Raw genomic sequence first — 72,089 nt, forward strand, 5'->3', positions numbered from 1 at the left:
TAAAAACCGAAGAAGAACAGATACAGCTATATGAACATACATACTCCCAAATCACCCTTGGGCAGTAAAGACTAAAATAAAAGGGTGAACTGCATAAAAGAACCAGGACCTACAAACCAAACAAAACTACAGTATAGGCAAGAATATATGAATGATGTAACATGGAATGTGAACCCCATCAAAGAAACTCATTAGTTTTGTTTAAACAAATCAATAACTTACCTTAATGCGAAAAGAAGCCAGTACTCCTGTCTCTCCTTTATTCTTCTTCTCCATTTATTTCCCTCTGCTTTATCTTCTAATATAGCCTATATAAGAAAAAGAGATGTAAACATTTCTAAAATTGTTAATAAAAAAAAAATTCTCATTTAATAGAAAACAGCCCATACATAAATTTACCTCCTTTGACTTATTAGCTTGGCCTATAAAAAATAATATCAATCCATACAATTGATTAAAAACATTTTTAAAAAATACATATTCATTTTTCTTTATCACACACATTCTGGTTTATGAGAAGATTTAGAAAACATTTAAAAAGAAAAGTATAGTGTTATTAGCTATTCAAAGAGCTTGATTTGTAGCTGTAATACAGAAATCTGATTCTAGTCAGATAGAATGGTGGGTCTTTGCTACTGGGGGACTGAAGTTTTGTGAAAAAAGTGTTTTTTTATCTTCTCCAGATATAAGAATGATAATTGATCCCATGTGCAAATGAGTGGTTTTTGGGAACCTGAAAGAACACAGCAAGGGCTATGAGACATGAAAGATCATTGCACCTCAGGGCCCCATGTTTTTGGACCGAAACCACCTTTTAAAATCCTCATGGGTTAAAGGATGAGAAATGCTGTATCCGGTCATACTATATCCAATCTAACTAACAAACAAATGCATAAACATTTACAAGATCATAGGACTGAGTGTTCTTTTACTGTCCATTTTACTGTATTATAATTGTGACATTCCTTTTTTTATTGCTATAATGTTTTTCATAGCTTTCTTACATATTTGTAACCTCTGTTTAATAGATTGGCAATACAAAATCAGGCCTCTCATGACAGCCATCGACAAAGCTACTGTCAGGCCTGCTGCTGCTACTCTACTATCTTTCTTTTATGTCTTGCTGTCCACAGCTGGTGACTTACCCTTCAGACCCTTCAGAAAATGACACTGCAAATAGATGTTTTAATGAAAAATTCCTCTCTGCTCAGCACCTGTGACCCTCTAAAAAGAAGAAGAAAATGATTCTTATGTCTAAAACCTTATTTTGTTTCTTGTTTATGAGACATCAAACTTCCCTAAGTGTAAGCTTCTACATTATTTGCTGAATTCTCTGGTCCTAAAATATCATATACAGGTATGAGACCTGTTATCCAGAATGCTTGAGACCTGGAGTTTTCTGGATAACTAATCATTCTGTAATTTGGATCTTCATACCTTAAGTCTACTAGAAAATCGTGGAAACCTTTAAATATTTTTTAAAGTAAATTATTTTTTAAAAATTTGAAGCTTTCTGGACAATGGGTTTCAAGAGAACGGCTACCATCCTGTATTGTATTTATTCAATCCTGTTTGCATTTATTAGGCTCCAGGCTCCAACAGGTCAATAAAACTCCCACGCATATTATACAGTTGTTTCTTAGTAATTACTCAACAAAAAATGTTGCACAATTGTTGACTGTTTGCTTTAAATTGGTAGCACTACTTATTGCAGAGTAGCCAGTATTTGTTAACAAAAGTTGCCAGAGTAAGCATTTGGAATCCAAGAAGAAGATGGTGAATCAAATCATATGAAGTAGTAAAACTGGCAGATGAATAGCATAGGATAAACATTCTGATACCTATTTTAATGCTTGGCATCTTGCTCTAAAATTATTCAGATATTTTTAATAAAAGTGATTTGTTTCCCACACATCCCTTCCAGTTTAGCCTTTGCTCCCTTGTGTTTGGCATTAAGGGTCTTGTTCTTGTGTTATTTGGGAACAGCCCCTGTTACGTTCAGATCGAGACCAATGAAGAAGACAGAGCATGGGAAAAAACAAACAGCCAGTGAGATCCTGCCACAGACCTATAACCTAGGGTTTAGATGTTTAAAAAAACATGCACAGTGAATAAGAGGGCACCAAGCGGAACAGACAGGTCAGGCAGGATTTTCATTCCTTAAAGTTTTCACACAGAAAACAGAGTGAACTTTAGAGCTTGCCAAGCACAGTAATGTTTTCAGTGCTGAAATTCCTACGCAAAATAAAAAAAAAAAGAAATAGTATTATTAGATTTTAGGGCACAGTGCATCTGCACAAAAGCATCTCTCACCCCTTCAAACTTTGTTGCCCCTGTTGTACAACATATGTGACCAAACAACATACATTTGCCCACTGTCTGCCCCCTGGCTTGCACAGAGGTACAAAGTAGAGAGCAGCAGGAGGAACTTTATCAGGATAAAATGTCAAAGGTAAAACTCTTTTTGAATATTAAGAGCAAGTCTGTGTTGCCAATGTCCTCCTTAATGATTTTGAGAAACCTCAAAAAAAATCAAAGCGATTAAGCTGGCAATAATGGTTTAAATCCTACTAATCATTTTCTTGTAAAATAAAGTGTGTCTGCACAAAGCCTCTCTCACTCCTTCACTTTGTTGCCCCTCTTGTATAACATACGTGGCAAAACCTTTCGATTGTGTTAAACACAATAGTGTGTACCATCCAGCCCAATATAACTAACAAATTCAGTCTTACTCACATTCCGTATGTGATTCTGTCTCATCAATCCACATAGTAACATAATAAATTAGGTTGAAAAAGGACACACATCCATCAATCTCAAGCTTAAATCTGTATATAACCTGCCTAACTCCAGAGGAAGGCAAAAAAAAAATCATTTGAAGCCACTCCAATTTGAGGGGGGAAAATTCCTTCCAACCCCTTCTTAAAGCTATGGACCCTCTCTAATTCAGTAATGTCCTGTTTGAGCACTGGAGACCAAAACTGTATGGCATACCCCGTATCCTGCAAATCTATGCCCCTTTTAATACAGCTCAGGACCTTGTTTGCCCTTGATGCCGGTGACTGATATTGCTTGTTACAACCAAGTTTATTATCTACAAGGACTCTAAGGTCATTTTCCATTATGGATTGGCCTAGTGCAGTCCTATTTAGGGTATAAGTGGCTTGCATATTTTTACATCCCAGGTGCATGACTTTACATTTATTAACATTGAATTTAATGTGCTACTTAGCTGCCAGATTGCCAGTTTGTCAAGATCCTGCTGCAAGGATGTCATATCCTTCATAAAGCTGCTCATAATGCCATTGACTAGGACAAAATTGAATGTGATCCCTTAACAAGGGACGGATGTCAAACTTCTTTTCTTTTTCTGGCTGTTCAGTGCAGAGAAAGAGGGACTTTCCAGTACAAATGAGGGACTGCAGGTTAAGCTGTCAAAAGAGGGACTGTCCCTCCGAAAAAGGGACAGTTGGGAGGTATGAATTATTCATAATGCCCCAATCTAATCTCTGCAGGGCTGCCCTTAAGGGTAATTTCAGGGTTTTTGTTGTCCCTGTGTAAGAGGTATAAAGTAAAGCACTTCCTAATAAAATTTGTGCAATAAAAACAAGTTCAGCATATTTTTTCAGCCTCTAAACAGGTTATAGCGTCTTCCTGGAAATCCCCGGCCCTGGACTTCAATTCAATTAGTCAACACCAAATTAGATAACATGCTAATTTTAGAACGGCTGACATTCAGCCTCCAAAAAACTATTTTTCAAAATCTGGACACCATGGATGACATACAGAAATGTACTACCCCACTGATAGCCTAACCCTTTTTTCCACCACTGCCAGAAGGGATGACATGTGGGCAATGGAACCGTAAATTGTATCTATGCTTTACTCACCTCTTACCCACCTTGGTGTTTCTGTTGCCTTGACCCCTGCCCTCTTCTTGACCAATATATCACTATGACAGTACTCATGAAGGCATACCTCCCAACATTTTGGAAGTAAAAATAGGGACAAAAAAATTTTTCCCACACGTAGCGCAGCAATTTTTTTGACCACACCCCTTTCTGTGGCCACACCCCCTAATTACCATGTTTGTTTTACAAAATTTGGCAGGTTGTGAAAGTTTGAAAATATTTGTCCTCATCTAAACTGTGTTTTTGTGTTTCAAAATTGTTACAAAGTATCTTATTTGCACCTGTTAGCTGTTCTGGGCTCTCTGCTAAAAGCCAATTAAGTGAGAAACTTTGTTTCTTTTTCTGGCTGTTCAGTGCAGAGAAAAGAGGGACTTTCCAGTACAAATGAGGGACTGCGGGTTGAGCTGTCAAAAGAGGGACTGTCCCTCCAAAAAAGGGACAGTTGGGAGGTATGATGAAGGTTTAATTACAAACTGTTTATTGTTATATGTTGTACGGTTCAAATGCAACTGTGTATATTCTATGTGCCTTAACATTCCTGCAGGCTGGGATGTGCCCGGTGACTGCAGACATTGAACCATGTTTGTAGACGTTACTTTTCTTTGTCTGTTTTTACCTGCAAATAAATATAAATAAAAAAAATTAAAAAAAAACAAGTTCAGCACTTACTTATATTTGTTTCCTGTAAGACTGCATTTTCCAGGAACACTTCCTGCTCTGCTACTGCAGAGGGAACTAATGTGCACAGCCAAGGTAGGAACTTTTACTTGATGCACCAGTTCCCATGTGCAGGACTAAGAGAATGTTCCTATTATCTTTCAGGTAGTAATCCTTAGTTTAATGTTTTACAAACTTGTTAAAAACTGTTTATATGCCACTGCAAAGTAGTTTAATACTATCTACAGCACACACAGCCTGCAGTGAGCTACAGCAGACAGACAGTTACACCTGCAGAATCAGTGCACATGTTGCACAGTAGTTTATGCTGATTATAGATCCTTTATGTTGTCTCATATAAAGAATATTGTTTTATGAAAGCCACACTATGATATTTATAGAATTGCTATGTTATTTGTATTTCCAGAACAGTATTGTTAAAACAGCATAATGTTATATGACCTGTATACTGATTTGTTTGTATAGTATATATATGTTTATTTAGTTTAGAAACTTTTACTTGATGCACCAGTTCCCATGTGCAGGACTAAGAGAATGTTCCTATTGTCTTTCAGCTCCCTGCAATAAATGCAATTACTTCTCTCTTACCCTACCCTCGCACTCTGAATTCATTTTCATATGTGCAACACCCGTGTATATTTGTTTTTTGCATCAGACATTAAATGAGATTGCATTATGGTCACTATTGCCCAGGTTCAATTATTTGCACATTTGCCATATGTTCTGGGTCATTATAAAGCATTAGATCCAGTATAGCATTTTGTCTGGTTGACTCAACAACCTGTGCCATAAAATTTTCATGCAACAAGTTTACAAACTTGCTCCCATTAACAGCCCTGGTAGTAAAGTTGATCCAGTCAATATCTGGGTTATTAAAATCTATTAATGCTTTCCCCAAACTACCAGACTTTTATATTTGCATCAGGAGATTAGCCTCCTCCTCACTTACATGAGGGGGTCTACACCATACTCCTATAGTTAATTTGCTGGACCCTCTACAATCAGGGAAACGCTCAACCCATAAGGCTTGTCCCTTCATTTTCTAACATCACCTCTACCTTTATGCAGTATTAGCTTTTAATCCCTGCCTAACATACAGACATACCCCTCCTCCTTTTCTATTGCCTCTGTCTGTCTGCTACTGTTATTCCCCATGTGTCTCGCCGTCTACTGCCTTACTACAGTCTCGGAAGGGACAAACTTCCCCCAAATGCACTCCCTGGTCTCCTCTCCTGTGTGGTCGTTTACTGAAGAGAAGCATAAGCGAAAGAAAGCATAGGGAAAGAAGACATAGACTGTGGTTCCCTAAAAAAGTTTTATTAATTCACTTTTTAAAATCCCTTGTTAAATAAATGAATACAAAATTTGCAATAAAACTCAATGTGTTCCAAGGGCATGCTAATTGATAACACTTGGCAAACACTTATAGTTCATCAGAAAATACAATGGTCACTTCAAAACATAATTCAAAGCAATCTCAATGTTTAACCCTGCAGGTGTTAGATTCTTTAATGTATTAATTCAGTAAGTCTCTGATACTTTTTGATACTTTTTGCATGCCATCTCCTCCTCTACAGTTAGAGTGCTTTACACTGATACCCATGAATGTTAGTCCTTTTGAGTCACTACCATGTTTATTCTTGAAATGAGCTGATAAACTGTGGCTACTGAGACCCTTTTTAATATTATATATATGTTCCCTAATTCTCACGTATAACGGTCTGCAAGTTATTTCCACATACTGCAGACCACATGGACATTGGAGAAGCAGTAACATCAGAAATAAAGGTATCACGTTTTTAGTCCTCTACATATATTATAGGCTAAACATTTCTTGCATCTGAAAAGCCTGACATTCCATTCTTCAATCAGTTTTGTTGTCCTGAGTCCCTATTGTTAGGCAGCTTGGGACAAGAATGTTTTAATGGACTCCATTCTCATGTACACAATAAATGGTCCATATACCAGCATAAATGGGAAGTCTTTAAAATGCTGGTTAATAAATATACTTGTCAGTATATTCCACTTGTAAGCAAGGAACGTCGTTGCAAAGCAAAACCTTTTTGGTTTAATAGAAGCGTTGGTGTTGAGGGTAAGAAAAGACGTGCTTTTAATGCTTTCAAGTTAGCTGGTACAGCCGAAAAATTTATAAGGTACAAGGAGGCCAATAAATCATGCAAAGAAGCTATAAGGCAAGCTAAAATTGCTATAGAAAAGGATATTGCAGCAAGCAGTAAAAAAAATCCAAAATTATTTTTTAAATATGTTAATAGTAAAAAAATGAAGCAGGAAGGGGTGGGACCCTTACTATCAGAGGGGGGTCAGCTGGTTGATGAAAACAAAATAAAAGCGCAGATTCTGAACTCATATTTTTCATCTGTCTACACAAATGAGGAACCAATAAGTGAAGGTTTCCTTCTTAACAGTCCCAATTCTAGTAATACAACTAATGATGCATGGTTCACATATGAATAAATTCAAAAGAGACTAGAACATGTTAAGATTAACAATGGAAATGCAAAAAGAATGGAGTAATCAGCACCTTCCACCTATCAGCAAACACAATTGGTGTGCAGGGTCAAGTGATATATAGTGAACAATTAATAGAGAGTAAAGAATGACCCCTAAATTGCACCTTCCCAATTATTATTCCATGAATCCCATGAACACAAGGTAAAACTTAACCTTTATTGGTATATTGTTAAAATAGCACCAAGGGTGAAGAATCAAAAAAGATTAAAATTACAACCAGGAGGAGCACATTGTAGCTGAATTATGCAGTGTGTCCCAGATGCTTGAAAAACGATCGTATTCAATACTGAAAGGATCCCATGAGAAGCATCACATTAAGGATTCACTGCATTCAGTCTTGTGAATCCAAAAAAAGCCCATGGTGATTACCCAAGGGGTTAATTGACTGAGGGGCGCAAAGATCTGCAGTTTACAACAGTTAAATAGAATTGGAATGCAGATACCAATTAAATCGGCCCAAATCCTTGCAAGGAATATGCCTAATAGAACGGGCAATATAAGGTTAAAGAGCCTGTCTGAGCGAATGAGATGGTCGGCGTTACATTCTTCCACTGTTAGCAGAGATACTATGTTTCCAACGGAAGGATCCGTTACAGAACAATTAGCAGCAACTAACTGAATTAGCAGCACGAGTAACTCCCTGCCTGGTTGAGCTAAAAAAGTAACAGGCGCCTGACGCGCGTTTCGCTCGCTCGGCGAGCTTTATTTATGATTGCCTTTGATAAAGCTCGCCGAGCGAGCGAAACGCGCGCCAGGCGCCTGTTACTTTTTTAGCTCAACCAGGCAGGGAGTTACTCGTGCTGCTAATTCAGTTAGTTGCTGCTAATTGTTCTGTAACGGATCCTTCCGTTGGAAACATAGTATCTCTGGGGGTGCAGTTAAGGTGTCTGACTCAATAGCACCATATCTGCTAACAGTGGAAGAATGTAACGCCGACCATCTCATTCGCTCAGACAGGCTCTTTAACCTTATATTGCCCGTTCTATTAGGCATATTCCTTGCAAGGATTTGGGCCGATTTAATTGGTATCTGCATTCCAATTCTATTTAACTGTTGTAAACTGCAGATCTTTGCGCCCCTCAGTCAATTAACCCCTTGGGTAATCACCATGGGCTTTTTTTGGATTCACAAGACTGAATGCAGTGAATCCTTAATGTGATGCTTCTCATGGGATCCTTTCAGTATTGAATACGATCGTTTTTCAAGCATCTGGGACACACTGCATAATTCAGCTACAATGTGCTCCTCCTGGTTGTAATTTTAATCTTTTTTGATTCTTCACCCTTGGTGCTATTTTAACAATATACCAATAAAGGTTAAGTTTTACCTTGTGTTCATGGGATTCATGGAATAATAATTGGGAAGGTGCAATTTAGGGGTCATTCTTTACTCTCTATTAATTGTTCATGATTAACAATGGTCCAGGGCCAGATGGTATTCATCCCAGGGTAATTAGCGAGCTTAGCTCTGTGATTGCCAAACCTCTTTACTTAATTTTTCAGGATTCATTGAGATCTGGCATAGTGCCGAGAGACTGGCGAATTGCTAATGTGGTGCCTCTATTCAAAAAAGGATCCCGTTCTCAGCCTCAAAACTATAGGCCAGTTAGTCTGACGTCAGTGGTAGGAAAGCTTTTTGAAGGGTTAATAAAGGATAAGATACTGGACTTCATAGCAAATCATAATACTATGAGTTTGTGCCAGCATGGTTTTATGCGTAATAGATCTTGCCAGACTAACTTAATTTCTTTTTATGAGAATGTAAGTAGAGACCTCGATTCTGGGAGGCAGTGGATGTGATTTACTTAGACTTTGCTAAAGCATTTGATACAGTGCCACACAAACGGTTACTGGTTAAATTAAGGAATGTTGGCCTGGAACATAGTATTTGTACCTGGATAGAGAACTGGCTAAAAGATAGACTACAAAGAGTGGTGGTAAATGGAACATTTTCTAATTGGACCAGTGTTGTTAGTGGAGTACCGCAGGGCTCTGTACTAGGTCCCTTGCTTTTCAACTTGTTTATTAATGACCTAGAGGTGGGCATTGAAAGTACTGTTTCTATTTTTGCAGATGATACTAAATTGTGCAGAACTATAGGTTCCATGCAGGATGCTGCCACTTTGCAAAGTGATTTGTCTAAACTGTAAAACTGGGCAGCAAACTGGAAAATGAGGTTCAATGTTGATAAATGCAAGGTTATGCACTTTGGCAAAAATAATATAAATGCAAGTTATAAACTAAATGGCAGTGTGTTGGGAGTTTCCTTAAATGAGAAGGATCTAGGGGTCTTTGTAGATAACACGTTGTCTAATTCTGGGCAGTGTCATTCTGTGGCTACTAAAGCAAATAAAGTTCTGTCTTGCATAAAAAAGGGCATTAACTCAAGGGATGAAAACATAATTATGCCTCTTTATAGGTCCCTGGTAAGGCCTCATCTGGAGTATGCAGTTCAGTCCTTAAGAGGGATATAAATGAGCTGGAGAGAGTGCAGAGACGTGCAACTAAATTGGTTAGAGGGACGGAAGACTTAAATTATGAGGGTAGACTGTCAAGGTTGGGGTTGTTTTCTCTGGAAAAAAGGCGCTTGCGAGGGGACATGATTACACTTTACAAGTACATTTGAGGACATTATAGACAAATGGCAGGGGACCTTTTTACCCATAAAGAGGATCACCGTACCAGAGGCCACCCCTTTAGACTAGAAGAAAAGAACTTTCATTTGAAGCAACGTAGGGGGTTCTTCACAGTCAGGACAGTGAGGTTGTGGAATGCACTGCCGGGTGATGTTGTGATGGCTGATTCAGTTAATGCCTTTAAGAATGGCTTGGATGATTTTTTGGACAGACATAATATCAAAGACTATTGTGATACTAAGCTCTATAGTTAGTATAGGTATAGGTATGGGTAGATAGAATTTAATTAAAAGTAGGGAGGGGTGTATGTATGGATGCTGGGTTTTCATTTGGAGGGGTTGAACTTGATGGACTTTGTCTTTTTTCAACCCAATTTAACTATGTAACTATATTGCGTAATACAGAATATCTCTTTAGTGTTAATTGTTAATCCTCGTCCTTGATATATCATCCTCTCTCTGGCTGTATGTAGTAATAAAAGGTTTTCTTTTACTTTCTCCCAACTGTCTCTTTCTTTCTTTTTTCAGCAGAACCTATCTATCTATATTATCCACTTATTTGCCTCGGTAACAGCTCACTCACTGTATCCTAATATGGACCTTATGAACCCACCAGATTGGTATTGAGATTGGCTCCATCAGCAGTAACCTGTCATATACATATATACACTCATACACCATTGAGACTAAGTATTTAGAGCAAGTTAAATGGCAAGAATACTTTATTACTGCAAAATTCTTGTTCTAAGCTGCCTAACTATAGAGACTGGAGCAACAAAATTGGTTGAAGAAAGATATGATGGGCTTTTTTCAGATACAAGAATTTTTTTTTGCCTGCAATACATGTACAGGGCTAAAAACAAGGTTGATACATTTATTTCTAGTGTTACTGGCAATGAATACAAATTGAAACATTTATTAATTGTAAAACCAAATATGTGGTATATCTTTTCCAACGACCATGTGGTCTGCAGTATGGGAGAAGAACTTGCAGGCTGCTATACATGAGAATTAGGGAACATATATATAATATTAAAAAGAGTCTCAGTAGCCACAGTGTATTAGCTCATTTCAAGGATAAACATGGTAGTGACCCGAAAGGACTTACATTTATGGGTATCAGTGTAAAGCACTTGAACTGGAGCAGAGCCAGATTACCCACAAGGGGCCCAGTCTGGGGTGGATGGTGCTGGCAACACAGACCTGGGTCATTTACTGTCATCACCCTGACAAGCCAGAGAACAGTGGCTGCAATGAAACGGTTACTTCTCAGAGGGTAGAGTTGCAGCTCTCCTTTTCCCAGTAACAGCTTCACAGTACAGAGTAGCGCACTATTCAGGCCCCTGACTCAGTGTGTGACCATGGGTCCCATAAAACCAATAGTTCAGCCAGAAGCAGGGAGAGAGAGATGCAACAGATTTTGTGACAGACCCACCACTCCATTTTGAAATAGATTGCAGCAAAAGGAGAAGGGCAGCCAGCAGAAGAGAGAACATGAGGTAAAGGAGACAGGAGAAAAAAAAACCTGTGCATAAGTGAAGACAGTAACATTAGTACAAGGGGAAAAGAAGGTTGGGGCATACTAAAAAAAGAATGTGAATGAGGTAGGAAAAGGAGACAGAAAGTGAAATGACTAATTATCTTGGAGCTAAGTAGTGATAAAAAAATTGAGGTCACAAGTTGGTGATTTAGAAACGTTTGTGATGATGTGGAAACACCCTGCTATGAGTTATGAGGTATTTATACATGAAATTGCCACTGTGCCACCCTGCTATGAGTTGTGGGGTAAATTATACATGAAATTGCCACTGTGTCATCCTGCTGTGAGTTCTGGGGGGTATTTACACATGGACAGGGGCGTAACTACAGAGGAAGCAGACCCTGCGGCTGCAGCGGGGCCCAAGAGGCATAGGGGGCCCCATAAGGCTCTAATTAATTAGGAATTTTAATATATATTGTTAATACAGGGCAGCCACTGGATATTTTGGGAGCCCTAAAATTATTTTGCTGTGGGGCCCAGTAACATCTAGTTACGCCACTGCACATGGAATTACCTCTGTGTCATCCCGTTATGAATTCTCGGAGTATTTATACATGGAATGGCCACTGTTGAATCCTACTGTTAGTTCTGGGGGTATTTATACATGGAGTTGCCACTGTGTCATCCTGCTATGAGTTTTAGGGGTATTTTACATGAATTGCCCCTGCTTTCATTCAGTGTTTTATGGATATTCCAAATGAAATTGATAACCCTGCATGCATCAATTTTATTTTGCCTGAGCATGATGAGATTTGTGCTTTAGAGAAAGCTGAAACAAATGCTAATCTGTGTATATTTTCAGTGAGGAATGGTTTATTAAGATGAATCTCCAAAAGTGTATGCGGTCAAAAAATTAGCAGTGGCACATCATGCATGCTGCTTTTTGACCCTGGCCCCAGGTTTCACTCTTAGTCTGACAGTAACTGAGGTGATTGCTATCCTCTAGCTGTGCAGCACTTGTAAAGGTGTGGGCCCCAAAAGCATTACCCTGCCTAAGGCCCCATCTAGTCTTAATCCGACTCTGAACTGGAATAGTGGGAGATGATGTGCAAAAAGAATCACAAGAAGAGACAAGAAGATTTATACATTAAAGACTCTAACCCCCAACATTGAGATTGATTTGAATTGTTTTTTTAAGTGACCGCAGCACAGGAGCAGAGACCAGGGAGTGCATTTGTAGGAAGATTGTGCCATCTGAGACAATGTAGTAAGGAAGCAGACGGCAAGACACACGGGGAGTAATAGACGGCAATGAAAGATTGGAGGCATTTTGATGAGACTAAGAATCGCATATGGAATGTGAGTAGGACTGAATTTATTAGTGATATTGGGCTGGCTTGTACACACTATTGTGTTTTCCTCTCTTTGAGAAAGGTTTGGTTATGTATGCTGGAGTACAAGAGGGGGAACAAAGCTGGAAGTGGTGAGAAAGGCTTTGTGCAGACATGCTGTATTTTGCAAGAAAATGGTTAGTAAGATTTTAATTGGTATTGCCTGCTTTATCGCTATTTCTAATTTACTAAACTAGTATGCAAATTTCTTTTTCTTTGAGGGCTTCTCAGGATCATTAAGGAGGACTTTGGCAACATGAACTTGCTCTTAATATTCAAAAAGACTGTGCTCAATAATCTTAATACATTAATGCCTTTTTAAATGTGGTGACCTTTCCTATGATTTGCCACATTGTCTCTTAAATAATCGTTGTTTGGTTGTATACTGTTGTATATCACATTTTTAAAAAAAACCTTTGAAAACAAGTAATTAACTATATTTACATTATTACCTATGTCTTCCAAGTTCACTGACCCTTGATGGATGACTAAATACTTCCGCATATAATTCTCATAAAATAGGATAAACAATTAAGGGTAGATTTATCAAGGGTCGAATTTCGAGGGTTAAGAAACCCTCAAATTCAACCCTAGAAGTAAAATTCTTTGAATTTGAATATCGAATTCGAAGGATTATAGCAGAAAAGCTTTGATTGATCGAATAAAAACCGCTCGATCGATTTTCGAATGATTTTTATTCAATCAAAAAAAACTTAGAAAAGTGCTCTGGAAGTTCCCCATAGGCTAACATTGCACTTTGGTAGGTTTAAAGTGGCGAAGTATGAAGTCAAAGTTTTTTTTAAAGAGACAGTACTTCGAATGGTCGAAGGGTCGAATAGTTGAACGATTTTTACTTCGAATACATCATCATACAATCTAATTTGACCAATTCGATGGTCGAAATACCCAAAAAAATACTTTTTTTGCATTCAAATTATTCACTCAAGCCTAGTAAATCTGCCCCTTAGGGTCATTTATGACTATAGGGTGCAAGTACAAGAGCACTAATAGGAACACTCTTGGTGCTCATTTCAGGACCACCTGCACTGCTCTCTTCACTGAGCACTAGATTTTTCATCCAGTGCAGAGAGTAGCAGACTACTGGAGTGGATGGTGTTAGGAAAGGTAAGTAGCAGCAATATGGGAAAAGTATTAAATGCATGTTGCAATATAATAATTGGCTTGTGCCTGTTTTTTGTAGCTTGCACCCAGCCCTTCTGCTTTTATATTAGCCATATAAACTTTTCAAAAGTAGCATGTGGCAAGTTCCCGCAAAGCAATTGTTAGGAAAGAAAAAGTATCTTAAAGAAAATTACTTTTCTTTTAGCAGGAAAAACAAAAGCAGTTTTCTTCCTGAAAACAGTTTAAAACACAAAATAGCTTTCTTCAGCAGTGATAGTGTAGCAGCACCACCACAATTTAGTGTTTATTTTGAGCAAGTAGACAATGACTCCACACCAATAAGTACATTGTAAATATATTGAGTATTGATCAATGGATTGTTACAATAAATGGTTAAAAATTAACTTTATTTAAAGTATAAAACATTATTTATAATATTTACAGTTACTGCTTATTTATAAAGTCAACATTATTGTTACCACCAGAGCAATAGAATAGAGATCACATGCTGTCTTCACCCAGGCTGCTCCTGTTTTTGCAGGTGAGTTTCTATCAGAGGACACAATGATGTATGATTAATTATGGACTAGGGTTTATTTCGGAATGGCAGTGGTCAAAGGATCTCTCCTTTGACTACTGCCATTCCAGATTGCAATTTCTTTTGTTAAGCAATATAACAAACCGCAAATTGTACAGAACCTTGGAGCAGGGAAGGCTATCAAATGTATCTGGAAATATATTCCTGTGTTCCTTTAATAACAGTTCAGTGATGTGATCAGTATGATTAGTAAGAATGGTGAGGGGTTCATTGGACTGGAACAAGGATGAGGCAGAGCACACTCTTCAAGCTTTTCAGAAGATAACCCGGTGCACAGAGTAAAGGGGTACGGCAATCCCCATACAGATACTTCCAGTAAAGATACACTGGCACACTAGGCAATTGCAGTGCAGGGTGACCCCTTGCTGTTTATTTGGGGGCAACCCCCTTTCTCAAGCATACAAAAGTGACCCATGTGCAGACAATATAAAGTTAAAACAATTAAGGTAATTAACATACAGAATAGAGAACGACACCCTCCAACTCTCCCATCAAATGTGTAGTCCAATCCCACCAGAGTATGGTAATACTTAAAATTTAAAGTCCAATCCAAAAAACTGTTCAGTAAAAAGTGACATATAATAGTCAGTGAATGTGTCCTACTGTGTAAAAAGATTTAATCATTCCGGCTTGTTACATCAAAGCTGGTTTGCTAGAAAAATGTTAAAAACAGATACAAACAATATATAGTAACAAAGCAATGGCTAAAAGCTTTACAAAAGATTAAAAGATAAAAATGTAACTAATTTCTAGCCACAAACTAACCCTGCTAAAGACAAAATATTTTTATTTTTACCTGTCCCTGGAGTCTACAAGCTTTTCCTCATCTGAAAGGAAGCAGGAAAAAATCATTAATATATATAACAGATAGATTAAACACGCATTATTCTCAGCATGCTTTATAAATAACAAGACAGATTGTATTCTTCGTTTAATCCCCTTGGACTCCTGGATTGGAGTAACCAAATCCAGTAGCCCACAATTTCTGCATGGAAAAGTGCCATTAAGATTCGACCTCACGGGAAAGTTTCCCCTTTGTACTTCTTGACTGCGTGATTTAATCAAGTCTCCAATATTTTTCCCACATTTGTATGAAAACAAAGGAGGTTGTTGGAATAAATGTCCATATTTGGCGTCAGAACTCAAAATACCCCAATACTTTAAAATTATCTTACGATATACTTTAGCATTGCTGTCATACACCGAGATATATGTTAATCTCTGTGGTTTATCGGGAGATATAGGTTTTTTTAGAGAGTAACTGTCTTCTGGGCAACTTTTTAACCTCTTCCCTAAATGATTCCAGGTTAACCCTTTCGTAACCTTTTTCAACAAATTTATCTAACATTTTATTGGACTCTGTTTCATATAAATCCTCACTAGATGTGATGCGTTTAACCCTTAAAAATTGGCTTTTGGGCAATTAATGAGCCCAGGTGGATGGTAGGATGTAGATTTCAACAGATTGTTCCCATCAGTCGGTTTAGTGTAAACTGTGGTTACAAATTTTCCATCAATATGCATAACCTTTACCAAAAAATGCATTTCAGTAGCATTCATCTCCATTGTGAATTTAATGGTTAATATGCTATTCAAATATGTAAGAAACTCATCCAAGGCTTCTCTAGACCCAGTCCACAAGAAAAACGTGTCATCAACATAGCGCATGTAGGCCTGAATGTGTTGGGAAAAAGACGTATTGGAAAAGATAAAGGTCTGCACCCATGGCACAGCCTTGCAATTGTATGTAAAAATCCTTTTCAAATTGGAAGTAATTTTTTTAATAAAACGCATTCCAATAAATTACATATAAAGCTTATCATGTGATTGGAAAGAGAACCTTTAGTCAGATATGAGCGAATGCTCTCTATTCCTTCCTGATGGGGAATTGATGTGTAAAGATCTTTTACATCTAATGAACACAACCAAAATTCTCCTGCTGGTATACTGATACTTTCTAATCTATTCAAAAGTCTATAGTATCATGTAGACAGGGTTGTAAAGTATTTAAAACTTCCTGTAAAAATGTGTCGATGTATATGGCAATCGGTTGCCAAATTGACCCCACATTAGATACTATGGGTCGACCTGGTGGTTTAGTAGAATGTTTGTGTATCTTGGGAAGAAAATAAATATTGGGTACTTTGGGATTAGCAGTGACCAATAATTCATGAACCTCATCACTTATTATTCCTTCCATTACCATAGAATGCAAAAAAATATTTAATTTGTTTCTCAACTTAAACGTGGGGTCAGAGTTTAACAATTTGTAATGATTGTTATTATCCAATTGGCGTTTAGCTTCCGCTCTGTAATCACTGGTGTTTAGTAAAACCTTGCCCCACCTTTATCAGCTTTCATAATGGTAATATTTTTATTTTGTTGCAATGAACTTAATGTAGACTTCTCATTTGCAGACATATTATTTATATGTTTTGTTAGGGGGTTATGTTGCGCATGATTCATTTCTGAGGTAACCACTGATTCAAAAGCATCGATACATGGGTAGTTCCCGGGGCATAAAATTGCTTTTTACCCCCAATTTTCCTTTCAATGCCATCAACTTGGTATCCCCTTCCTTGGACATTCCTTGGGTTCATTGGCCCATCTAGTACATGCCGCCACCCACTGGGTTCACAATTGCCAGTGCTATAATTTCTCTCAGCAGGGGAGAGTTTCTGAGAGAATAAGGCACAGGGATAAAAAAGGGCCTTGAACATCAGTTCATTGAGACAGAATGGCACCTACTCCCATATAGAGGTGTCCAGCTCAACAAAGGACTAGTAATATCTGGGTAGATTAAAATGGGAGCTGAAGGCAAGTTTTGTTAACTCAAAGGCCTTTTGAACTTCAAAAGATAAGACTTATTCTTGAATTTCTTCAGCGCACTGCCAAACTTTGAAATAGACTGGTGCTTCTTTCCTCAAAAGACTTCACCGCAAGTCTTCAACATAAATGGTTCAATCGGATGAATGAGGAGAGCAATCCAAACAGCAGAATACCTGCTACAATGTGATTTATCTGCAAATACAAACACAAAACACTGAACACTGAAAGTAAAAAAATCTGGCATAACAACACCACTCCGCCAACGAATAACTTAAGCTTTAAAGAAAAAGCAGCATTACGCTCATTAAAAAAACAATAATGCAATTATTATTCGTAAAGCGGACAAAGGTGGAAGTACAGTGGTTCTAGATAGACAAAGTATAATGCTGAAGCTTATAAGCAGCTTAATTCACCTGGACACTATGCAAAGGTGGGACATGACCCTACTTTTGAAATTAAAATGTATATAGACCTAATGATAGAGGAGGCGTGGCAAAATAAAATAATTAACAATGTGGAAAAATTATTTTTAATGACAGACAATCCTAGGATTCCAGTGCTGTATCTTTTGCCCAAAGTACAAGGGTCAGCACTGGAACCCCTGTCAATTTTTACTGATTGTTTTCTCCAGAAGGAGGTTCAGAAAATCAGTGTTTGTTTACAAGATACTACAGACCTTCTGGTCAGGCTAAATGCAATAGATGCAATTCCTCCTGACCTTGTACTTTGTGGGATAGATGTATAAAGTCAATATCTTTCCATTCCCCACAATGAAGGTATGGCCTGTATTGAAGAAGTGTTACTAGAAAGTAATTTATCACATCAAAAAAAAAAATTCTTACTAGATTGCCTTAACATTGTGTTAACTAAAAACGATTTTGCTTTTGAAAATGAATTTTACTGGCAGACGCAAAGTACATCGATGGGGGCCACAGCGGCCCCTTCTTATGCAATCCTCTTTGTACACCATCTTGAGAAACAGTTTTTCCTTAAAGGAAACCTGTCACTTTTTTGTTGACAGTAGGACTGTTATTAAATAGTTAACAAAACTTACATATTTCCGTCTTTTTCTAAATAAATGTAATTAAGGCAGGGTTTTAAAATTGTGCACGAGACTCCAAAGTCCCGACTTTCTGAAAGTCGGGCGCAAAGCCTCATGGGAAAAACTGTAGCTGGCTGAAATCTCGTGAGATTTTTGCTGCTCGTTGGTACTGTGCGATGCGTGCTAACCAGCTATACAAATAAAGTTTTGCTTGTTGCGGCGGGGCGCGGGGTATGATGGGTACCCTCCACTGCAGGGATTCCGTGTGGCGTAGCTATGACGCCTGTTAGTTACCCGGAAAGGAATCCTAAAGAAAGGCATGTGTTAGGGGACAGCGCTTGTTTTATTGCCACGCACCGGACGGCAAATGTTTATGGGTAAGTAGGGAGCTTAGTCTTTCTGTCCGGCCAGTGTCACTCAAGGCTCCATGCTGCTGGAGATGTGTCCCGACTCCGGTGTATTGGCACTTCGTGTTGTGTTTCTAGAGCCGGGGCTGTGCATACCTCCCAACTGTCCCTCCCTGTTCATCACGGAGGGAAATGCCTGTTGAATGCTGTGCGTGTGTGCTGGAACTGTGCGTGCACTGTGAGTAACTGCTTGGCTTGGAGGAGGGGTGGATTTAGGGAGGCTGCAGCCGGCAAACTCTACTGTGTCAGTTACAGATCGAGTGTGTGAGTTGTGTGTGTCTGTCTGTCTGTCTGTCTGTATGTGTGTCACTGTGTGTCTTTATATGTGTGTCTATATGTGTCACTGTGTGTCTGTATGTGTGTGTCTGTCTGTCTGTATATGTGTCACTGTGTGTGTGTATGTGTGTCACTGTGTGTCTCTGTATGTGTGTATCTGTCTGTATATGTGTCACTGTGTCTGTCTGTATATGTGTCACTGTGTCTGTCTGTATATGTGTCACTGTGTCTGTATGTGTGTGTCTGTCTGTATATGTGTCACTGTGTCTGTCTGTATATGTGTCACTGTGTCTGTCTGTATATGTGTCACTGTGTCTGTCTGTATATGTGTCACTGTGTCTGTCTGTATATGTGTCACTGTGTCTGTCTGTATGTGTGTCACTGTGTCTGTCTGTATGTGCGTGTCTGTCTGTATATGTGTCACTGTGTCTGTCTGTATGTGTGTCACTGTGTCTGTCTGTATGTGCGTGTCTGTCTGTATATGTGTCACTGTGTCTGTCTGTATATGTGTCACTGTGTCTGTCTGTATGTGTGTGTCTGTCTGTATATGTGTCACTGTGTCTGTCTGTATATGTGTCACTGTGTCTGTCTGTATATGTGTCACTGTGTGTCTGTCTGTATGTGTGTCACTGTGTGTCTGTCTGTATGTGTGTCACTGTGTGTCTGTCTGTATGTGTCACTGTGTCTGTCTGTATGTGTGTCACTGTGTCTGTCTGTATGTGTGTCACTGTGTGTGTCTCAGAAACGGAACTAGAGGGGGGCGGGCCCTGGTACAGGACGCGCAGCCGGGCCCCCCTCCGTACACCCAGAACTGGCCGGGGAACATGCGGCGCGCGGACTGCCGGGGGGCCCTGAGGGGGTGCGGGCCCTGGCCCGCTCGCACCCCCTGCTCCCCCGGTAGTTCCGCCCCTGGTGTGTCTGTATGTGTGGACTTTGGCTTAATTGTTACAGTTGAATGTGCCCATAATTAACTGGCCCAGCGGTTTCCCGCTGCTTTAGACTATCACTTTATTGTCACTACGGTGCGACTTGGTGCAAGGAATCGTGTACTAGACTCCGAGTAGGACCCTTCCATAATACCCCCTGTTAATTGCTGCAAGGCTAAAGTCATCCTTGGAAGCAAATGACAATACTCTCCCTGTCCTAGTTACTCTGCATCTCCTGCTTTTTGTTTATTATTCTGCCTTGCTATAGCATACCCCCAGCAGCTTGTAAGTGTCATAAGTGCATTGCATTGATGAACATGGTAATTAGGGGGTGTGGCCACAAAATGGGCGTGGCCACAAACAATTTACCTGCGCTACGCGCGCCGCAACTTTTTGTCCCTCTTTTCATTTACAAAATGTTGGGAGGTATGTAGGACAGTGAGAGTGGATCTTAACGCAGGGGACTATGCAGTGTTTCAGTGGCCCCTGTCTGTACAATAAGCGTGCCACAGGTAGGTGCTTCAGGCCACAACTTTCATTTTGCTGCACTGTTGAACCTAAGACTTTGGCCTCTGTCAGTGTCATGCCCAAGGTCACCATGGCCTTTATTATGGCCTTTATTTGCATGCCAAGTGTTAATGGACAGGGTTTTTACAGGGAAGCCATAACAGCCTCTGAGGCATCAGTCATTCCTTCAGTGTAGCGTTTAATGACCAGATAATAAGAATGGCCAGTACCTCAGTGTTAGGCCTCTCATATTAACAAGATAGGTGATGACTCTAGGACTCAGACTTAAATTGTTTTAGCAATTATGAATAAACTGCTTACTTCCCCCCAGGCATCTAATGTAGAAATAAAAAACATGCCAACCTCAGGTTATTTCAATCAGGTACCCTCTGTCAGGGACCATAAAAAAAATTGTGTAAAATCTAAGAAAATTGAAAATCATGGAAGTGCGTTATATATTGTGGGACCACAAAAAAATGGCGTGGAAAAGGAAAACTTAAAATTAGGACATGTAAAATTGAGCTTTTTCTGTATAATGAAATTAATTTGCCCTTTAAAGACTCTGACTGATTTTAAAATAGAATTATGCTTGAGAAGCCCTATTAACTGATGAGTTTTGAAAACAAAATGTCTGTGTAGCCTTTTTACTGTGGTGTAGGCAGGATCTGGGGGTGGGGCTTGGGGGGGCGGGATGGAGTGGGCAGGACCAGGGGGCCCAGAAAATTTTGATGTACGGGGCCCCGTGATTTCTGATGGCAGCCCTGCAGCCAAGCACTAATTTTACTCTACCTTCCTGACAGGTTTCTAATATGACTGATAGCACCGCACTGTTCCTCCCGCATATCGCTTGATTTCGCTTCTGAAGTTGAATGGCTCCATTTTGATTTGCGCATAGCCTTCTCTGACCTCCTGAATAGGAGCTGCAAACTTTCCCTTTGCATCCCCCTCACTGTCTCTTCTGATGGATGGTGAAAGCTTTCCCTTGCATCCCCCTCCATGTGCCTTTCCGAAGAAGTTATGTCTAAAGTTGAGAGCTTTGGTTTTCTTTGCGCATAACCCTTTATGAACCTTGCGAACAGGAGCTGAAAGCTCTCCCTTCACATCCCCTTCACTGTCCCTTCCAAATGGAGTGTTACAGAGTAGAAGTTGAAGGCTCAGTTCCCCTCTACATATTACAGTAAGTAATGTGGAATGCGGTGGGTGAACGAGCAGGGAGAAATGAGGAAATTCTGTAAAGATATGGACTTTGAACATGGCATTGCAGAACAGAAGGATAAAAGGACATTGAGGGGTACTGGAAAGCAGTGTTTTGGGTAGTAGCATATAAATAATTTGCATTGCTGCACTTCCCCTCTGCATTTTTGACTTTTTAAACCCCCAGCAGCACAAAAATCTACCTCTGAGCAGCACATAGCTGTAACACTGCTGAGGGAACACCTATCCTGCTAAAACACGAAAAATTACAATGCAATATAATGGCTAGATTGATTAATACATACAGAAACACCAGTACGGAAAAACTTTATTCACCATCTGAATTTTTTTTTTAAAAAGTACCAACCAGGAGTTAAGCAAATACTATAACTTTCAAAGCACTGAACATCTTCAATAAATATATGTTGGAAAGTTGCTTAGAATGATGTTTTCTTTTATTAGGGACATTTTTATTTTGGGGTTGACTTTAAGCTAAAGGCAAATTTGCACTTGGGCAGTAACCCATAGCAACCAATCAGTGACTGGCTTTTTACAGGCAGCTGCAAGTTGAACAATGAAATCAAATTGGTTATTGCACAGTTGCAGATTTGCCCAGTGTTTATAAATGAGCCCCAAGGTCTACACATTCTTAGTAGGTTTTAACGTTTTGGTTTGAGATATTTAGTAGTAGCCCACACAATGTGCTAATACAGAAGATGTTTGAAACAATCCTAATAGAATATCAAGTCCTGGTGTAACATGAGTGGTGCATAGCATGTCTATCACAAATACTCTACGACTTTAGCATGCATGAGATTTGGCAGTTTGGCTCAGCCCACACACAGAAAACAAAGGGGTCCTGTTTCAAGATGGCAGCACCTATGAAACACTTTTTGCATGTAGGATATTTTCTAATCCGTTTCAAATATAGACAAAAACAGTTGACTAAAGGGTTTAACTAAGGAAGGAAAGATATATATTACTCATGTCTCAAGGTGACAGGTCCTCTTTAATAAGGAACCTTACCATAACTTTATTAATGCATATTACAGATATGTGGACGACATTCTCATTCTTTGGTCTGGGACCACTGAATTGTTAGATAGTTTGTTGAGGGAAGCAAATAAAAGGCACAACACCATTTACACATGAGTGGTCTAAATCAGTCATCAATTTTTTGGATATTAAGATCAGTCTGTCTTATGGTCAATTGCATACTGATTTATATCGGAAATCTGTGGACAAGAATAATCTGCTACATGCAAAAAGTTTTCATAGCCACAGAGTAACAAGAGTGATCCCAAAAGGCCAATTTATACGGGCTAAAATAATCACTTCAAGGCCCTACAAATACGATGAAGCAAAGGGTGCTTTAACAAAAAGATTTGAATAAAGGGGTTATAGGCCTGAAAAGATTGATAAAGCTGTAGAAGAAGTGGAATTACTCCCACGGGAGAGTTTTATGTCCAAGAAAGTGAAAACAGGAAAGGATCAAAAGCTAAAGTTTGTGTCTACATTCAACCACAATAGTGGTAAGATGGAACAAACTATTAAGAAATATTGGCCACTGTTACAAGCAGATAAACAATTTGGGCACCTCTTTACTCAATTACCCCTGTTCTGTTACAAAAAAGGCCAGTCAATTAAGAACATACTTTGCCCCTCAGATACGAGGTTATCCTTGGTAAACCCAAAACTGGAACTTTACCATGTCTCGGCTGTAATTGTTGCACATCGATTATAAAAGGCAACACAATTAACCATCCCACAAAAGGCTATGAGATTAAAATAAAAACATATGCCACCTGTAATACCACCCATGCAGAGTATTTGCTTAAATGCCTGTGTGGCTTGGGATATGTGGGACAAACAAAAAGGGTAATAAAAATCTGCATCCAAGAACATGTAGGGGTAATATTAGGAACTACAAGATGAATACACAGATAGATACACCAGTATCGAGGCATTTTGTGGAGTGTAAACACAACCCTATGTAATTAAAATGGTGCGTTTTAGACAAACCTTTACCAGATAGAAGAGGGGGAAATAGGCTAAAAAAACTAATATAACTTGAGGGAAAATGGATTAAAAAGATGAATACCCTCACCCCTGATGGAATAAATGATTCTTGGAGCTTAAAACCATATCTTTGATGCTAGATCATGGGTACGATGATCTGAATACTTATTAGCTGGTTTTTGTTCTCTAAGTAGAGCAATTAGATGCTGCTAACGACGCTAGAGTCGGTATAATTTAAAATAACTTAAATGAAAAATTGCTATAGAGCTTCTATTTTAAAATTTGCTACCCTACTCTCTGTTTCTTAGAATGTTTCATTAAGCCAAGGTAGGCACCTAGCTGTGCAGTGCTGAGGCGTCATATCAGTGAATCGCTTTATTTATTTTTAGGATGGGAATTGGCGATATGGCAATGGACTGGATATGCCATGATATAAGAACTGGTTAATGTTGCAGAACTTTTATATCGATTTCTGACATGGTATTTATATGTCACAACACAGAGATACTTGGGTGCATATGCAAATTAGGATTCGGTTCGGCCTGGCAGAAGGGTTTGGCCGGATCCGAATCCTGCTGAAAAAGGCAGAATCCTTGACGAATCCCGGATACGGTGCATCCCTAGTTTTTTATGCCACGATATACCATTTTAATGCTGATATTATTCGCTTGTATTGAAGCTTTTTATTCCCACTTATTATTGTATTTCTTAAAGTCACTGTTGGATGCACTTTAACTGTGGAACATGATACTTTGAACTTCCACCTTGAAAATAAGGGGTGGGATTTAAACAGGATATGCTTAAAAAGTCACTTTGTTTCTATTTTTGTTACACTTGATAAAGGGCATGCGTGGCCCGAAACATGTTGTGTATGTAGTTGCAAATAAATCACATTATAGCAGGTATTCTGCTGTTTGGATTGCTCTCCTGATTCATCCGAATGAACCATTCAAGAGATAAGACTTTGAAATCTTATCGGTTGAGGGTCTAATAGGAGCTACTGTTTGATTTGAGAGAACCCCTGATAAAATTCCAGTAGAAATTGGCAAAATCCAAGTCTGGATAGGGTAAACTGTTGCAAGGACAAACTGTCTGTAATTTGCCTGGGGCTAGGGTTTGACATGTAGTTGTCAGGAACACTGTGGGGCACATTCACTTAGTTCGAGTGAAGGAATGGAATAAAAAAAACTTCAAATTTCGAAAATTTATTTTGGCTACTTCGACCATCGAATTGGCTACTTCGACCTTCGACTACGACTTTGATTTTGAATCGAATGATTTGAACTAAAAATCGTTCGACTATTCGACCATTTGATAGTCGAAGTACTGTCTCTTTAAAAAAAACTTCGACCCCCTACTTCGCCATCTAAAGCCTACTGAACCGCAATGTTAGCCTATGGGGAAGGTCCCCATAGGCTTTGTAAGTTTTTTTTGGTCGAAGAAAAATCGTTTGATCGATGGATTAAAATCTTTCGAATCAAAAGATTCGAAGGATTTAATTGTTCGATCGAACTAATTGCGCTAAATCCTTTGACTTCGATATTCGAAGTCGAAGGATTTACCTTCAGCAGTCGAATATCGAGGGTTAATTAACCCTTGATATTCGACCATATGTAAATCTGCCCCTGTATGTACTTACAAGCTCCTGCATTTATCTTGTGAGACACTGGGGGCTTTTAGAAGTGCAGCACATCAGTATGCATCCAGCTTCTCTCCCTGCTACTCTCTTCTTTACATCTACCTCATTTACAACTTGTGCTTGTCATCAAGCAATAAGGGGCCTTTATAAGCCTGCTCCTTGCTTGATCATACTGTATAAGTTATTGAGCCTGATTTAGCCGCTAATTCTTGTAATTCTTCCTGTGGTTCATGTGTTCCCTGCCTGGTTTCTTTGTCCCCTGATTGGTTCCTTGTTCCTCTTCTCCTGTTTGCACCCAGTACCTGATTCCTGCTGCTGTGGGTTACCCTGGTTTGACCTCCGATTTTTCGACCTTGTATGGAATCAACCTGTCTGCTGCCAGCCCCGACCTTTTTGCCAATTACTGGACTTTCCCTTGTCTATCGTTAGCCTCACCACAGGCCTGTATTGGAACTTGTTGTCATTCATTAAACATCTGTTTCTGCTCACTATCCAGCCAGTAATGGGTTAATCTTGGGTTACTCAACACAACGACTTCTACCTGCCAGTCACTCACCAGTCGGCAAACCTGACAGTGGTGCAACAAATAGACAGAGGGACGGAGGAAGACCCAGCAGTCTTAGTCTTAAATGCTAGGAAAAAAGCTAAGAACAAGAAGGGAATAATCTCAGCAATATTTCCTGTGCCATGAGCAATGTTAAGAAGGCAGAGAGTGCTTAGGGAGGTTAATGTATGGCTAAGAGATTGGTGTAGGGTGGAGGGTTTTGGGTTTCTGGAGAACTGGGCTGATTTTTCAAGAAGCTGCTATACTTAGTTTCAGAGGGGCAGGGACAATATAAAAGAAGGAGGGGCATATAAGCCAATATAAGGGAAGAAATAATGGTGGAAAATAATGGAGCTTAAGCTTTATGGGTGGAGCTTTTTGCAGATTGTAAACAGTCCAGCATATTAATTGTAGAGGTATGGTAATGTAAAGAGGAAGTGGCTTAGCTCCAATTGCAAAAAGAAGGGAGAATGAGACCCAGCTAGGGCCGAGATGATTTTAGGCAGTGCCACCCCCTCAAACAGGAATGTTTCCTAGTACCTCGCTGCCCCAGCCCGCCATGCCATAACAATGGTGGGCTACCTAGTGGTGGGAAAAAGAGGGGTGAACTAGCGGCGGAACCAGGGGGCAGGTTTCAGGTAAATGTGTACTTAAGGAGTGGAAAAGTAAAGTTCAGTCAGACTCACTTTTGTTTATTGTTTCTGCAGGACAGGCCCAAAAGATTCTGGGAGGAGTGGGAGAGTTCTGTGCAGATCACCATCCCCAGGCAGCTCAAGATTAAGGTAGGTTTCTCCACACAGGGAAGGAGCCTTACAAGAAAGTCCAGGAAGGATGCGAGCGGCATAAGAGGGATCAACAACAAGTGGGCAGATCAGCTGGGCAGGCAGAAGATTCCAGGGAATGGTCTTTGGATCAAGAAATCTTCCAGTGAATAGTCAGGAAGTGGGGTGTTCCCCATACAGACCTAATTGTCACCTGGCAAAATCACAAGGATGAGCATCTTCGAGTATCTATTTGGAGAGAACTAGGCAATGGAGGTTTTTTTGGTGAAAAAACTTGTATCAAATTCGATTCAAAATCTATTCGAGTTTTTTTAAACTCCCATGAACTCGAAATTCGACCCTTGATAAATCTGCCCTATATATTTTTTTCACAGCAGTTCATCATTATATACTATAGTATTTCCATTTATGTCATATTATTGCTAGAATCATTATTTTCTATTTGTGTGCATTGCTGCAGTTTATCTCTGTGGTATTGATATTTAGTACAGTATTGCCTGTGGCCATTTGGCATTGTTACAATAATTACTATCATACCCTTTTACTGTAATTTGCAATATTACTGGGCACATTTATTAAAGTTTGAGAGCATAAAATCGAGATTTATCAAAGTGATCTCACAGATGGTAGAGATATTCGAATAAGTCTGTGGATAAACTCCAAACTTAAATGTTTATTCTCGAATGACGATGTTGAATATTAAATCGAAAATATTTGATATTTAACAAAATTAATTTGACTTTTGGAAGCAAACTTTTACTTTGCAAGGTTTTGTTTGCCAATGTCCCTGGTAGACTATGAAAATTCTATAAAAGTTCAAAAACTTTGATTTGGATATGTATGCATATATGTATGTATATTTTTATTTGCATGGCTCTACTTGAAGTTAAAGCACTGTACAACAGAACAATAAATTAGTAGAAACAGGTAATTGCAATAATGTGTTCATATAAGTACAAAAATACAATACACAAATATAGTTACAATACATATTAAGTGCTTATTGTCAAGGAGACAGGAGCTCCTTGCCTCATAGAGCTTACAGTCTAAATAGGAGGGTAATGTCCAGACACAGTTTGGGGGGATATTAAATGCTGTAGGTTACAGCAGGTGATACTTCCATACAAATGCCAGTTTCCAGTTCAGGTGGCTCATACACAGACTGACCTAAAGCAAATCTCAGACATGGAATTTTGCTGACTTAAAAATGATTCTCTGCAAACAACTTATGCCTACTAACTATCAGGAAATCTGTGCAGAAGGGAAGGTGGTATTTTTCACCCTAAAATGCTCAGGATGTAAATGTTCTCACACATGCACTTCCATAAGGTTCTAACCAAGGTCATCCATCCATCCATGTTCACAATTATTCCCCTTTATTCCAATAATGGGGTCATCATTTTATGGAGTGTTAAATGGGAGCTTTATTATTCACATTTATTAATCTCCCAAAGTTTTAGGGAGTCATGTGACAGACCTAGGACTAGGCCGAAACGTCAGCCGCCAATATGATAATTAATTAAATTTTTTAAAAATACTTAAGACCTGACTTTGACGAGTTGTGCCGGCTTCCAGACTACTTTATATATATATATATATATATATATATATATATATATATATATATATATATATATATATATATATATATATATATATATATATATATATAGTGAATAAAGTACCCCCTCTTGTAAAATATAAGGATATTATTAGTTACCGAGGAGTTTCATGACCATATAAAAACACGAGGCCGAAGGCCGAGTGTTTTTATACAGGTCATGGAACTCCGAGGTAACTTCTAATATCCTCATATTTTACAACTGGGGGTACTTTATTTATTATAATACACAAATTTTAGTGAGTCATGTGACAGAAATGACATCACTACTCACCGTTTATAACTGATGACATCACTACTCACTGTTTATAAGGATATAATTTACATGATATTCATGGCTTTTGTGTATTTTATATATATATAGATATAGATATAGATATATATATAGATATATATATATATATATATATGTGTGTTTCCTTGACCAAAGTTCCAGAGGAACTGAAACCTTCATGCAATAAACCAATACTATTGTTGAAGCAGAAACTTGAAGTGCAGATGTCCTTGGTGTCCTGTAAAATTTCCCAAATATATATTATATAAATAATATATATATATACACACACACACACACACAACCGGAAGATGACACACGGCTTCAAAAGTATGCTTAGGTGCAAGTTAAAAATATCGTATCATATCCAAGAAGTCCAGCAACACTGGGACTTTTGTTCAAGGCCTTGAGAAAGGTCCCAAAGCGGACCAAAACTTCACGTTGGCTGTAGATATGCTCACATAAATACAAGTCTTTTTTTGCACAAAAGTCCCAGTGTTGTTGGACTTCTTGGATAAGATACGATATTTTTAACTTGCACCTAAGCATACTTTTGAAGCGGTGTGTCATCTTCTGGTTGTATATATATATATATATATATTTATATAATATATATTTGAGGAAATTTTACAGGACACCAAGGACATCTGTACATCAAGTTTCTGCTTCAACAATAGTTTCGGTTTATTGCATGAAGGTTTCAGTTCCTCTCTGGAACTTTGGTCAAGGAAACACGTATATATATATATATAAATGTCATTAGTCAGGGTAAAAGTGCTGTGTGCATGAGTCTGTATATTTTAAAAATTCATATTACACATCAATCATAATTCTTTGTTGATGAATTTATAATATGTAACCGTTTAGAGTCAATGTATCAGTCTCCACTAACTATTGTTAATCTTGTTAAATTTGTTTCTTTCAGACATAAGCACAAAAATGCCTAACTGCATAGTACACGGTTGTCATCACCGTACTGGACAAAAGGATAAATTCTCAAATGTCACACTCCATAAATTTCCAAACAACATTACTGCAATAACCAATTGGTTAAAACAAACTGCACAGTATGGAGACAATTTGGAGTCTGAGGCAGAAAAAATGTTTCAAGCAGCCAAAACTGCTAGATATAGAATGTGTTCATTGCACTTTAGTGATGATTCTTTTATCATGCACGGATCCCAAAGAGTACTCAATCCTAAAGCTGTACCTACCATTTTTGAAAATCAACCGACTACTGTTTCACTGCAATGGAAGCTGTACCTTTCCAAAGCCAGAAAAGAAGAAGAGTAGATGATGAAGTACCTTCAACCTCTCACTCATATCAGAAATATGATCACAATTGCAACCCAAACCGAATCCAAATTTTTTGTTGATGCAAATACTACTACAAGCGATACATTTTTTGGAATTGATCAATCAAGTGGTTCTGATAATCCAATGAAAACTCTTGAAATTGGTATACAAACAGGGGATGATTCTCTGCCTGCAGAACCTTGGCGAATACATTCAGACCATGCATATCCGGTTTCATTTTCAACACCTATAGAACTAGTCCAACATGTTGTTACTACTGGACCGATATCAACTGAACAGAACCTTGGAGATTCTACTGTTCATGAAGATCCCAATGTGTGTGTAGATCTTGATAGCTCAATTAGTAGTATTAAAGCTATCGACACCAGTTTCGAAGAAGAAAAGAACCTTCCTTTTATGAACCAGAGGAAAGTGTTACCTTTACAGAGGAAGAATCAACATTTACTGAAAATAAAGAAGAAATACATCAGCGACGTTTTATAGTATTTGAACAATCCCTGGACCAACTATTTTACTTAATAAAATGTCAACATAACTGTGATCCAAAGTGTCAAGCTCCCATAATTGATGTTGAAAAAAAAATATATGAAACCATGGTTGAGGCACAGTTAACCTGTCTGTCTGGACATACCTCTTTCGTGTGGAATTCACAACCTATGGCTGGTCAGATATCAATTGGGAATGTATCATTAGCATGTGCGATTTTACTCAGCGGTTCATCATTTACCAAAGTAAAAGAAATGTTTCAGTTGATCGCCATTCCATTTTATTCTCATACTACTTACTACACCTATCAAAAACGATACGTTTTCCCTGCAATCGACTTGTGTTGGATCAACGAACAGGAATCTTTGAAAGAAGACATCATGGATAAAGCTGTAGTATTGGCCGGTGATGGCCAATTTGACAGTCCGGGACATTGTGCAAAATACTGCACATATTCCATGATGGACATCATCACCAAGAAAATTGTTGATTTCAATATACAATAAGTTGGACCAGGTAAGAAAGCTGGTGAAATGGAAAAAATAGCATTTGAAGAAAGTCTTCAGAAACTGACAAATAAAGGGGTAAACATTAAAATATTGGCAACAGACCGTCATTCAAGTATTAGAAAATTCATGCAGACGAAATCAGAAACCATTAATCATCAATTTGATGTATGGCACATCTGTAAGAGTCTGGTAAAGAAACTCACTGCTGCGAGCAAAACAATAAATTTTAAAGGATTGAATCCATAACAAATCACTTGTGGTGGTGTTCACAAACATGTGATCAGAATGTTGAAAATTTGTTAGATAAGTGGAGATCATTGTTATTTCACATTGCAAATAAACACACATTCAAACAACTAAAAACCTACAAAAAATGCCAGCACAAAAGGTTAACTGCCGCTCAAAAAAAGATAAAAAGTGGATAACTCCATCTCATCCAGTTTACAGCACTTTAGTTGGTATCCTGAAAAACTAATTTTTAATCAAAGACATTTTACAAATTGAGAAATTCTCACACTGGAGACCTTGAAAACTTCCACAGTAAGGTGCTAAAGTACCGGCCAAAAAGGATTGCATTTAAAATGGACTCAATGCACGCGTGAACCATGCTGTCAGTGCTCTCTCATAACAAGAATGTGAATCGCAAACAGGCTACCATTCATTGTTCCAAAAAATCTGCTCTAAATGTTGGGGAAAAGAGGTACAAAATAGTTTTCCGAAGCAAAAGAAGGAATGGGTAGCAAAACCGATTTTTGAGGAAGTCACTGATTCACATTTGTGCGACTTAATTTCCGATGCAGGCAAAATATTAAAAGGCGAGATTGTTCACCGTTGGGAGTCTCGAAGCAAGGGATTACCCAAAAACATTGCTTCAAAAATAAGGCCTGAGAAATCTGTTGCAATAGCACAGCGTCAATCAAGATTTGGAATATAAGATTTGGCTTCAATAACAACTATATGTAAAAAGAAAATATATTTTGAACAAAAAAACTTATAATTATCTTTCATGTTTGTTTTTATAACAAATATTCTATCTTAATTCGTGAAATTTGTTACCACAACAAATAATCCTTTATTGTTTATGTATTTATGCATATAAGTTTTGCATTGCTACACTTTTCCCCATATGTAATAAAAGGCACTAAGTTTAACCAGTAGCAGTAACCCATATCACCTATAAGATGTTTGCTTTGAAACTGGTACTGTTAAGTTCAACCTACTGATTGCCTGCTATGGGATTCTGCTCCTGGGCAAACTTAGTTCTTTTATTACTTTACACCCTAAAAGTGTAAAAAAAAATTCTAGATATAATTTTAAAAGTGTAAAACATTTAAGAACATTTAAAAAATTGATGTATTCAAAACATTATTATACACAATTGAAATAAAAAAGATACACTAAAATATTAAATGTTTTTGTTTTTTATTTAATAAATATTAATGTATAACTGTAAATATTTTTACACAAATAAAGCTAAACAATAAATAACATAAATATAGCATATTATATAAATACTGTTGCTCTGTAATGACAACATAAAATTTACAACAGAGGGAATTTTTTTTAACAAATACGATATCTGGAAAAAATATTTTCTAGAACAACAAATCTAGTAATATCATTTCCTCAGCATAGTAATCCCCAGCACTGAGAAATCCAGTATATTTTCCTTTGGGATCTGGAAAGGCTGATCGGATAGCCATGACGACACATGATGGTAAAACTTTCCGGTTGCCACCTCCAAGATAACCATGGACCCAAGTAGTGAAACTGCGATAAGCCGCTTTTCTTATACCCCTGTTAAAAGAATGTTATTAATAAAATATATGTAATATATAAGTAACAGCATAAACATTCTATTTAAAATACTTACCGCATATATGTTGCTTGCTTGGGCTTATTTTTCTGCTTGAAATTTGTTATTTTGTAGGCCCAGTCAGCACGTTCCTTATTGACAATATCGTTTATGAAACGATGCCAGTGAACAATGCAAGAGCTTTGCTCCGGTATTAGGGCATGAATAGTTGGATTATCATGACAGCATGTGGATTCCCTAGCTGCGTCCATTGGCGAACAATTACCACACTGGCACCATTCGGAGTTTCCAACTCTGCTATTATTTTGATCTGCAGCATTTTCCTCTTCTTCGCTACTTTCTATATTTTCTTCATCACTTGATTCTTGCTCCTCTTCTAGATTCTATAGTGTAGGCATTGTATTTATTGAATGTGAAGTGGTAGATGGAAAACAATCACCAGCCCTTTTCACTTCTGGTCGTCTACGCATTCTCAGTATCAGGTCATCGTACTAAAAAATTGGGAAAATTTTGATTATTAATTGTGAAAGATAGTGGTCTATATATCTTTGAAATAAATAAAAAGTATTACATTAAAGAGCTATACAGGGGTTTAGAGTTGTAAGTGAAGTATGCAAGCAGAGCCATAACAAGTTAATTCGGCACCCTAGACAATGTCTTCAATCAGTCCCCCCCCCTTTCACCACCTGGTCCTGCAATTCCCACCTTACCATTCATATTGCCCACTGTACCAGTGCCAGCTAGGGTTGACCCATTTTCTAGAAAAAAATACTGTACTTCCTATATTTATATTTTTTCCATGTTAATAACATTGAAATTAAGCATAATTTTTAACGGCTAGGCCGTTACTATAACAGCCATATGGCAACCATACTGGCAGCCAGGACCGCCATCAGAAATCGCAGGGCCCCATACGACAAAATTTCCTGGGCCCCCTGGGCTGCGCCCACCGCAAGCCCCACCTACAGGTCAGCCCACCCCACAGGTCTGCCCCCCACCACACAGTAAAAAAACAAAAAAAATATTGGTGGCTAGGGTTAATAAAAAAATAAAAAGATATTGGTGGTCAGGGCCCCCCATAAAAAACATTTGTGGCCCGGGCCCCCCATTAAAAAATATTGGTGGCTAGGACTCCACATGAGAAAAAAATTGTTGGCCAAAACTGGTGGCCAGCCCCCCCCACACACATTATAAGAAAATTGGTGGCCAGGGCCCCTTAAACATCCATGCCTTCCCTAAATCAGCAGCTCTCAGAAAGATGGGGGGCCTGGCTAATCAAGTAAGTGTGTCGCGGCCGGGCCGCCCTTACCCTCAGGGCCCCCTACAACTCTCACCCCTGCCCCCCCCCGATGGCTGCCCTGCTGGCAGCAACTATAATATTGTACTAATTTTTTAATGTTCCAAAGGCATTTAATCCCTCAGATTCCCCCTAATCTGTACCTGTGCCAGTATAAAACAAAACATTCTTGATATTGTTTGCCCAAATCTGTACATATGCCACTGAAAGGCCAATAAAACCCATCATATTGACCCTAATGATCAGTTTACCTTTACCTTTGCAAGCAGCAGCCAAGACATTGCTTTAAATTGGTGAATAATTCATGGTATGTACATGTTATAAGAATATAGACTATTAAAATGTTAATAAAAAAATTAATTTAGACATTTGATCCATGCATCACTGCCCTGTCCAAAATTTCAAAACAAATTTCGCTCTGTAAAACTAGTTATTTATTATAATTGCTACTTTTCCTTACTCGTGTTTCTATGTAGTGCCTCTCCTATTCACGTACGTCTCATGTTCAACTCAAATCAGGGTTGCTAGGGTAATATAACCATAGCAACCAACTTCTGAAAATTAAAAAACTGATGGATTAAAATAAGAATAATTCCTGCATCAATGATCCATTGCTCACTGCCCCTCAAAGAAATACTACAAATGTATTGTTATTGCTATTAACCTATAGGCTAGGAAGATGTCAATTTTTAAAAAAAAAAAAAATTCAGGGGGAAATTATGAAGCAGAAATACCTGTTGTGCATCTGTTGTTGAAGTGGTAGCAACCTGTGAATCCTCACCTGACATTTTTTATCCTGTAAATAAATTTAGTATGTTTAATAAAAATAGTTTTTTTAAAGGAATATGAAGTAGAGTTATGCAATAAATACTCAATACATTAAAAAAATTGGAAACTTTGACTACATAAAATGTATAATTCATTAAGTAATCTGATTTATTTTATTCACTAATTCAATAATTAATTCATTAAATTTACAATTATTTAGATCACTAATTAATTCATAATTGATTCAATGTATTTTAAATTATTTCATTAATATTGTCTAAAAATAATTCATTTTAAATTAATTATAGTATCAAATTGGCTGACTAAACTGAAACAGATTATTTTAGTGATAAAGGTAGCTATAACAAACTACCAAAATACTTGCCCTTTGCTTAAAAAGAGTATAAAGCACTGTAAATTTATATATAATTTGTTATATAATAATTTTTTATAAACTTTTTTAACCTACATGCAGTTGCAGAGACTCGTGCACTGTGTTCATGCTCGTGCGCTGTGTTCACAGTCGTGCGCTGTTACTGTGACACAGGAACTCAGCGCATGAGCTTCATAGTGACGCTCGCGTCCGTGGTGGGCGTAATAGATTTGGCGCATGCGCAGAAGAGCAACCGGCGCCATCTTGATTACATCAGCAGAAAGAAAATGTCGGCGCGGAATAGGAACAAATACAGTTTGACTAAACGTAGCGAAACGGGACGAAGAAACGTATTTGGGCAAAATAGAGATAGCGATAGGGGTGCTCTATCATAGTATGTGGTATTTAAAAAAATACTTTCCTTGTCCTTTAAATGTGATAATCTGTCTCCACCCCTTCTTAGTTCACCCACTGAACTTAATTATTTGAAATCTGAGTTGGCTTATTTTGTGAAAATGGGCTGATATTGGTAGAGAGGTTAAATTAGTTCTGATGGTTGACTTATGTTTAGAAAAGCGGTCACGCATCTTCTGTGTGGTTTCTCCAATGTAGATTAATGCACATGGACATTTAAGTAAATATACCACATAGGATAATTCACAAGTATATACATTTTTGATTTCAAATTCTTTCTTTCATGTGGATGAACAAAATGATTACCCTTGATGACCGAGTGCAATGTAGACATGGAAATGTGCCATGTTTGGGGTTTTGTAAGAAAAGTTGTGTGGTTCTTTTTTAGCTACCTATGTCTGCTTTCACTAACTTTTCTAAGGTTTTTCCCTCTCTTATATGCTATTATGGGTACCTGTTGAAAAGATGGTAAACAAATCTGAACGACTACGAATTTACTTCGACTTCAATTCGAAGTAAAAATCGTTTGAATATTCGACCATTCGATAATCAAAGTACTGTCTCTTTAAAAAAAACTTAGACTTCAATACTTCGCCAAATTAAACCTGCCGAAGTGATATGTTAGCCTATGGCAGGGGTCAGCAACCTTTACTATCAAAAGAGCCATTTTGCCCACTCTTCCACTAAAGAAATAGTCTGGAGCCGCAAAACATAACACACAGCTTATAAACTTTTAAAGGACCTTTTTTTAATTTTAACTGTTACAACAACAGAATACAACAAACAAAAATGCAGTGTGTATGTGTAGGCCTACATTGAAATAAATTAAACACTGAATAGCCCTATTAAATGCTAGTGTTCTCGTCTGTTTAATGTGACTTCTGTTTCTGAAGCTCCATGCTGATTTTCCCTATGTCGGGGCTGTAAGATTTGACTTTGATCTTCACACAGGACTGTAGGCTCTCATTTCTTAAAGGACTAGTAACATAAATTTTTTTTTAAAAAAAATTCGTTAGTACACATCAAAAAAAAAACACCAACACAAAATATACTTTAAAATCACAAAGCCTTTATTAAGAAATAACTTACAGAAACTGCACTTCCTGTCCTGTACAGAAACGGCGAAAGGGCGACCATCGATCCTGCTGGGCTCTATTTCTCCTCCTCGCTACTCTGCTGACAGCATGTGAAGGAGCAACTATTCACTGGCAGGCATTTTGGATTGTATTTTACAACCATTGGTACAACATCAAAGTCATATGTTAAGGATACCACACACCTGTTAAATATTATTGATAATATTCGACTACCAGAACATGAGATTTTAATTGTGACCTTTAATGTAAGCAGTCATTATACTTCCATTCCCCATCATCTAGGTATGGGCGCAGTACAACAATTTCTAAACACAACTGAACACACTATGGCAAAAAAAAATTTGATGGATCTATTGGAGATCGTTCTCCATCAAAATTATTTTTTGTTTGGAGACTCCTACTACATACAGCAGCAAGGGACAGCAATGGGCAGCAATGTCGCACCTACATATGCTAATATTTATATGGCCAGTGTGGTGGAAAACAAGATTTACACTCATCCCCTTTTTTTCTTTTCAAAACTTTTTTATTGGTTATACATACAGTATTTGTTTTTAACCAAACGTAATTTTTCTCTGTCCTTTTTTTTCATATAGATGCAACTATGTTCCAAATGGCTAATGCCGTTTTTATAACTGGAGAAGATGATATAGGTCTTTCCTGTTTCAGGATCCAATGTAATACTGCAGGATTTTATTTGAGCAGCTTTTATTTGAGCCCACAGAGGAGGATTTGGGCGAAAAAAAATGTATTAATGACATGATCTGGGCTGCCTGATAATAATATAAATTAGGAACGTTCAGTCCACCTTTATTTTTTGTTGCAGATAAAGTTTTTTGCAATAATCTCGATTTTTTACCATATGAATTTTGTAAATTTCCCTTGAATTGTGGTTGAAATATATTTTGGGATTTCTATTGGTAGAACTATAATATAAAATCTTGGGTAAAAGCACCATCTTTATCACATTTTACCTACCAAACCACGATATTTGCAATTTAGGACCAGGACGAGAGCATTTTATCAATTTCTTTCCAAAACGGGATAGTTTACTTGATATGTCCCTTCCAAGTTTGGTGTTATTTTCACTCCTAGATATTGAGATTTTTCTTTCCATTGCAAGTAAAAAATTAAATTGGATCAACTTTTTATTTATCTGGGATATTTATCTGGGATATACCCTGATGATATACTCATCAAAAGTATGGCTGTCTCTATAAAACAAGATAAAAAACAATTACTATCAGATAGCAGAAAGGTGAAAGAAGATGAAGGACAGATGGTCTTTGTTAGTAAATACACCACAGCGAGCAGTAAAGTAGGGAATATTGTCCGAAAACATTGGCATCTTCTTCAGACGTGTTTACCAAATATACTTTTCAACAGGTACCCATGATGGCATATAAGAGAGGGAAAAACCTTAGATATCAGTTAGTGAAAGCAGACATAGGTAGCCAAAAAAGAACCACACAATTTTTCTTACAAAACCCCAAACATGGCACATTTCCATATCTACATTGCACTCAGTGCAACTCGTCATCAAGGGTAATCATTTTGTTCATCCACATTCGGGAATGAAATTTGAATTCAAAAATTTCTATACTTGTGAATCATCCTATGTGGTATATTTACTTAGATTTCCATGTGGATTAATCTACATTGGAGAAATCACACAGAAGATGCATGACCGTTTTTCTAAACATAAATGAACCATCAGAATTAATTTAACCTCTCTACCAATACCAGCCCATTTTCATGAAGCCAATCACAAGTAAATGGGGTATGTTGCACTCCTTTCTATCTGAAAGCGTTTTAGGTATGCCTATTATATTGTCATAAATATTGTTATTAAGATATGTGTTTTAACTAATTTGTATCCATTTTATGGCATTATTATCTATTTGGACTTTTGAGTAATCCTATAGACTCATATTTTGAATGGACTACACATGTTACACACATGAACTTTTTAATCAGGAAAAAGGGTGTTGGAATTGCAATGTCACTGATTGATGGGGCGGTCTTACTCTACCCCACCCATTTTTGTACAGATCACTTGGTGCATTGGCTTGAAAAGGGGCCCAGTAGGGTCCGAAACGTTGCCTGCCTTGCATTATATGCATTATATTTACTTTTTGCAACTACTAGTGTGCCGCTAAATTTTCGGTTCGTCAGTAGAGTGTGCAGGCAGGACACCAAGGTTTTTGTAAATCTTGATCTATATCAGTGATCCCAACCAGTGGCTCATGAGCAACATGTTGCTCCCCAACCCCTTGGATGTTGCTCCCAGTGGCCTCAAAGCAGGTGCTTATTTTTAAATTCCAAGCTTGGAGGCAAGATTTGGTTGCATAAAAACTATGTGTACTGCCAAAAAGAGCCTCCTGTAGGCTGACAGTCCACATAGGTTCTACCAAATGGCCAATCACAGCCCTTATTTGGCACCCCCAGGAACTTATTTCATGCTTGTGTTGCTCCACAACTCTTTTTACATTTGAATGTGGCTCACTGGTAAAAAAAGGTTAAGGACCCCTGATCTATATGAACTCAACAATGGCTGTTAAGTGATACCAAGGACTTTTGTTTGTCCTTAACATGCAGGGATTTTAATGGGGGTTATATGTCAGTTACTGAGATATTTGCTCATATATAATCCTTCCTCATTAACATGTTTTATATAATTTATATTATTACATTATTTAATATATTTTGAATTTATATATTAAAAAAAATACCACACTTTTTGTTTTCTTGCATATAAAGAGGCTGCTGATGGTGATGTGCTGGTGAGCCCCTAGCAGTGGAATATTTGCCTTGACCATGTTAAGCTGTAAGCAGATACATTGTTATAATGGATAATCACACCGTGAAAATATGTTAAACATACTAAAACAAAACCATTACCCTGCTTGTACTTTCAGGTTTCTAGGCTCATACTGTGCTATGTCTGTGGACATGACATTACAGATTCCTCTAACTCGTACATTCGGGTATTAAACCACTTACTCTGCTAATGAAAAAGAGATGTGAATAAATTAAAGTTTTATTTGTATTACTTTGCAGCCTCTACATGTGTAGAGTTTTAGGACACACCAAAAGTGGACAGGAATGTCACAAAAAATGTATTGTAAAGTGTGTTGCACATCTGTTTTGATCACAGTGATGTTCTTAGGGGAACTATAAACCTCAGAAAGGATTTTCTCAGTAAGAGCCAATGATTAGCAAAGAATATTTTTTTGTGGCTAAAAATCGAATATTTATGTTTATCTATTTTTCTTGTAGAATCAAAAAGATTCCCTTATTATCTTGTCTCTACTTGGAACTGGAGTATTAACTCTCCTAATATGGAGGTTTGATATATACCTGCACTGCATGTTGAAAATGACATTACTTATGTCAAGGGTAAAAATGAAGACACCCCATTTGAGCTATCAGTTCTGTTATTCTAGATACTGCAAAAATAAACACATTTACAGCATTTTTGGTAGAAAAGAGTAAGTTCCCTCCAAAGAAATCATATATTTTTGGAAAGTACACATTGCCCTGAATCCAAATGCATGTCTTTCTACTCTGAAGCACCAAGTCACAAACCTTTCCTAAATTTGGCAATTTTGGTGACATTTCTGAAAATCACCACAAATATGAACGCCTGGGGTCTGATGAACAGTTTTATGTCTAATATGTATAGTTTACCTAAGCATGTGGCATATAGGGGCCCCAAAATAAAGACACCTCCACATGATCTTTAAAGTGATCCTGTCATCTGAAAACATGTTTTTTTCAAAATGTATCGGTTAATAGTGCTACTCGAGCAGAATTCTGCACTGAAATCCATTTCTCAAAAGAGCAAACTGATTTTTTTTTTATTCAATTTTGAAATCTGACATGGGGCTAGACATTTTGTCAATTTCCTAGCTGCCCCTGGTCATTTGACTTGTGCCTGCACTTTAGGAGAGAAATGCTTTCTGGCAGGCTGCTGTTTTACCTTCTCAATGTAACTAAATGTGTCTCAGTGAGACATGGGTTTTTACTATTGAGTGTTATATTTTTGGAAAGCACACATTCCCCTGAATCCAAATTGGGCATGCATGTCTTTCTACTCCAAAACACCAACCCACAAACCTTTCCTAAATTTGGCAACTTTGGTGGCATTTCTGAAAATCACCTCAAAGCTTCCAACTTGAAGCATCTTATCTCCCACATACTATTAGGTACCAAGATAAAACACAGAAAATATGAATGCCTGGGGTCCAATATGTATAGGTTTACCTAAGCATGTTTCATATAGAGGTCTGTCATTTCAGGTACTGCAAAATAAACGCATTTACAGCAGTTTTTGGAGGGGTAAAGATAGAAAAAAATATGTTCACCCCAGAAAACCATATATTTTTGTAAAGTAGACATTTTCTCTGAATCTAAATTGCCTGTCTTCTCCAAAGCACCAAGCCGCAAACATTTTCTAAATTTATGAAAATCACCTCAAAACTTCAACCTGGCAGGATCTTACCTCCCACATACTATTAGGTACCAAGATAAAACACCCTACATATGAATAAGTAGGGTCCACTGAAAAGTTTAATACCCAGTGTACATAGGTTTATCGAAGTATATAGCAGGTAAAGACCCTAAAAATTACCTTGCGCATACTTATTTGATGGCCTACACTTTATAAACACTGCCAGATTTATGTGGGATAAAAGCTACAAAGAATTATCGTGACCCCTGAAAACCACATATTTTTGAAAAATGCACATTCTGATTAATCCAAAATAGGTAATTATGTCTTTCTACTTCAAACTACCCAACTGCAAAGCTACGCTAAAGGCAGCAGTTTTTATGATATTTCTGAAAATCACATAAAAATATTGCAATTTTCAATTTCTTACATACAATGGTAAAACACCATAAATATATTTTCCAAGTGTCTACTGAACAGTTTTATGCCCAATATGCATAGATACCAAAACAGGTGGCACGTGCGGCCCCAAATAAAAATAGTGCATATGAATTTGCTTGGCTGCCAATTTGCCTTCTGTGAACAAAGCCCCCTGTCTGCATAAAATGTGCGGCAAGACACCGTAACAATACAAAGACGCCCAAACACCACATATTTTGGAAAGAACACATTATGGCAAATCCAAAATGGGTAATTATGTCTTTCTACTCCAAACTACTCAACTGCAAAGCATTGCAGTGTTTTTTATGGCATTTTTGAAAATTGCCTAAAATTATTGCAATTATCCACATTTATCTCACCCGATTTCTTACATACAATTGGAAAACTCCCTAAATATTCCCTGTACATATACCAACGCAGGTGGGCATGTGCGGACCCCAAATGAAAGTAGTGCATTTGAATTTTCTCGGCTGCCAACTTGCCTACTGTGAACAAATTCTCCTGACTGCGTATTATGTGCCAAAGACCCCCTAACAATACAAATACCCCCAAAACCATATATTTTTTTATGTACACATTATGATGAATCCAAAATGGTTAATTATGCCTTTCTACACCAAATCCCAAACTGCAAATCCTTCCTAAACATAGTGGTTTTTATGACATATCTGAAAATCACCTAAAAATGTTGCAATTTGCCGCATTTATCTCACACAATGTTTTACATACAAAGAAAATGAATGCCAGTGGCCTACTAAACAGTTTGATGCCCAATATGCATAGATTTACCAAAGTATGTGGTATGTATGGACCCTGACTGAAAATAGTGCATATGAATTTTCTCGCCTGCCAATTCAGCTGCAATCTGAATTGCAATCTGAGCCCCCTGTAAGTACCGTAAGTCCTCTTAAATGTACAAAAACCCCAAGAAAACCATATATTTGTGGAAAGTACACATTCTGATGAATCCAACACCCTTTTCTTTGTGAGCTTACAGCACTCACCCTGTTCACTACCTGCTGCCAGAGTTGTTTCTGCCTGACAGCATTAATGTGCTGTGACAGAGCCCCAAATAACACATCAAATTGCACCAGCACTTCATCCGCAAATGCTGCATTTTTATAACTGGTAAATCTGGACCCCATCAGCATCATCCTCTTCCTCCTGACTTGAAAGCCATACAGTGGGTCTTCTCCTCCTCCCCTGCAACCCCCTATTCTTCTCCTCCTGTCTCCTTTGGGCCTCCTACCTGACCTCTCCTTCTCTCTCTCCATCTCCCTATTTTGCCCCCCTACCTGGCCACCCACGGGTCTCCCTTCCTCTTCCTCCTTCTCTCTCCTTTGGGCCTCCTACCTGACCTCTTCTTCTCTCTCTCCTTTGTGCCCCCTTCTTGACCTCCACTCCTCCATCTCCCTATTTTTGGCCCCCCTACCTGGCCTCCTCTCCTCCTCATTCCTCCCATACCTGGACTCCCCACCTCCTCTTCCTCTCTTCTTCGGACCCCCCTACCTGTCCTTTATAGCTCTATTCATCCAAGGCACCTGATGGAAAGACCTCTTGTAAATAAACTGGTAACCTAAAACCAGATTTTAAAGGACAAGTGATGTGGTTGCGTATGGAAAGGGAACTCTATCTGGGTGTAAGGAGGTAAAATATATTTTATATTTCATAATGTAAATAGTTGAGTAATATTAACGTTTAGCCATCAGTTGACACCAACCACTAAGGTTGGTCTGTAGAGAAATTCCCTTATAGGAGATTATATAAGGATGCGCAGGTGCAGTGCACATCCTCTTTGTCCAAGGAACAGATTTTTTGTGTGAAACTGATTCAATTGGGGCTAGCTAGAGGATGGAAATGCATGTGAGCTCACTCTTGTAGTAAAAGGTATAAAGGCTAGTGAGAAAGGACAGTGAATAAATTGGGGTAGAGCCTCTGAGGTGATTGTGTGCCAGCTAGGGAAATTAAACGTTCAGGTGTAGGTTAGAGGAGAACCTATAGGAAAAGCTTGGGGACTGTAGGTGATGTAAACACAGAAATCTGAGGGTTGAGATTTATAGTTAGATGAGACTCTGCCTGTGCATGCCCTGCATAACAGGGGTCCCAGAGGCTTCAAGAGAGGAATGCTGTGAGTGTGTGAGGAAAGCAGATTAAGAGACAGAATCTGCAGAAGTATTGTGTGTAGTGTAATTACATTTTTGAGTTGGCAACCAGTGTCCCAGTTTGTAACCTGCCTCACTGCAAGAAGCTGTCAGTAAAGCAATCCTTTGTTCTTTTGTTCGTTTTTGAGATTATAGAAAGATAGCAGATATTTTTTTCCATAAAATGGATCATCGCTCCAGAGGCCACCCCTTTAGACTAGAGGAAAATAACTTTCATTTGAAGCAGCTTATGTGGTTCTTCACAGAGAGGATAGTGAGGTTGTGAAATGCCCTGCCAGGTGATGGTAAGATTCTGATTCTGTTAATGCCTTTAGATGGGCTTGAATGATTTCTTGGACAAGCATTATATCCAAGGCTATAGTTATACTACACTGTACAAGTAATATAGATATTGGTATATAGTTTGTGAGTGTATGGAGGGGTCAGTGTGAGTATGTATGTATATGGGTTTCATTTGGAGGGGTTGAACTTGATGGACTTTGATTCTTTCTCAACCCCATTTAACAATGTAAACATATATAGCTTATTGCAGTAACATAACTACCCCCTGCTGGGCCCAGGTGCAGGCCATGCAGCTGGGCCCCCCACCCCCCTCCAAAAACAATTTTCATGGCGGAATCACTTGTGCGTGAACTGCTGGCAGGCCCTGGTGCAGTCGCACCCCCCAACCTCTGGTAGTTCCGCCACTGTCTTATTGTAATGGATGTCCATCAGCCTCTGGGGCCCTTTCCCATGGGGGTGCTAAGAATTTTAGTCAACTTTTGAACACTGAATCGGAACAAAAACCCAGGTTGTAAAGGACACCATTTGTATTGCACATTTTTTGTGGAGCATTACTTGCAATTCAGCCTTACCATGAAGTCCATTTACTGTGTATCTGTATACACTTATTTATGAGTTCAGATTTGTCAGCTCTGCAGTAAGCATAGATAAATCCACATATGTAGTGGGTTTTTTCTTAAGAAAAATAAAAATCTGTTGGCCAACTATGAGGTGCCAAAAACCTTCTTATGACGTACTCAGTGCAGTTTTAGTACAACATTTCTTATTCTAACTCAGCTTACTTTGGTCATTTTGGTTCTACTGAAGATTAGTTTTAAAGAGTAGCGTCATCAGATCTTATAATATTCTATGCGTCACATGCATACCCTTTCTTTTGCCTTGTTACAGTTTTTTTCCCACGGATGGGATATTTGACGTATACTTTTGTAACCATTGCCAGCTTGTAAGCAATAAAAAAGGTCAGACTCTGTTCTGTATTTTTTCAACCACGAGTACAGTTAAGAGATTTCATATTCCACCAATCACAGGCACTTAAAATCTGAAATATAAGGCATAACACATGTGTAAAACTCCAAAAGGCTGGGAAAAAAAGAAAGAAACACAATCAATGAGAAAATTCCCGAAAAATACTAACTGAGATATACGTGGAGCCATACAGAAAAAAGCTGTATTGACAAAGCAAATACAAGACAGCATTGAAGCAGGGTATAAAAGAGTGAAAATAGAGCAAATCCAGAAGAGAGAAACATAAAAGAAAATTAAGAAGAAGAAAGGAAAGATTTCGGCAAATCCCAGCATGCATTGTCTACCCTTATTCTACCTTTTCATGGTAACCTGTGACTGTTTCAGAAGGTAAGAATCAAGCATGTGTTCTACTTGCCACTAACTGTACAGTAAAATATACTTTTACTCTCGCTCTGGGGGGCCCAAGCCAGGAACTCCTCCATTATAGTTCACAATTCATTTACATAGGGTGTCACTTTATTGCACTTAATTTTGGATGTTAATTTCTCTAAATAGAGTTTTGAGCTGTACCAGGATTAAGGATGCCTTTTCAACAGATTCAAGAGTCCCCACAGAACCTATAACAGACTTGTCAATGTCATGCTAGGGCTGAAAACATTTTTAACAAATTCCAAATCAGCTGCTATCAGTAGTTTGCACAGTTGGCAGTATGGAGAAAGGGTTAGGTTAAACTTTGAGCCACCGGTTTGGGATGCAGTAGCATATCAAGAGGGGCAGCCATGTAGAATCAGTAGCAGGTTCAGTGAGCAGGATGTAATGAGTGGCAGCAAGTTTATGCAGGAGAAAAGGGGTGTCAAACGTGTGGGTGGGAAAAAAGATAATTTGCACACACAATGGACATGCAGGATTAACCTGTACTCCAACCTTCTATCACAAGTGTTTGCTCTGTTTTAAACCCACAACTGTTCCAGGAAAAATGGAAAGAAAAAAAGGAAAAAGGTGCAAGCGAAAGTTAAAAAGAAGAATAAAATAGGAGGGTGGTTAACAAAGATTGTAAAGCAAAAGAAAATAAGGAGAAATATGTCAAGTAAAGCTGGGAAAGTGGGGAGAAGGGAGTACAAAAAAGGTTTAGAAAATAAAGTAGGAATGTTTAAAAACAAAGAGAACAGAAGAAAAAGCAAGTCTGTTACATCCTAGTAATGGCCCTGTTGCAGTGGAGTACAGGTGGAACTGTACCCCTGGCTAATCTGGTAGGAGGGAGAGCCAAGCTGTATGAATTTGTCAAATTATTAGTGCTATCACAGTGCCATATTCATTTATTTGTATATGTTACTAAGTTCAGAGTACCCACTGCCTCACTCTGTATAAGGTATTTGGGTTTCCAGTCTCACACTGTATATAGTGCATATGTGATGTCTGCTTTCTACCACAGTATAATTTGCTTGACGTGTCATTACCCACTATCTCTGACACTAATGGACTTGGATCATCAATTGCTCAGTGAAAAATGTAGTTTGGAAGAGAGCACCTACTGCCTGTCAGTGTATGTAATGTGCGAAGGGTACCACTACCCACTGTCTCTTAAAGTAATTAATGTGCTTAGAGTGTCAGTACACTGTCTCTCACTATATATAAAGTGCACGTGGTGCCAATATTTGCTTTCTCTCACTGTATATTATTAAAAATTCCGAAGGTCCTTCAATGCCCTTCTTTTATTTTGCTGCCATCCATTCTTTACATGATGCCTATGTGCAGAATACTTTACCAACTACTGTTAAAATGGTATGTATCGCTATACATATGTTTCTATTTATAAAGCACTATTTGAGACTCAGCACTGTATAGCAGAACAATAAATTAATAGAACAAACAGATGGTCTTTACACTAATACAAATAAGTACAATGTACATTAATATGCAAATAATTACAAAGTACAGTTACAATAAAGAAGAGCTTAGTGTCAAAGGCAAAATATGATGGAGGTTCTGCCCCATGGAGCTTACAATCTGTTGAAACTATATTAGGTGATGGTGCATGATCCATATCTTGGAGAACAGCCCAGAACCCAAGGTTCATATAATCCACTGCTGTTTGTATTGGCTGTAAATGCTTCATGTCCATCCCTGCACTTAAGGAAAGCCAAAACAGTGTTCAGTGAATGGTGTTTAGTTGGCATAAATGTAGAGGGAAAATGGGTTTAGTTCTTCTATTTTAAAGGTCCTGCATAAACCATATCCAATTTTCAACTGGATAGTTGTCGAAGATGATACTTTCTTGTACAAGCACAATATCCAAGTCTATTGTGATCTCAAGATAGATCTGTTAGTTTAGTATAGGTATCGATTTTGTATAGCTTATATGTGAGTGTATAGATAGGTTTGTGCACTTGCGGGTTTATGCGCCGGCGTGATTAACTTTAAAAGTATCATAGTAGGCTTTGAATGGAAACTCATTGCCCATTGTTAGGTGTTATTTGTTAGTTTCCTGGGTGTTTATTCCTTGTGAATCCTGCTTGATCTACTGATAGTGACCACTGTCTGACTATTCTGAACTCTCCAATCTGACCCTTGCCTGCCTGCTGACTATTCTACACTCTCCAATCCTGATCCTAGACTGTTTGACCATTCTTTGAACTCTACCTGCACTGACCCATCCTGTCTGATGATTCTTGTCTTCTGCTTGTGCTGGCCCGGCCTGCCTGTCCACACTTGTCTGTCTGGCCAGGGACGTAACTACCGGGGGAGCAGGGGGTGCTACTGGGCCAGGGCCCGCACCCCCGCAGGGCCCCCCCGGCAGATCGCGCGCGCTGCAGCCGGCTGGAGTCGGCTGCAGGCGCAGAGAAAAAACCGACGAGGGTGGGGGCGGGCGAGGCTGCATGGCCCGCACCAGGTGAAACGATCGTGCCCCTTTGCTCATCCAGAACCTTTAGCTTTGCTCCTCTCTTAGTAAGACCTGGCAGCATCCAATTGGCTGAGGGCTCCTCCCAAGGTGAAAGGCGGCTGTTAAAGGCAGAAGCAAGAGCCAAGACCAGGGATCAGTAATATCTTAATTAGAGGCTGAGAGCATTAAGGCATGGAAGTCAAAATTGGAGCCAGGTACGGGGAGCATCACATCTCTCTCACACTCTCACCTCCATGTCCCCCTCAGGGTCAAATCCATGAAGTTTAGCCAATACGGAGCACTCGGAGTGATGTGTTAAAATCATTAAATTTTAATAATCCATGTTAAAAGAAAGTAACAGCATGTCAACATACAAAATATCAGATCATCCGCTTAAGCGAAACGGCGCAAATTCGCCCATCACTAATTTTAACACATCACTCCGAGTGCTCCGTATTGGCTAAACTTCATGGAAGTCAAAATTATCTGAGCAAAATCTTTAACAGTTATTTTTTCTTTGACAGCTCCTGCAAGGTTTACTGTGAGTCAGCAAATGAATTCTCTGTGCAGGTGGCTTCTCCGTTCTGAAGAACTATCTGTATATGGTACACTCTTTTCCTCTGCTATTCACTGTGTTGAGTTCTGGTCCACTGAGACTCATTGTCCAGTGGCTAGTTTTACAGAACCACCATGATATGATAATGGAAGAGAAAGGCTGCTAATTTGAGAACGCTCTTTTATAAAGAATTTGCCCCATAAGATGTCATCGTAATAAAATAGCCAAAAGTCTGTTAATTTCAACCCCTCCAAATAAGTACTGTGCTGTATATAAAAACTAGGAAATGTAGTGCCTGTTGGGCATTCATCGATTTGTAGGACTTTTTATTTATATATTAAAACTCAAATCAAACTATATTCATAATTTCCCACTACCTGTCCCACATACAAAGAGCCACCCCCTGCATTTCATGAAAGGCATAAGACTCACTACACAGTGTGAATTAAAATAAGTGACACATCAACTAATAGTATAACTGAAAAGGGCACTTTTCTTTAGAAATATTCCAATCTCACAAAGTGGTGTATCGAATTTATTTAATAATACTACACTATATTGGAATAACTCCTTTTTGCCCCTTTATGTTGTCTAAACCTCGTGCTAAGTGAGCGCTGGTTCTTTCTACAAATATTAAACCGAATCCTTTTACTGTCTGAGGGAGAACAGACATCTTCATGGACCGGCAGAGGAAGTGAACTACCGGAACCTTTGATATCCTTTTACTTTGCTCCAGTATTTCATGACATGCAAATCATGGTGCCCCTCCCAGGATTTCATAAAAAGCAACGTGTGTGGCCCCCAGTTTTTCATGACAGATAGCATAGGTGTCCCCAACATATCATTACATGGACAGTATGTTGGCCCCAGCATTTCATGACAGGCACAGCATGTCGCCCCCCAGCATTTCATGTCAAGCAGCATGTGTGGCCCCAGCATTTCATGATAGGCAGCATTTGTGGCCCACAGCTTTTCATGACAGGAAGGCATGTGCCCCATTTCAATATTCCACAGTGCAGGTGATACTACGAACAAAAATATTTTGGAATATGTTTAACCTAACTGTATTATACCAATTTCAAAGCTTTTCCTTACATACAAAAAACAATTATATAGGTAAGGTCCTCTATAACTTTTTTTTTACTGGATAGGGGGGAAGAGAAATAAATTCTTTTTTTCTTGAATTTACATTCTTTGAAACACAAACTGAAAGAAGGAATGAGGGCAGGTTTAAAGATTTATTTCCTTCCAGTAAACCCCTGTTTTGATTGCATTTCCATCTCATCCCAGTAATCATTTTTTGTGGTACAATTCCTTGCTATGTGCCCTACTCTGGAACACACACATAGCACCTAGAAACTGTATATATGGTAAATCCTTTACCTGTGTAGTTATCAGCATGCATTTTAGGGTAGGAACCTGTATCACAGATACCCTATGCCATTTTCTAGGTTGAATGGGTCTTCTGTAAACCTGCTTTTTGGAAAGATCTTGCTTTTGTACAGCTGTCCAATTTTCTGTGCACTTAAATTCCATTTTAGCTTTATTGCCATGTCAGTACCTTCTTCAAAAGACACAGGGGCGATCCTGGGCTGCTGATGCCCCCCCCCCTCACGCACCGCATTTAGAACTTTAGCGTCGGAGCGAGTTAAAGAGGGGCTGCATCGCTAGTGCAATGAGTTCTATTGTGCTTTCTGCACTTGCAAAGCCAAATTTCCTGTTAAAAAAAGCTTAAACTTACAGGAGGCAGATTTTCACCGCCCCTTGTAACTGACAAGCTTCTGACTGGTGAAAGCAACTAAAGCAAATAAATCAGCACAAAATGATAAGTATTTATTAACTGTTATTTTAAAGCAAGGGTTGTAATTTAAAGTACTGTGGTTTATATTTGTCTTGGGTGTTAAATAGCAAAGTTTGGTGTGCTATTTTTCTTACAGCAAGTTTGCCACAAACTTCTTTACTTTGCTGTTAGTTTACCCTCAGTTTGAGGTGGGTTGGATTGGATTAGTGCACCTGAACAGATGGTATAAATAGAACCCCTGGAACTCCAGTAGATATTGCTCTAGTGGTTAGCTGCTCTTAAGTGTTTGCTCTTTAAAGGGTAACTATCGCAAAAATGAAAGTTTAATATAAACTTCCTCATACTGAAGTAAGAAACTTTATAAATGCAATCAATTAAAAATTCAGCATTGTTTCTAAAATAATTAAGTTTATATTCACTATTCCTCTCTCAGCATCTGTTTCTCTTCATTCTGTCTTCATGTAGCAGTTGGGTTATCAGATGAAAGATCCAATATATGTTATAGAGGGGGGCTCACTTTCCTAGCAGATGTATTAGAGCTCACTCAAATAACTGATTCCAGTACAAACAGAGTTTCAAACACAGGAGTTTCAAACTAAAGGAGGTTCAATCTAGGTCAAAAGTTTGTTCTAACCCCTAATCTCTTGCTCATTTGTAGGACCTAGCTGGGTCAGATAGTTTGGGGGGAACAGAACAGTAGCAGGATGATGAGGCAGTTAGCTGGGTGACAGATAATCTAGTGTAGCCGAAAAAGGGTTTATACATTCCAACAGATTTGCCCGATTGTGTGAAGAAGATGGGAATGTGAATTCTGGATTAGCAGTTCTAGATGGGGCTGATCCCTCTAACAGCTGAAAGATCAGTTTCTCTAGTAGTGGAGGGGAGGAGAGGCAGGCCTAATCAGATTGTGGTCAGGACCGCCATCAGAAATCGCAGGGCCCCATACGAGATATTGGTGGTCAGGGCCCCCCATAAAAAACATTTGTGGTTAGGGCCCCCCCATTAAAAAATATTGGTGGCTAGGACCCCACATGAGAAAAAAAAATTGGTGGGCAAAATTGGTGGCCAGGGCCCCCTCCCACACATTATAAGAAAATTGGTGGCCATGGCCTCTTAAACGTCCATGCCTTCCCGAAGTCAGCAGCTCTCAGAAAGATGGGGGGCCCGGCTAATCAAGTAAGTGTGGAGTGGCCGGGGCCCCCCTTACCCTCGGGGCCCCCTACAACTCTCCCCCCTGTCCCCCCCTGATGGTTGCCCTGATTGTGGTTATAGGGGATTGAATTATTAGGAAAGTGGATAGGGTAATCTGTCATCCGGATCGCTGCAATCAAACAGTTTGTTGTCTTCCTGGTGCCAGGGTTCGGCATGTGGTTGATCGGGTAGACAAATTATTGGGTGGAGCTGGGCATGACCCAGCTGTCTTAGTATATTTTGGTACTAACGACAAAATGAATGGTAGGTGGAAGACCTTAAAGAGTGAATTTAGAGATCTAGGCTCTAAGATTAAGGAAAGGTCTTCCAATGTCATCTTTTCTGAAATGTTGCCCATGCCAAGTGCAAGTTTAGGAAGACAGCGGGATCTTAGCAAGCTAAATGCAAGTCTTGGTATCGGAAAGGAAGGGTTGGGTTAATAGAGCACTGGGCTCATTTTTCCATGGGGTTCCACTGTGCTAGGGGAAAGAATGGCTTAGAGGTTGGAGGAGGGTTTAAACTAGGCAAGGGGGTGGATGAGACAAAGAATTATGGGGAACCAGTGGTATAAGTAAGGGGTCATGGGGAGGCGTGAGGGGGTCATACAGTTTACCAGCTAAGAAGATCCCTCTGTTACAAGGAAAACAGGCTAATAATAACTTAAGATATAATTCTCCATTAAGTAATGTAGATTACAAAAGTAGTAACCTCCGCTGTATGCTGGCAAATGCAGGTAGGTAAAATTTTCAGGTAAAATGGGAGAGCTAGAGTTAATTGCATGCTCTAAAAATTATGATATAATTATCACTATACAAAGTCAAAGTAAGGTGCCACACTCACACAACTCGCGGTTTGAAGCCTCGGGTGCACGCTGTATTACTCTCTGCACAGGTTCTCTACACATGGATTAAACAAGCAGCAGCACTCTGATGTTTGATCAAACATCGGAGTGCTGCTGCAATTGTTTAATCCAGATATAATTATCACTGAGACCTGGTGGGATGAAACATGTGATTGAGTTGTGAATTTAATGGTTACACCCTTTTTAGGAGGGACAGAGGGATTAAAAAGGGTGGAGGAGTGTGTTTGTATGTAAAGCCTGAATTAAAGCCATGCACCAAAGATATTTCAACTGGGCAAAAGGTTACAAAGAAAATTATCATTGGTGTATGCTACAAACACTTTGTATAAGTGACTAGAATGAAGCCCAGCTACAAATAGAAGCAGCTTTGCAACTAGGTCAAGTTATTATAATAGGTGACAGACATTGACTGGGGTAATGGGGTTGCCAAGTCAGAAAAAGATAATAGGTTTGTAAATATGTTGAATGAGAACTTTTTATTTCAGCTCTTTCAAGAGCCTATTTGAAATCAGTCTCTTTTGGATCTTGTAATAATTAATAATACCAAATTTATCTCTAGCATTTGTGTGGGTGAGCATTTAGGGAATAGTGATCATAAAATGGTCTCCTTTGAGATTATGTTGCAGAAATAACTCTATAAGGGAGCACTAGAATACTACATTTAAGACGTGAAAACCTTGACAGTATAAGGGCATCTTTTAAGGGCATATTAAGTTGAAAATGTTTTTCACAGGGTTAAACACAGAACCAAAATGGGACGTTTTTAAAATGCTGCTTAATAAATATACGTCAGTGTATTCCGCTTGTAAGCAAAACAAAACTGCTGAACCGTGGTTCAATAGAAGTGTTGGTGTTGAGGTGGGTAAGAAAAGATGTGCTTTTAGGGCTTTCAAGTTAGCTGGGACAGCTGAAACATTTATCAGGTACAAAGAGGCCAAACATCATGCAAAAAGCTATCAGAGAAGCTAAAATTGATATGGACTAAAAAAATAAAAAATTATTTTTTAAATATGTAAATAGTAAAAAAAATAAGCAGCAAGGGGTGGGACCCTTAATATCAGAGGAGGAGGATCAGCTGGTTGATGAGAACAGAAAAAAAGCTGTGATTTTTCATCTTTCCACAGAAATGAGGAACCAGTTAATGAAGGTGTCATCCCAGGGTACTTAGAGATCTTAGCTCTGTGATTGCCAAACTGCTTTACTTAATTTTTCAGGATTCATTGAGGTCTGGCATGGTGCAGAGAAACTGGCATAATTGCTAATGTGGTCCCACTATTCAAAAAGGGATCCTGTTCTCAGCCTCAAAACTATAGGCCATTTAGTCTGGCATCAGTGGTAGGAAAGCTTTTCAAAGGAGTATTGAGGTATAAGATATTGGACTTCATTGCAAATCGTAATACTATGAGTTTGTGCCAGCACGAGTTTGTGCCAGCATGATTTTATGCGTAATAGATCTTGCCCGAATAATTTAATTTCCTTTGATGAGAAGGTGAGCAGGGTCCTCAATTCTGGGAAGGCAGTGAATGTTGTCTACTTAGACTATACTAAAACATTTGATACAGTGCCACACAGAAGGTTACCAGTTAAATTAAGGAATGATTTGAATAAACTGGAAAACTTGGCAGCAAACTGGAAAATTAGTTTCAATGTTGATAAATGCAAGGTTATGCACTTTGGACAAAATAATATAAATGCAACTTATACAATATAAGGCAATGTGTTGGGAGTTTCTTAACTCAGAAGGATCTAGGGGTTTTTGTAGAAAACAAGTTGTCTATGCAGTGTCATTCTGTGGCCACTAAATCAAATAAAGTACTGTCTTGCATAAACTCAAGGGATGAAAACATTTTGCCTGGTAAGGCTTCACCTGATGTATACAGTGCAGTTTAAGCTCCAGTCCTTAAGCAGGATATAAATGAGCTGACGAGACATGCAACTAATCTGGTTAGAGGGATGGAAGAAATAAATTGTGAGGATAGACTGTCAAGGTTGGGGTTGTTTTCTCTGGAAAAAAGACGCTTACAAAGGGACATGATTATACATTAATTAGAAGACATTATAGACAAATAGCAGGAGACCGTTTTACCCATAAAGAAGATCACCGCACCAGAGGCCATCCCTTCAGACTAGAAGAAAAGAACTTTCATTTGAAGCAACGTAGGTGGTTGTGGAATGCACTGCTGGATGATGTTGTGATGGCCGATTCTGTTAATGCCTTTAAGAGTGGCTCAGATGATTTCTTAGACAAGCATAATATCCAAGGCTATTGTGATACTGAAATCTATAGTTAATGTATGGTTATATATAGTTTATGTGAGTGTATAGAGGGATCAGTGTCAGTTTGTATATGTATGGAAGCTGGGTTTCATTTAGAGAGGTTGAACCAGATGAACTTTGTCTTTTTTCAAGCCGATCTAACTATGTAACTATTACTTATAACTGGGGGGATAGAGTAAACCAAGATTTGATAGTCCCAATTTTACACTTCATACTTCTGTACACCCTTCCTGGAAATACCTCTGGTTACACCTAAAGTTCCAAAGCAGCATTGTCTCTTTATAGGTTAATACAACCGGTTTCAGTGCGGCTTTGGCGCAGTTTCGACAAGTCTTTTAAAAAAGCCGATACGTAAATACAGTTTAGACTATGTCACTTCCACTAGTGTATTTACGTGTTGATTGGCTTTTTCAAAAACCGTGGCCGGACCACGGTGGTTCTCTGCATAGGCTATGGACACACATGCGGTGAACCACTGTGGTTTTGGTGCGGTCCTCGGCACGGACATTAAAGAAATCTGACCGCTGTATAAATACGCTAACGGATTTCAGTCTTGGCTATGCCGCTTATTTACGCAGGGGCCAGCTTTTTTAAAATCCATGGCCTGAACCGCAGTAGTTCTCCGCATGTGTGTCCATAGCCTAACACAAGATAGTTGACCCCCTTCAAAATTCCTGCAATAGAGAAAATATAAACCAACTTTTGAAGCATTAATACTTTTAGTATCAACTCAACAGATAAACTACATCAGAAGTAGCACTGTTTGCATCCATGTTTGAAGGCAGTTGTTCTGTAGTCGGACAATACATATGGAGGACTGTTTGGTTTGGCTTGGAGCATAGAAACTGGGTAAGCTATTTGGGCTGCTATTGCAGAGTTCTGTTGTCATTCACTGATCAACTTTTAGCCTAGACACTGAGCAGAGAGGATCTGTTTGCATCTCTAATAAAATCAATTTATGTGTGTGTTTTTTTCAGTAAAAATTACTATAATGAAACAAATGCAGTATTGATATGCATAAAAAGCTGAAAGTGTGTGTAGGGGACTGATAAATAGCTTCCCCATTTATTGTGCATCCCCTAAAGTTTGTCCCTTTATAGAGCTCCTCTTCCTGGGTCAAATCCTTACCTTTAGTTTGTCTAGCCGCAACGTGGCACTGTATTATGATTTATATTTGCAAGCCATGTAAGCCTAATGGTTTTTGCTTGGGACTCCCTAGTAGGTAGATGAGAGTCAAGATTGGGGCCATTTAGTGCAGGATTTAGTGAGTGGGCAGCTATCTCCTGTCAGGTCTAGGAGAGATACAGTAGTTAGGCTCTGGGCTATTTAGCTGAGCAGTATTGGTCTCTACCAGCGAATGTTAGAGGGGTTACATCCCCTTTGGCATTGTTGCCTAGAGAGGGAACAAGAGAGCATGTTCTAGGGGCTAGATGGTTCGCCATCTGGGTTCCACTCTGGGTTCCACTCAAAGTAGGAAAACTCCCCCTTGGAAGTAGGAAAACTCTGGATGGACTGTATGATATTCCTCTTATATGCTCTGCTGAAAGGAATGCGTCTACTCACAGTGCTGTTCGTACTGTATGTATTGAATACTCAGTGATTGTGTCCTATATTATTTCAACAGTCTCCTTTGTGTATTGTTCTCAATAAAAAAGTTCTGGTTCAATTATAAGAACTACCGGTTCCCATTCTTATTAAACACTACAGATAATAGTCTACAACATCCTGCCTCCACACCTTTGTGATGACCCACACCAGAGTACATTGAGTCTCATCCTGGGCAAACATAGGATAAAGCTGATTAACTCTGCAATAAAAAATATGAAAAACGTCATTGGCCAAGGCCTTTAGCATTGTGGGTGCATCAGTCCTTAATCATAGACATGGTGCATACAAATTCCTATATCCATAGCAGGGAATTTATCCACAGAAGTTATAGATGGAGGCACTTCATGGGGTTCACTGGAGCTAGGTGTTTGCTCTGTTGCTGGAGTTTTGCCAACTCTAGTTGATGTTGTCAATCTGCTTGTCTTTTAGCTGCTCCTATCATCTTGCTGCTGCTGTTGCATCTTTCTCAGTTTGGCATTCTTGCATGAAATGCAAGAATGAACCCAGTAATTGCAAAGTTGCTTACAGTTATGAATTGTTGCCACCCTGCCTACTGCCAATAAGTATCTTCTTATTAAAGAGGCCCAGGAGAAGGGTTCATAACTAGGATGTAAACAAAAAACAAATGGAGAGCGCTAATAGTGTAGATTACAAAAACACTAAAAATGGATTCATTAAAAGTGTGATTTTAAAAAAGTATATCAGGCAAATATCCTTTTCCCTGGTGTGCAGGAAACAAGCTGTTGGATCAGGTTACATTGCATGTGGTCGTTAAATAGCATCCGGAGATTTGGATGGGGCATTCATCCGGAGTCCTACTTCCCAACTGTCCTGATTTCTGCGTGACAGTCCTGATATGGACAGCTCATTGTGCAGTCCCAGATTCTTATTAAAATGGCCCATTTTTTTTAATCTGGGTAGAGATTTTGACTGGGCAAAAGGTTACAAAGAAAATTATCATTGGTGTTTATTACAAACCACCTTATATAAGTAATGGGAATGAAGCCCAGCTACTTTTACAAATAGAAGCAGCTTCACAACTAGGCCAAGTTATTATTATTAGTGATGGATGAATCTGTGCCATTTCGCTTCGCCGAAACATTCCCAAAACAGTGAAAAATAACAGAACTCATTCAAGTCAATGGACGTCAAATTATTTTGACACGAGTGACAATTTATATCCATTCGACTATTTTGTCCATATGCATTAAAGTCAATGGGCATCCGAATATTTATCGTACGACAAATTTATGTGCGTGACTATTCTGACGCGCAGCAATTTTTGGGGGGAAGATTTTCACTGCAGTTTCACAAATTTATTTGATGTTGGCGAAACGTGGAAATTCACTGTGGATTTGTGCCTGCCAAATTAGTTTGCCCATCACTTATTATTATGGGTGACTTCAATCCAGATATTAACTGGGGTAATGTGGTTGCCATGTCAGAAAAAGTATGTTTGTTAATTTGCTGAATGACCGCTTTTTATTATAGCTTGTTCAAGAACCTACTAAGGTGAACCTCAAATCAGAAAAAAAAAAAAAAAAAAAAAAGAGAGAGATGGAGCAGGTTGATAAACCAATGGCAAGTGGAGATTTGGATGGGGTAATTGAGTTGCAATGCAAATCTCCACCTATTTTATCTATTCTGTGCCCAAACCCATCTCTGACCAACCTTCTACAGAAATACACACTACTCCCTTCCCCCTATGGCTAGTTTAAAATCTGCTCAAATCTTCTAGCCATTCTCTCCCCCAAATTACCTGTATAATCATAACTGAGGTGCAAGAATCGCTGGCAAAGAACCTGTAGCCTATTAAAAAAGCAGCCCAGTTCTCCAGAAACCCAGTCCCTGAAATAAGTAGGTTTTTATCCTTGCTCTTTATTGCAGGGCCTACAAATATTGTTCCAAAAGGAAAACGTTCTCATCAACGGGTAATGCAACAGAGTTTACAATTAAACATTGCAGTAAATTTACAACTAAAAACGTTATTTATTGTCTGCAATGTCCATGCGGATTATAGTATATTGGAAAGACCAATAGAATGCTAAGGGATCGGATAAAGGAACATATTGGGAATACTGTGAAAGGAAAGGATAAACACAGTGTTTACAAACATTTTAAAGATTGTCATGAAAAAAATCCTGTGGGACTTATATACTGGGGAATTGAACAAGTAAACAACAATTGGCGAGGTAGTGACCTAGTAAGAGAGACCTTACAATGTGAGAGTAGGTGGTTGCATGCTATGGAAACTTTTAGTCCAAAAGGCCTTAAGGAAAAGTGTAACTTTGGTCCGCTGAATGAAGGAGTGGGTTTTCACGTGAGAGTGAATAGTAAAGAGTGTTCACCCACTACACGATATTTGGGGGGGTTTTTTCTTCATTTTTCTTGCTGTTTTCTCCTGAGCTTCCTTGTTAAGCTCTGTTTCATAGTGTTTGGATTTTTAAAATTTATACTGGTTGAGAACGGAAAAGAAACTACTATAGGATTGAACTTCCGGAATCCTTTGTAATTTACCTTTTTTCATTAAGAATTTAGCAGACAGACAGAATTGTGATTGATTATGATGTATAGATACTTGTGTCACTTTAAGAAAAGGGGTGAAAAGAAAAAACATTCTATTGCAGAAATCCCCTGCAGGGAAATTCACTGATGTACTTGAAGGAACTGTAGAAATATTTTAAAAATTCATGTTGGAAAAAAAGATATCACTCTGTACTCCATTGATAAAGAAGCTTTCCTAGTGGGAACATACAAAAGAAGGGATATTGAAAATCGACTTTTGCTGGAGAAAACTTGCTGTGGGTTGGTGAGGACAGAGAACTGCAGGAGCCTTCATGCTCCTTTTGCCACACTAGGATGTGGACAGTGACTTCCTTAGGCCAAGTACCAATGAAAAGTGAACTATTGAAAGATAGCACCTCCTTCAGCCCAGCACAACTGATGTACTTTTTAAAACAAACAGGTTAAACAACAGCCTTAGGCCAATGTCAGATTATTCATACTCCATTTTTAATTAGCCCAAAAGACAAGGCTTACGTATACTCATCTGATAAACACTTTTACAGTACTAGTCAGGTGTATCAGGGTCTTTTTACTAAATGGGTAAAAGGGGCATCTGCCCATGGCCACTGATTTAAGGAGCCCACTATGCTACTATTTATTTACTTTATAAATTGTTTTATCTTGCTCCCTCATTCATAATCCCTATGCCGCTGGTATTGCTGCTGCCGCCCTGCTCACCACCAACATGCTGGCTCTTCCAAGATGGCGTGCTTCCACAGTGGAAGAAAATCTTAGATTTCTTCAAACATTTTCAGGTCATGGAAATTCAGTTACTGGAGCCCACTTGAGGTAAAAAGATAATGTTTATTTGGCAAGAGCTCCATAGATTCTGAACCAAGAGTCCAACAAGAATACCAGACAAATGATCACAGGGTGTTTATAAAAGACATTTCATGATCATAGCACTCAAATACAAGCCTGTAAGAAACTGCTATTAGGATGTTGCATTATAGTTCTGAACTCAAGTGCATGGTGAATCGTAACCATAAATGTCTTGAGACATCCATTTTACTTAGGGATTATATTGGCATATCTGGGGTTAAAGGAACAGTAACACCAAAAAATGAAAGTGATTTAAAGTAATTCAAATATCATGCAGTGTTGCCCTGCACTGGTAAAACTGATCTGTTTGCTTCAGAAACTCTACTGTAGTTCATATAAACAAGCTGCTGAGTAGCAATGGTGGAAATTGAAAGGCTATATGGCACAGTATAAATTATGCATAACAGATAACATTGTGTTCTACAGAGCTTATCTGCAATCTGCTGTGTAACTTGAGCCTTTTCTCCTTTGAATAGCTGCCCCCATGGCTACACAGCAGCTTATTTATATAAACAATAGTAGTGTTTCTGAAGCAAACACAGCAGTTTAAGGGCTGGGACACACTGGGCGATTTGGGGAGATTTAGTCGCCTGGCGACTAATCCCCGCGACTTTCCACGACCAATCTTCCCCGAATGCTTCCCCTCTCTCTGCGCCTGGCTAAAATGAAAAATCGCCTGCGCTAATCACACGCGGCGATTCGTTTTCCGAAGTCGCCCGAAGTTTCCTCGTGAGGCAACTTCGGGCGACTTCGGAAAACGAATTGCTGCGTGTGATTAGCGCAGGCGATTTTTCATTTTAGCCAGGCGCAGAGAGAGGGGAAGCATTCGGGGAGAAAAGTCGCTGCGATTAGTCGCCAGGCGACTAAATCTCCCCAAATCGCCCAGTGTGTCCCTACCCTTAGGGCAGAGACACACGCTGCAATTCAGGGAGATCAGTCGTCCGGCAACAAATCTCTTCTTCGGGGCGACTAATCTCCCCCAACTGCCTCCCCTGCCTTCCCGTTGGCTAGAATGAAAATCGTATAATATAAGCTATTTTCCATAACCCTATATTCACTCACTTGAGAAAAAGTCATACAAACCCTTCTTAAAGCTGTCTTATGTATCAGCCTGTACTCCTGATTCAGGGAGAGAATTCCACATCTTTACAGCTCTCACTGTAAAAGAAAACCCTTCTGAATATTTCCTTCTGAACCTCCTTTCTTCAAATGGGTGACCTCGTGTAAGCTGGAAAGACCTACTGGTAAATAAAGAATGAGCGAAATTATTATATGATAGACATCATATCACCCCTTAAGCGCCTCTTCTCCAGCATGAAGAACCCCAACTTGGCCATTCTTTCCTCATAGCTAAGATGTTTCATACGTTTTACCAGCTTAGTTGCCCTTCTCTGTTCCCTCTCTAATTCAATAACGTCCAATAATGCAATGGAGACCAAAACTGTAAAGCATCTTCTAGATGGGGTCTTACCAGTGCTCTGTACAGTGGAAGCATAACCCCCTCCTCCCATAAATCTATGTCCCTTTTAATACAGCTCAAGCCCTTATTTGCCCTTGAAGCTGCTGCTCACTGGCATTGCTTGCTACAGCCAAGTTTATTATCTACAAGGACTCCAAGGTCCTTTTCCATTAAGCATTTGCCTAGTGCAGTCCCATTAAGAGTATAAATGGCTTTGATATTTTTACATCCCAGGTGCATGACTTTACATTTATCAACATTGAATCTCATTTGCCACTTAGCTGCCCAGATTGCCAGTATGTGAAGTTCCTGTTACAAGGATGCCACATCCTGGATGGAATTAATTGCATAGTTTTGTGTCATCTGTAGTGATTGGTGAATCTGACCGATTTCGCCTTGCCAAAAATTTGCAAAACAACAACAATTTACCAAAATGCATTGCATTCTATGGGCGTCAAATTATTTTCGTCTCACAATGTGGCACCAAATTTTTTTTTCTGTCGCACAGCTAATTTTTGCACCCATTGGAGTCTATGAGCGTAATTTTTGAGGCGAAACTCTTTGAAAAATGTCGCTTATGAGTAGTCATCTGCAAACACTGATACCTTACTTACAATACCTTCCCCTAACTTTCTATATTTATATACTTGTCAGAGGGGATCACCATCTTGGAAAGTGTCTTCGACACTCACATGCTCAGTGAGCTCTGAGCAGCTATTGAGAAGCTAAGCTTAGGGGTCATCGCAAATTATCAAGCAGAAAATTAGGTTGGCCTGTAATATAAGCTGATGCTACAAGGCTAATTATTAAATTCTGATGCTAGTTGCACTGGTGGCTGTGCTGCCATGTATTAATTATCTGTATTAATTACTTAATACTTATATTGGGACATATATTCTATGTGTACTGTATATGTATCCCTAAGTTCAATAACTAACAGCAGCACTTAGCATGTGCAGTGCAGTAAATTAGCAGAAAAGAAGATTGGGAGCTACAGAGGCACCCTTGGAGCCACAAATCTTCCCTGCTAAAGGGCTCTGGTTGTACAACATTCCTACCCTACTTCTTTAGTTAAACTTTAGTTCTCTTTTAAACACTAAATTATTGGTAGACATCAAGTGCCAAGTGCTGCCATATGTATTTAAGGATCCCCATGGTAAGAAAGCATTATAAGGCTGAAAAAATGTGGTAAAAAAAGTAATCACACATCACTATTCTATATGTTGGTGCTTTCTAAATAGATCTTAATAATAATTTTAAAAATAACAGAGGTTGTAATAATTGTATAATAAACAAGCCTACATTTGCATACTAACAACTTCTATTTTTTTATTCAACAGGATTCCACTCAATAGAATGCCATCAATACGGGAAACTTTGCAGGGGGTAGGAATAAAGTTAACTGACGTTTTTCCTCAGCCGAGGATGAAGGGGGATAAGAATCCTAATAATGGAACAGCTCCAACTGTACTTACCAACTACATGGATGTGAGCAATTTATGTATATAAATACACAGAAACCTATAGTAGCTATAAATCAACTTGAAATGAACACACATGTGACACATGCATGCCTCAGTGCAATATTGGTTCCAGTGCAGTTTTTATTATTTCATAGTTATACTAGAGAAAGCAAAACTGCATTTAAGGTCTGCCTCAGACAGCATGGCATACTGTATGTATGTATTTTTCTGGTCAGTAAAGTACCGTCACGAGTTTCCATTGGCGTACAGTATACGCTTTGCAAAATGATAAATCGATTGAAACAATGATTGCTTCATTTCCTGGAGGCATTTTGAATTAAAAAAATCTGTAGCAGTGGTAGGCCAAACCTGTGCCATTTCTCTTCACTGGAAAATTCGCAAACTCACAGCAAAATTCACGAAAGGTGAAAAACTTGCCAAACTAATTGAAGTCAATGGGCATCAAAATTATTTTGCCGCTTGTCAATTTGGCCGCAAGCGTCAATTTTGATACCCGTAACTATTTTGTCCAAATGCATTAAAGTCAATGGGCGTACAAATAATTTTGAAGGCGACAACTTTTATGCGCGAGCCTATTTTGGCACGCACCAATTTTTTTTGACACAGCGTATTTTTGCTGGCGAATTTATTCGCCCATCACTAATCTTTAGTTCAATATAGTTTACATCTGCAACTAGTCAGCAATTCTAACTGGTCAGCATATGGTAAGCAAGTTGAATGTGTCTCCTATCTGTTCATTCTTAAGGATATTTGCTGGGCAACCATACCTGTGTTTACAATGGACTGTTTACTCAGCAATATACTGTATGTAGATCAGTTCTCACAGATAATTTCAGACTCATTTCAGCACAATTGGGGAGAACCACAACCTTTGGTGCATGACTTCAGGATCCTGATAACTAGATGATCTTATAATCCTGGCACCCATTCCCTGCCCCAGGTGGGACAATTCCTTTATGTTACGGTTCTTAGAAGACCCCAGGTGCAAACCTTCAGCAAAAAGTCAGCAATTCTAACTGGTTATTCAAGTCTTAATAAGTATCCCAATATCTGCTGATGCTATTTTGCAAAAGGTTTAATTCACTATGAATCAAATATACAGGTATAGGATCTGTTATCCAGAATGCTTGGGACCTAGGGTTTTGGATAACGGATCTTTCTGTGTTTTGGATCTTCATACCTTAAGTCTACTAGAAAACAACTAAAACATTAAATATACCCAATAGACTGGTTTTAATTAAATGTTAGTTTGGATAAATTACATGGTACTGTTTTATTATTACAGAGAAAAAGGGAATCATTTTTAAAAATTTTGATTATTTGGATAAAATGAATCCTATCCCTGTATATATAATGTAAATCAATTATAAAATCTATAATTGAAAAAAAACATTTACTACAGGCATTCTTCCCCTTAATGCTAACACTTGTTGAGATGATTATTCCAGTGACTAACATGCATATGTTGCTTTACAGACACAGTATTTTGGTGAGATCAGTATAGGTTCTCCACCACAGACATTCAAGGTAGTGTTTGATACAGGTTCTGCCAACCTGTGGGTGCCATCGAAACGCTGCTCTCCCCTCTACAGTGCCTGTGGTGAGTTACAATAAATGTAAGGTGCTTTACCAAAAACTGGTTCCCTCTCATTTTTGTTTTTCTATGTGTGAAAAAATAATCATTTATGCTCAACTGTGTGATAGGGAAGTTATTTGTGTGTACACCACAATTAATGTGCACAAGGGAACATTTCTCCCTGCTATACTGTATTTATATATTATTCTCCAAGCAGACACATATTAATGCCTTGGTTGCAAGTACAAAAGTACCAAGGGGCACAAAATCACCACTTTGTGCTCAGTTACACACAACGCATTCTTTTAGAGCTTTGGCATGCTTTCAGGCACAAGGCAGACCTGTATTAATTTCCTGCCATAGGCATTAAGTAAGAACAGGGCTCTGCTTATGCCTGTTGGTGTTTCCTTACTTGTACAAGTGTACACATAGATGATGCTCAAGGTAAGGGGAAAACATGGTATGTTTACATCCTGCACACCACCCATGCATCCATAAATACAGTGCAAGGAAAGCTTGCAGACAGCTCACAACTCTTTGCATTATTTATGGTGAGTGCAAAGATTTGCCTCAACAACCACTAGTGAATGGTAATGTGAAAAAGTGAATTGTGAAAAAAAGCAAATTCCTTTTGAAGGCAAACTCTAACCCTTTCCCCCCTTCCATAATGACCCCTGACAGTGTCTCATAACAGATATGATTCCACTAAATCCCAGACGTACATGGAAAATGGGGAAGGCTTCTCTATTCAGTATGGCTCTGGGGGAGTGAGAGGATTCTTGAGCCAGGATGTTGTGGTGGTAAGTGATAATCTGTTGAAATGCAGCTTTTTATTTAAGGGCCTGTCAAATTTGCATTTTACATGTGCCTTCAAAAAATCACCTAACTCTGACATCTCTTTTTTCTCTGGACATTTTTCTACATTGTTTTACTCAGTGCCCAGGTCCACTCTTGCCATGAGGCAAGGTAAGAACCTTGCCCCAGGCTGCAGCAAGCAGCCAGTTACAAGGGCCGGCAAAAAGCAGCCTCTTGTAACTTTCAGAGCCGAATATCTGGGGTTTAACCTGAAAATTTGGCTCCATTAGTGCAGAGAGTGCTATTGTGTTCATTGCACTGGTGATGCTGGCCCCCTTTGACCCACTCTGACGCTGATTTTTAGCGCGGAGCAGGAGGGGTGGCATCTTGGCTGCTACCTATAGTGGCAGCAGCCCCATAATCACCCCTGTCAGTACCTGTTACATTCATACAGTATTCCAACATCTCTGAAAATGTACTCAGTCTTTCTCCCTCCCAGCCATTTTCCTACATTGTGTAACTCAGTTTTACTCTGCAGGTAGCAGGTATTCCGGTTGTACAAGTTTTTGCTGAAGCTACAGCCCTTCCAGCCTTTCCATTTATCTTTGCTCACTTTGATGGAGTCCTGGGCATGGGCTTTCCTGGCCAGGCCATTGATGGCATTACCCCTGTTTTTGATCGGATCTTATCAGAGCAAGTTCTGCAGGAGGATGTCTTCTCTGTGTACTACAGCCGGTGAGGAGAATAGGCTGAAAAACAAAAAAAAACCTTTATGTAATACTAAGATACTAATTAAAAAATAATTGTAATATATTAATAATCTCTATTAATAAATGAAGAAGGAACAAACATTAAGGACTGACAGCAATCTGCACATCTTTCACCTATACTTAAGTGAAAAAAAATGGGACATTTGTATTAGATTAGAACTAAATATCTTATCTTAAATCCACCATAAGTTAATTTCTTACCAGCATGTTCTGAGTAGAGTTACATTTGCTCAGGTAACCAGGGTCTTCTCTTTTTTGCAGAAGTTACAGGTGAGAAGATAATTTTCCCACCCCTACCCACAGACGTCACTCTCACTAACATGGTCTTCTGTTTGGTAACAGATTTTAACCTTGCACTTTGAATATGCATGCTACTATAGCTATCTAAATCTATTTTCACTTTGCATGTTAACAATTTATTCAATTCCACATAATCATATCCACAATAATGATGCAGTGTTTTACCAGGATTCTAGCATGATTGTGATTACCCACTAGGTTGATGCAACTTGCTCTTTTTACTGCTAATTTGGACACATTTTTGGTGAACGTTGAGCAATGTTGAGTGGGTACTGCATCATTATAATTTCTGAAGAGCACAATTATTAACACAATTATCTTTGTATTCGCTGGGTAAAAGTCAGTTGCTTCTGTGGGTGCAAACAATAAGTGGATCCCTAGGATTACCACCATGTTTACATAGCTGCTAATTCCAGGGTTTGCTAATGTCCTTGTACAGTTGCGCATAATTCAGTAGTGCAGGCTAGCTGGGTGAAATTGACCTCCCTACTAGTAGCTGCAAGGTGCATGTATAGCAAGAATCATTGTGAATATTGGCAATACGCTCTCAATGTTGTGTCCATTTTTGGAAAGTGCACTAGCAGTCGTAAATGAGCTATTCTATATACGTTGATGTCTACATACAATACTTCCGACTGCTGACTCACATATTGTGCACAGATCCCAAATGCCAACATAATCTCTGTCTGCATTTATCTTGTAATAATACACAAGAGCCATGAATATCTTGTAAATGATATCCGTATAAAAGGTTGGTGATGTTATCAGTTGTAAACCATACCTAGTCATGTAATATCTGTCACTTGACTCACTGAACCTTGTGCATTATAATAAGTAAAGTACAACCTTTTACATAGTAACATAGTAAGTAAGGTTGAAAAAAGACACACATCCATCAAGTTCAACCTTTTTTTTTATTTTATTTTATTATATCTGCCTAACTGCCAGTTGATCCAGAGGAATGCAAAAAAAACCTAACCAATTTGCCTCAGAAGGGGAAAAAATTCCTTCCTGACTCCAAAATGGCAATCGGACTAGTCCCTGGATCAACTTGTACTATGAGCTATCTCCCTCACTTGCTAAAAAGCCATCCAAACCCTTCTTAAAGCTATCTAATGTATCAGCCTGTACAACTGATTCAGGGAGAGAATTCCACATCTTCACAGCTCTCACTGTAAAAAAACCCTTCCGAATATTTAGGCGGAACCTCTTTCCTTCTAATCGGAATGGGTGACCTCATGTAAGCTGGAAAGACCTACTGGTAAATAAAGCATTAGAGAGATTATTATATGATCCCCTTATATATTTATACATAGTTATCACATCACCCCTTAAGTGCCTCTTCTCCAGCGTGAACATCCCCAATTTGGCCAGTCTTTCCTCATAGCTAAGATTTTCCATACCTTTTACCAGCTTAGTTGCCCTTCTCTGTACCCTCTCTAATACAATAATGTCCTGTTTGAGTGATGGAGACCAAAACTGTACGGCATATTCTAGATGGGGCCTTACAAGTGCTCTATAAAGTGGAAAATGACCCCCTCCTCCCGTGACTCTATGCCCCTTGTAAAATACAAGGATATAAAAGTCACCTGTGAGTTCCATGACCTGTATAAAAGAACTCAGCCTTTGTCCTTGTGCCATGAAATTCCTTGGTGCTTTATAATATCCTTATATTTTACAATAGGGGTACATTTTTCACTATATAATATCTTGCTCTGATACAGCAAAACTCCTTCATACTTGTCTAATATATCTACTATAAAGAGCATAATTTATGTGTCTATATCACAAATATCCTCTCTCTCTCACCATCTGTGTATAATGAAGAGGATTTAACATCAAAAATAAAAGCTTAATAATAGATTCCCCTCACAAAATACCCCTCCCTTTAATATACTTGTAAATAACATTTGTGTAAACATTAAAAATAACTTTTAAACAAACCCAATAGGAATATTTTCCTACCAATAAGAATTAAGTATATCTTATAGCAAAAACAAAGTTGTGCTCGCCACTAAACAATGAAGTCATACAGACAGACAAAGACAGACATAATTAATAGCATCAAAATAATTTTGTGCATAATGCTATAAAAAGAGCCATCCACTTTAAATAGGCATTATTTGTCCATACAAAAAGGGGGGTTGTGGGAGCACTCAAAAAGCTAAGTTAAAATATATTTTAGCACAATGGAAGTGCTACTGATTTGGCCAATTAATCAATGCACATTCCCTGGTCCCCTGTCTTCAGTATATATGCAAGTGCATGTATTTACAAAAACAGGGGTTTTTAGTTACAAAGTTATGATCATAAAGTTTATAAGACACCATACCAAGTCAAGGTAAACCCCATATGGTGGTCCCTAACTTTTTTACCTCCCAACATTTTGGAAATAAAAAGAGGGACAAAAAAGTTGCTGCACAGCAATTGTTTTGGCCACGCCCAGTTTTGTGGCCACACCCCCTAATTACCATGTTCATTTTACAAAATTTGGCAGGTTATGAAAGTTTGAACATATTTCTGTGTTTTTTTTACAGTTATTACAGTTTTGCTAATGAAGGTTAATTGCCCTTTAAGCTGTGAGCTGTTTCCCAAGGGACCTGTTATATTCTTACAATTACTTATTTGCTCATCTCGAAATTGTAACAAAAGTATCTTATCTGCAGCTGTAGCTGTTCTTGGCTCTCTGCCAAAAGCCAATTGAGTTAGAAACTTTGTTTCTTTTTCTGGCTGTTCAGTGCAGAGAAAAACGTGACTTTCGAGGACAAATAAGGGACTGCAGGTTGAGCTGTCAAAAGAGGGACTATCCCTATAAAAACGGTTGGGAGGTATGGGCAACCTTAGATGTGCCTGACACAAATGCATACAATTCATTACAATTTACACAGTTATATGTGTACTTTGACACAAATGAGACCCAATTGCTCTTTTTTAATTCTGGGTGCAGTCATTACTGATTTGACATGCGTGTGACATGTGCACAGTTATGCTCTCTGCAGTATTTTGTGCCCCCCCTGGACCCTTCTAATGTGAAAGGGGAAAGCACTGAGCAGGTAAGGAGGACGGCAACAAACGACTCCTTTTGTTATAAATGAACGTAAAGCACTACTATATAAATAAATTATGATCTCCTAAAATTGCCCTGCCTAAATGACCCATTTTGCTTGCATACAGTACTCAGGAGTGGCTGCTCATAAGACCTACACATCATACTATACAGAATATGTGTACACATGATCAGTCCAACATCTGTGGGTGGCTAAACCTTTTATGTAGCAGCTGAGCTACAGCTAACTAGAGATGTCTCATAAGACCCACTCATTATACTATACAGAATATGTGTGCACATGATCAGTTCTACATCCGTGGCTAAAACTATTATGTAGTAGTAGAACTATAGCTAGACTTCTCATAACACCCACTCATTATACTATACAGAATGTGTGTGCACATGATCAGTGGCATAACAAGATGTTACTGGGCCCCACAGCAAATTATTTTTCAGGCCCCCAAAATGTCTAGAGGTTGACCTGTTTTACAAATATTTATTGGGGCCCCTATACCACCTGGGCCCCCAGCAACCACAGGGTCTGCTTCCTCTGTAGTTACACCCGTGCACATTATCAGTCTAGGGTTGCCACCTTTTTTTTGGACAGAGGGTGGGCCAGTGATGTAGGGGGGCAGGATGGATGACATCAGGGGCGGGACTGATGATGGGGCAATCAGCAATTGGCTGATCGCCATGTCATTTACTTCAGTGTCCTGTTTGGATTTTCTAATTTGGAAATCTGGGCAGCCCTTCCAAAAACCAGGATGTTCAGGTGAATTTCAAGCAAGGTGACCCTAGATCAGTCCCACGTTTCTGGCTAAACTTATTATGTAGTAGTTGAACTATAGCTAAGCACATTATTAAGAGACTGCTAAATACTAACTGGTGCAAGATTACAGCTAGGATGAGACATTGGAGTCTAACAATCATATACAAAGAGTATTACTGACTCTGACACTGAGGCTGTAAAATAATAATTGTGATAAACTGGCTGGTAGTGGATTAAATGATTCTGCTGTGTTAGTTCAGGCAAAACAGACAGACAAGCACAGTCTGGTATATTGATTACAGCATGGCAGGTAGGTGTGGCCTTTATTGTTCTCAGCTTAGACAGGAAGAGGGAAACAGGAACAGGAATATTAATCATAAGACAATGGCAAAACAGCAGGAATGCCCTTAAATGGATCCTGTCATCGGAAAACATGTTTTTTTCAAAACACATCAGTTAATAGTGCTACTTCAGCAGAATTCTGCACTGAAATCCATTTCTCAAATGAGCAAACTGATTTTTTTATATTCAATTTTGAAATCTGACATGGGGCTAGACATTTTGTCAATTTCCCAGCTGCCCCATGTAATGTGACTTGTACCTGCACTTTAGGAGAGAAATGCTTTCTGGCAGGCTGCTGTTTTTCCTTCTCAATGTAACTGAATTTGTCTCAGTGGGACATGGGTTTTTACTAATGAGTGTTGTTCTTAGATCTACCAGGCAGCTGTTATCTTGTGTTAGGGAGCTGTTATCTGGTTACCTTCCCATTGTTCTTTTGTTTGGCTTGTGGGGGGGGGAAGGGAGGGGATGATATCACTCCAACTTGCAGTACAGCAGTAAAGAGTGATTGACTTGGGGCAGCTGGGAAATTGACAATATCAGATAGCTCCATATCAGATTTCAAAATTGAATATAAAAACATCTGTTTGAGAAACTGATTTCAGTGCAGAATTCTGCTGGAGCAGCACTATTAACTGATTCATTTTGAATTTTTTTTTTTCCCATGACAGTATCCCTTTAACTAAAATGCCCACACAAGCAGATTACTACAATAAGAATAGCCATATCACCTAAAATTATTATTTTTATGTTTTGCATACTTTTCTTTCTTTACAATCATTATCAGGACATCATATTTTTCAGCCATTTGTAAGAACTTCCAATTATGAACCTGTAGTTTTTAACAGCAGCCCTTTAAGGGATGATGCAGCCATGTGGAGCAGAGTTGGCAACTTTGCATCTTGTTTGTTATATGGCAATAAGCTTTGTTCTTATTGGTTCATGTGACTGACAGTGTTGCTTCACAGTTATTTTTTATGTTTTGTGAAACTGAGCTTTCATTTTTTTGTAAAGAATGAATCCTGTACTATAAAATCCTGCTTTCTGTCACAAATATCTATTTTGTCATTCAAATCTAGCTTGGGCATGCACTAGTTAGTTACATTATTATATATTCTGTCCAAGTTTTTTTTACATAATTCATTCTGTAAGTAACTCTGCACATAAGTTCATCTGTTACAAGGATGATTTGTGAGACAGATTGATTGTTAAAATGTACAGAATGGAGTTTGTAATATAATGACATCCTTTTGTGCACTAACCAGATTTTGTTATTATTCTTTAACCCTTTAAGTGCCACAGAACGTAGAATCTACGTTCTGTGGAAAAGTAACTTGAAATGCCACAGAACGTAGATTCTACGTTCTGCAGCACTTCCGGGTTGTGGAGCGGAGGAGCGGCTGTTAGAGCCGCTCGCTCCGTTCCGCTTCGATCCCCTGCCCCTAGGCAACGAGCAGAGCAGGGGATCGAGTGGCCCCTGGAGCGCGATCGCCCAGGGGCCCAAAAGCAGCAGCAGGCACGTGTTACTTACGTGTCCTGCTGCTGCAGCCTGCACTGCGCCGTTGATCTCCGCCCCCACAGCACAGGAACACGCAGATCGTCGCAGATGTCTTCCTGGGACCCCTCCACATCGTGTGCAACACTCTTCAGCGACTTTTTCAGGTTAGTGCAACAATTACACACACAAACACACCAACACACACTTATTACAGTAATACACACTTAGATTCACACTTACACACACTTACACATACATTTTTGGGGATTGGTTGGGTCACTTACACTCACTGCACTTACACACACGTGCACACGCACACACGCGCACATAACATGTAATTTACCATTTGTACACACGCACACGCACATACATGGCATTGTGGCTTTTTTTTTTTTTTTCTTATCGCATCGTCTCTTTTTTTGGCTGAAAAAAATGTTTATTGCCATTACGAATAGCGTATTCGCTAACCGTACTGTGCAATATCTTTTGTATGTTATTTCGGTGATTATATTGCAATTTTGGGGTATTTTGGTGCATTTTTAGCCATTTTATTGAATTTTTAGCCATTTTATTGCATTTTCAGCTCTGCATATGTTGTGTTCACTTGTTTCTAAGCCGTATAACCTGTTTGGCCCAGCTAAAATATTCAAACTGTGATTCTGACGGCCGATAACACTAGTCTGGAAAAAAAACATTGATT

At 38.7% G+C, this 72,089-nt stretch overlaps 1 protein-coding gene and 1 long non-coding RNA gene across 3 annotated transcripts in view; both read left to right on the forward strand.

Annotated features, from left to right (window-relative positions):
- Positions 1-4,686: 4,686 nt before the first annotated feature.
- On the forward strand, positions 4,687-32,030 carry LOC121400540. 2 transcript variants are annotated; one of them, XR_005965801.1, is made up of 4 exons: positions 4,687-4,733; positions 12,434-12,594; positions 26,437-26,511; positions 29,332-32,030. It is a non-coding gene; the product is annotated as an uncharacterized LOC121400540 (long non-coding RNA). The 2 variants fall into 2 exon arrangements; XR_005965802.1 differs by lacking the exons at positions 4,687-4,733; positions 12,434-12,594 and adding an exon at positions 12,607-12,763 and having other exon boundaries at positions 25,485-26,511.
- Positions 32,031-44,803: 12,773 nt separating this feature from the next.
- ren.S (renin S homeolog) overlaps positions 44,804-72,089 on the forward strand; it is a 116,909-nt gene continuing 89,623 nt past the window's right edge. The window contains exons 1-5 of the mRNA XM_041583838.1: positions 44,804-45,174; positions 62,150-62,297; positions 63,770-63,893; positions 64,551-64,669; positions 65,203-65,399. Coding sequence (XP_041439772.1) covers positions 45,119-45,174; positions 62,150-62,297; positions 63,770-63,893; positions 64,551-64,669; positions 65,203-65,399 — 644 coding nt within the window. The 5' untranslated portion in view covers positions 44,804-45,118. The remainder of the gene's footprint in view (positions 45,175-62,149; positions 62,298-63,769; positions 63,894-64,550; positions 64,670-65,202; positions 65,400-72,089) is intronic.

Source organism: Xenopus laevis, chromosome 2S (genome assembly GCF_017654675.1).
Source record: "Xenopus laevis strain J_2021 chromosome 2S, Xenopus_laevis_v10.1, whole genome shotgun sequence".
Taxonomy (NCBI): Eukaryota; Metazoa; Chordata; class Amphibia; order Anura; family Pipidae; genus Xenopus; species Xenopus laevis.